Consider the following 72,089-nt stretch of genomic DNA (forward strand, 5'->3'; position numbering starts at 1 on the left):
GGCGCCTGAGGGGCAAAACTGTCCCCAGTTGAGAGCCACTGCCCTAAAGGCTAATATCTAGAGATCTTTATTTTAGGAAATACACCAGCATCTCTTATTTCCAGAAAACAGGCACATGTATGCAACAGTGCATATGTATACCCACAGACTCCAGCCTTAAAAGAAGAATTTATAAGCTTTTAAGAGGAAGTGTACTGGTGGTCATTTATTTTGAAATATTTTTTTAAAAATATGATGGAATGAGTGATAGATTGATAGATAAGTGATAAAACAAGTACAGTAAAATGTTAATTGTAGAATCTACGTGGTAGGTATATGAGTGGTCACTGTAACATTCTTTCAACTTTTCTGTATGTTTGAAAATTTTTCATCATAAAATGTTGGAGGAAAAGATTTTATGAATATTTGACTATCACAAGCTAGAAAATCAAGAGGTTCATTTTACTTAATTATCTTAGAGAAAAAAAGGAAAACATCTCACTGTCAGTGCTAACAGGGCTGTTCTTTTTCTTCCAAACCATGTTGTGAAATCTAAGTAATCTAATCACATAAAAGAACTACTTAATTGTCGTGAGGCAGATCAAAACAGTGAGCATTTATTATAGCTGAAAGAGGACTTAGATTCACTAACTGTCCCATTTTGCAAATGAAGATTTTGCAAATGAAGAAACTAAGTCCAGGAGAGAGCATGCCCTGTATCTTTAAGGAATTGCTTTAGGGACTTCCCTGGTGGCACAGTGGTTAAGAATCCGCCTGCCAATGCAGGGGACACAGGTTCGATCCCTGGTCCAGGAAGATCCCGCATGCAGTGAAGCAACTAAGCCTGCGAGCCACAGCTACTGCAGCCTGCACGCCTAGAGCCCATGCTCCGTAACAAGAGAAGCCACCACAATGAGAAGCCCATGCACCGCAACGAAGAGTAAAGAGTAGCCCCCGCTCTTCACAACTAGAGAAAGCCTGCACGCAGTAATGAACACCCAGAGCAGCCCAAAATAAAAATTAATTAATTAATTAATTTAAAAAAAAATAAAGAAATGCTTTACACAGGAGTCTTTTTCTAGTCTTCTAGTTTCAAGGATTCTGTCAGTGAACGTTTATTTTAAAATAATCTTAAACACTATTTCCCCCTGGGAGCCTCACGGCCCAATAAAATAAGATACTGAAATATTCAAGTTAAATCCGATACATCACCTTCTGAAAAACCCTTCCTACCCTTAGTTATAGTGACTGTTGCCTTTAAGCAGTTCATTAGACCATAATTCAGCCAATGTTTATTCAAAATATCATATGTCAGGAGCCGTGTGTACAGTACTGACCGTGAGAGCATTGTGAATTGTAGAGATTTATACCAATGTGAAATGGCTGTGCTGTTGTCCTGTTGTCCTAAGACTTTTGGAATCAGATGACTCCACAGGTACAGGCTAGATTCTTTGAGTTTAGTATTTTACAATTTTTTAAAAAGCAGGCACGGAATGAAAGATGCTCAAAAATCATCAGAAAATGCAAATTAAAACCATAGTAAGAGACTGCTATACATAACCTCCCCCCCAGAATGTCTAAAATTCTAACACCTGATACTTCAAGGTGTTGGGAAGGATGCAGTACAAACTGGAACACTCATACATAGCTGATAGGAGTGCACGATGGTACAGCCACTTTGGAAAACAGTGTGGCAGTCTGTTATAGAGTTAAACATAACCTACCATACAACCCAGAATTTCCACTCCTAGATATTTGCCCAAGATAAATGAAAATATGTCTAAACAAAGAACTGTACACAAATGTTCATAACAGCCTTAACATGGCAGCTAAAAGCCAGAAATATTCTGTATCTATCAACAGGCAAATAGATAAACTGTGGGTATATTCATACAATGGAACAGTAGGCAGCAACAACGAGGAACAAACTACTAACACAACATTGATTCATTTCAAAAACGTCACGCTGAGAAGAGGATTCTCACACTTTGAGAACCACTGCATTACTCCAATACTTACAAATTGTTCAATCTCATATAGCGACTTGTTTTCATGATATCTTTTCTCACTGATGCAACAGACGTGACACTCCATGTTACTATGAGAATATGGTCTAAGAAGTAACTTGTAAGCACTGCAACAGTAGAATCAGTTTTAGAACTATACAGGAATTGTGAGGTCAACCACCACAATTTCCCAACCCTTGTCAAAAATCTTAAAGTGCACCAGTTCTGCTTTGCCCCTTGTCAAACCCAGAATGCTGAAAAACAGAATTTTCATCAATTTAGGACCCTGCAGTTCTTCCAGTTCTTCATCTGAGATACCAATTTTTATTTTACAACATTGACCCATGTAGACAGCAGAAGATATGCAGGTTGATCTGGGTCTTTGTGGTTTCCTTTGATTTCTACTCCTGCAGCTTCCCATCTCTCGCAGTTCTTTCGGACTTGGTTTCCCCCTTCCCCTCTCTCGTCCTCCCCCATTGGGTCAGTTTATTCTCAAATTAAGGGCACTTCTTTCATTGATTTTTTTTTTTGCCATTTCTTCTCAGTCAATAAATGACCGATACTGACAGGGGTTTTGTTTGGTTGGTTGCTTTTATGTTGTTTTGTTCTGATATGTGTCTCTAGCTGTAAAAATTCTATCTCTACAGTTTTACATACCTTGATTCTTTCAAATCTTTTCAGACTCTCCAAAAAACTTGCTACACATGGGCCGTTTTCCTGACATTTTACTGAATATTTATATAACACTCTCACATAAAATATGTTCTCAAGCAACATTGACTCGGGGTGAGAGACTACAAATTAAGTTACTACCCCCAGGCACCTAAGCACTGACTTTACTAGCCAGCTGATCCCATTCATTCATATTCAGCCAGAGAATGTCTATCTCAGCTTCATCTACACTCCCAATCAACTCTTGCTTTATAGAAAACAAAATCACCTCTTGGGCTTCCCTGGTGGCGCAGTGGTTGAGAGTCCGCCTGCCGATGCAGGGGACACGGGTTTGTGCCCCGGTCTGGGAAGATCCCACATGCCGCGGAGCGGCTGGGCCCGTGAGCCATGGCCGCTGAGCCTGCGCGTCCGGAGCCTGTGCTCCGCAGTGGGAGAGGCCACAACAGTGAGAGGCCCGCATACTGCAAAAAAAAAAAAAAAAAAAAAAAAAAAAATCACCTCTACTCCTCTCAATTTAAAAATGAACAGGTGGGGACTGCCCTGGTGGCACAGTGGTTAAGAATCCGCCTGCCAATGCAGGGGACACAGTTTCGAGCCCTGGTCCAGGAAGATCCCACATGCCACGGAGAAACTAAGCCCGTGCACCACAACTACTGAGCCTGTGCGCCACAACTACTGAAGCCCACGTGCCTAGAGCCCGTGCTCCGCAACAAGAGAAGCCACAGCAATGAGAAGCCTGCGCACCACAATGAAGAGTAGCCCCCGCTCGCCGCAACTAGAGAAAGCCCACGCAGCAACAAAGACTCACCACAGCCAAAAAAAAAAAAATAAAGTAAAATAACAAAAATAAATAAATAAATTAAAATGAACGGGTAGAATTCCTGGCAGTCCAGTGTTTAGGCTCTGCGTTTTCACTGCCAAGGGTCCAGGTTTGATCCCCGGTTGGGGATCAAACAAGCCACGCAGTGCAGCCAAAAAAAAGCAAAAAAGAACAGGTAATCTGTTTCTCAGATTACCATAAAGCAGAAACCCTCCAGTGTAGTGGAGGAAAAAGCTCTCCTCAGCCCTTTTAGGGTCCCAGGCTGGGTCTGAAAAATTAAACTGACAAAGACAGATTAACAGGAGAAAAGCATATAAATTTATTTAATATAAGTTTTATATGACAAGGAGCCATCATAACGAAATGAAGACCCGAAGAAACAGGCCTGAGAATTTTTATGCTAGGTTTGATGAAGAGTGGACAGTTGTGGAGAAATAGGAGAGGCAAGGAGTACAAGATATATGTAGCAAACTGGGGGAAATTTAACGAGACCTCTTTGGACTCTTCTCAGGGTCCCTTTGTCTTTGGAGATAATGATGCTCCTTTCTTCCAGGTATAGGGAGGGTACCTATCACATGAGGGTTTTAGGATCTTCTCCAAAAGGGGTGTGGGGGAGGGGATCAGAGTGACCTTCCTGCTTCTGCTCTTTCTCAAACTCCCTCAGCTTAAAATATTCAATACACCAAGGTGTTATATTTGGGGGAAGCATGTTCTCAATCCCAACACCAGTCTTTGTTAAAAATAAAGGTATTCATTCAAAAAGATGAATTTTCTCCAGTGTTGGCTATAATAAATGATTGCACTTCCTCAATCTGAACAGCAAATGTAAGGCTCTGTTTCAGCTCTACAGCTTACACGAGTTTAACTTTTTAAAAAAGAGGTTGTACATTCAGATGATTAAAAGAGCAAAGTGAGGGCTTCCCTGGTGGCGTAGTGGTTAAGAATCCGTCTGCCAATGCAGGGGACGTGGGTTCGAACCCTGGTCCGGGAAGATCCCACGTGTTGCAGAGCAACTAAGCCTACGTGCCACAACTACTGAGCTTGCATTCTAGAGCACACGAGCCACAACTACTGAAGCCCATGTGCCACAACCACTGAAGCCCGTGCACCTAGAGCCCGTGCTCCACAACAAGAGAAGCCACCGCAGTGAGAAGCCCATGCACCGCAATGAAGAGTAGCCCCCGCTCGCCACAACTAGAGAAAGCCCACGCACAGCAATGAAGACCCAACACAGCCAAAAATAAATAAATAAAAAATAAAGTAAATAATTTTAAAACTAAAAAACTTGCAGAAGAAAAATAGGAAAAAAATTTTTTTAAATCAAAGTGTGGGTATTCTCACTCTCAATATGATTCCTTTAACCCTATTTCCTCCCCCACCCATATAGATAACCACTTCTATTTATTTCTTATCTATCTTTTCCTTTTCCTAATACATCCAAACCAACATGAATATATTTCATATATTCCTAACTCTTTCCGAAAAGGAAGTATCCACTACTCTTTACCTTGCTTTTCCCATTTAATAATAAACACTGTTGGTTTTTTATTTCAGTATATAAAGCATTTTTATAGCTAAATAGTATTCTACTGTGTGAATATATCATGATTTATTTAATCAGTCTCTGATTAATGGCCACTTGGGTTGTTTCTAAACCTCTGCAATTATAAACAATGCTGCAATAAATAACCTTATGCATATGCCAACAAAATATAATCATGATTATCTTATCTCCAGGAAATAATATCATGGGTTTGTTTTCATTGTACTTTTCTCCATTTCTAAACTTACAATTAACATGTATTACTTTTATAAGGAAAAATAACGTGTTATCATTTTTACAGGACTTTTTTTTAATAAATAAATTTATTTATTTATTTATTTTTGGCTGCATTGGGTCTTTGTTGCTGTGCACGGGCTTTCTCTAGTTGTGGCGAGCGGGGGTTACTCTTCGTTGTGGTGCACGGGCTTCTCACTGCAGTGGTTTCTCTTGTTGCAGAGCACGGGCTCTAGGCATGCAGACTTCAGTAGTTGTGGCACGTGGGCTCAGTAGTTGTGGCTCGTGGGCTCTAGAGCACAGGCTCAGTAGTTGTGGTACATGGGCTTAGTTGCTCCGCGGCATGTGGGATCTTCCTGGACCAGGGCTCGAACCCATGACCCTTGCATTGGCAGGCAGATTCTTAACCACTGTGCCACCAGGGAAGTCCCCAGCCCCTGTGTTCTTCAGGACCATTTCTTTTTTTTTGGATTCCATATATACGTGTTAGCATACGGTATTTGTTTTTCTCTTTCTCACTTACTTCATTCTGTATGACAGATTCTAGGTCCATCTACCTCAATACAAATGATGCAATCTGGTTTCTTTTTATGACCAAGTAATATTCCATTGTATATAGGAGCCACATGATCTTTATCCATGTATCTGTCGATGGACACTTAGGTTACTTCCATGTCCTGGCTACTGTACATAGAGCTGCAATGAACATTGTGGTACATGACTCTGTTTTTTTTCTTTTTCTTTTAACATCTTTAGTTTGTATCTTTTAAAATAATATTAACAGTTTGTATTTTTGAAGCTCACAAAGGAGATAGACTGAAAGCTCTTTATTTAAATTTTATTATTATTATTTTTTTTGTGGTACGCGGGCCTCTCACTGTTGTGGCCTCTCCCGTTGCGGAGCACAGGCTCCGGACGCGCAGGCTCAGCGGCCATGGCTCACGGGCCCAGCCGCTCCGCGGCATGTGGGATTTTCCCGGACCAGGGCTTGAACCCATGTCCCCTGCATTGGCAGACGGATTCTTAACCACTGCGCCACCAGGGAAGTCCCACAGGACATATTTTTGAAGTACCTTAACTCTTTTTGCAAACAATAGTTTTTAGTTAGAATACTTGGAGATGCTGAAAGCTGGCAGCCTGTTCCAGTCATCTAAAAGTAGCTCGACATACCTCTATCCCCATAACTTCTCCCCTCAAAAGAAACCAAAAATAAATGTCACCACTAAGAACAATGAGAGACCACCATCTACAGTGAAGGACAAAGGAAACTCCAAAATGGTTTGCGTCTTTCTCGTGCTACCTCATGACATGTTGTCGTACTTACCAATTCCCCTAACTCCAGTACACCTGCCGCTTGCCCATGATAAAAAACCATCCTTAAACTAGTTAACAACCTACTTCCCTGCCCCCCACAAAATACCTGTATATTTAGGAAGAGATAAATCATCTGTCTCTCTTTTTTAAAAAATTGTTTTTTAGATATTTACTAATCAAACCAAAAGCAATGCTGGGGATAAATCAAACCAAGGCACGCATGTCACTCCATAACAGGCCTTGACATTGCTAATCATTTCTTTTTGTTCTGCTTTTAACTATTACTTTATATTTATAACTATCCTTTGTTTTATAATGTTAAGAATTTTAAAGGATTGTGACCAGTAATAGACTTCATTTACCTACACTCAAGTTTCACTTAAAAGAAACATAGTAAGCTCCCTTGGGCTTAACAATCAAAGGAAACAGAGAGGACATTCTGTTTTCTTTTTGAATTATCTGATACATTATAAATATTTGAAAATTCCTAATTCAAGAAGGCTCTTTTTTTTTGGACGCTTCTTCATCCTTAATTTTTCACTTGTTTTATGTTGCAGTACTTCTTTAATTACACTGAAACACTGACCTGCTCAATATTTACTGAGAATCAATAATGTTAGATGGCATTCTTGAAAAAGAGAAAAGTTCAGGTAAGGATTGGAGTGAAACCAGAACTACTATTCACCAGGTAAAAGAATGATAAACATATTTTATGAAAAAAATGGATCAGAGAACATTATTCAGCCATAAAAAGGAACGAAATTTTGATATATGCTACAACATGGATGGATCTTGAAAACATTTTGCTTAATGAAATAAGCCAGAAACATAAGGACAAATAATGTATGATTCCACTTATATGAGGTACCTAGAATAAGCAAATTCATAGAGACAGAGAGCAGAATAGAAGTTACCAGGGGCTGGGGAAGGGGGAAAGGGGAAGTTATTATTCAGTTGGTACAGAGTTTATGTTGGGGATGATGAAAAGGTTTTGGGTATAGATAGTGGTGATGGGTATACAACATTGTGAATGTATTTAATGCCTCTGATTGTACACTTACAATTGGTTAAAATAATAAAAATATTTTGTTATGTTTATTTTACTGCAATAAAAAAATCAATTTAAAAAAGGTCAAGGGAAAAAATGTATCAGGACTTATGGGCCAATGGGAAAGATTGAACACACATGTAACACTCCAGCCCATAACACTCAAATTCCATTGATATGACAGAAATTATACTTTTTAAAAAGAATAAATTACAATGCTAGGCATAAACATAACAAGAAAGGTTCAAAACTTATATGAGGAAAATGACAAAACTCCTAAAAGACCAAATGTAGCCTTGAAACAATGGAAAAGACCATATTTGTAGATAGGCAGATCTAACATCATAAAGGATGTCAACTAATTCTAAGTACAGTTGACCCTTAAACAGCACAGGTTTGAATGTACAGGTCCACTTATAAGTGGATTTTTTTCAATAAATATACAAAAATACACGAGTAGAACATCATATGCAAAACTTGTATTGCAGTGGACAGCCTTACATAGCCATAAAGGTGAGTGATACTTAATGTAAAATTAATATGTTGGTTTTCTTACTGTTTTATAACTTCACTCCAAAAGAATTACATTATTGTACAGTATGCCTCTCCCTCTCATAATGGGAGAAGCTTCATATCAGCCTATCATCACAGGTAAGTGGTTTTTTAAAAAGTGTAACAATTTTCCCAATACTGTATTATGAATATGACTGTAATACTGTATGCCATAAAATTTTATAATGACTCATTCATTAGTGTATAGGCTAGGCTACCATGAAGCAATCATATCGATTACACTAGGCTACCTTAAAGCAATCATATTACTGCTTCTTCATTATCAATGCATGAATCGTTATACCTGTAAATAAATATGAATTTCTTTTTCATATTATCTTTTCATTTTTGATGTCTAGCATTAGTAACACATATAACACATATCTCAGTGTTCTGTATCAGATAGGACAATATTGATATAGGTACTGACAGGCAGATAATTCATCTTGTAAACAGATAATGTAAACTTACAGAAAATACAGTACAGTACTGCCAATGTATTTTCTCTTCCTTATGATTTCTTAATAACATTTTTCTTCTCTCTAGCTTACTTTATTATAAGAATACAGCATATAATACATATAATATACAAAGCATATATTGACTGTTTATGTTATTGGTAAGGCTCCCAGTCAACAGTAGGCTATTAGTAGTTAAGTTTGGGGGGGAGTCAAAAGTTGTACACAAAAATGTTGCAGGATACATACACAGAAATCTCTTGCATTCCTATATACTAACAATGAAAGGGCAGAAAGAGAAGTTAAGGAAACTACCCCATTTACCATTGCAACAAAAAGAATAAAATACCTAGGAATAAACCTACCTAAGGAGGCAAAAAACCTGTACTCAGAAAACTATAAAACACTGATGAAAGAAATCAGATGACATAAACAGATGAAGAGATATACCATGTCCTTAGATTGAAAGAATCAATATTGTGAAAATGACTATACTACCCAAAGCAGTCTACAGATTCAATGTAATCCCTATCAAATTACCAATGGCATTTTTCACAGAACTAGAACAAAAAATTTCACAATTTGTATGGAAACACAAAAGACCCCGAACAGCCAAAGCAATCTTGAGAAAGAAAAACAGAGCTGGAGGAATCAGGCTCCCTGACTCCAGACTATACTACAAAGCTACAGTAATCAACAGTATGGTACTGGCACAAAAACAGAAATCTGGATCAATGGAACAGGATAGAAAGCCCAGAGACAAACCCATGCACATATGGTCACCTTATCTTTGCTAAAGGAGGCAAGAATATATGATGCAGAAAAGACAGCCTCTTCAATAAGTGGTGCTTGGAAAACTGGACAGCTACATGTAAAAGAATGAAATTAGAACACTCCCTAACACCATACACAAAAATAAACTCCAAATGGATTAAAGACCTAAATGTAAGGCCAGACACTATAAAACTCTTAGAGGAAAACATAGGCAGAACACCCTTTGACATAAACCACAGCAACATCTTTTTTGACCCACCTCCTACAGTAATGAAAATTAAAACAAAAATAAACAAATGGGACCTAAATAAACTTAAAAGCTTTTGCACAGCAAAGGAGACCATAAAAAAGATGAAAAGACAGCCCTCAGATGGGAGAAAATATTTTCAAACGAAGCAACTGACAAAGGATTAATCTCCAAAATATACAAGCAGCTCATGCAGCTCAATATCAAAAAAATAAACAACCCAATCAATCAAAAAATGGGTGGAAGACCTAAATAGACAATTCTCCAAAGAAGACATACAGATGGCCAACAAACACATGAAAAGATGCTCAACATCACTAATTATTAGAGAAATGCAAATCAAAACTACAATGAAGTATCACCTCACACTGGTCAGAATGGCCATCATCAAAAAATCTACAAACGATAAATGCTGAAGAGGGTGTGGAGAAAAGGGAACCCTCATACACTGTTGGTGGGAATGTAAATTGATACAGCCACTATGGAAAACAGTATGGAGGTTCCTTAAAAAACTAAAAATAGAACTACCATACGACCCAGCAATCCCACTACAAGGCATATACCCAGAGAAAACCATAATTCAAAAAAGCACATGCACCCCAATGCTCATAGCAGCACTATTTACAATAGCCAGGACATGGAAGCCATCTAAATGTCCATCAACAGAGGAATGGATAAAGAAGATGTGGTACATATATACAATGGAATATTACTCAGCCATAAAAAGGAATGAGATTGGGTCATTTGTAGAGACATGGATGGACCTAAAGAGTGCCATACAGAGTAAAGTAAGTCAGAAAGAGAAAAGCAAATATCATATAATAACGCATATATGTGGAATCCAGAAAAATGGTATAGGTGATTTTAGTTGCAAAGCAGAAATAGAGACACAGACGTAGAGAACAAATGTATGGATACCAAGGGGGAAAGGGGTGGGGTGGGAGGAATTGGGAGACTGGGATTGACACATATACCTTATTGATACTATATGTAAAATGGACAACTGATGGGAACATGATGTATAGCACAGGGAACTCACCTAGTGTACTGTGGTAACCTAAATGGGAGGGAAGTCCAAAAGGGAGAGGATATCTGTACGTGTATGGCTGATACATTTTGTTGTGCAGTGAAGGCTAACACAACATTGTAAAGCAACCATACTCCAATAAAAATTAATTTAAGAAAATACTGTGGTCCTCCAAAGGGTCACAGTACATAAATAAAAAAAATTATACATAAATTTTCAACTGTGTACCTAACAAAAACAAGCTCATCAAAAACAACGAAAGTCTGAGAAACTGTCACACCAAGAGGAGCCTAAGGAGACATGAAAACTAAATCCAGTGTGACATCCTGGATGGGATCCTGGATAGGAAAAAGGACATTAGGTAAAAACTAAAGAGATCTGAATGAAGTACGCACTGTAGTTAACCCTAACCCTTGAATTATTCAAGGATCGACTGTATATATATTTAATACTATTGCAATAAAAAATATCATCAGAGGGAATTCCCTGGCAGTCCAGTGGTTAGGACTCTGCGATTCCACTGTGGGGGGCATGGGTTCCATCCCTGTTCGGAAAAATAAGATCCTGCATGCCGCAGGGCATGGCCAAAAAAAAAAAAAAAAAAAAAAAAATCAGATTTTTGTCTCCTGGACTTGATTATAAAGTACTTTAGGAAGGACAAGCTAGCAAGAATAGCCAAGAAACGCCTGAAAAAGATAGGCAGTGATGGGGGCTTGCCCTATCAGATACTGATAGGGCAATAATCCAAATAGGGCATAACCCAAAGTGAAAAATAAGTAACCAAGAGTTCACACTGATATAAATAAGTGATTGAATAAATAAATAAATAAATAAATGCAGATGAGACAAATCTCTCATGCATTATTCCATTTAATTTATGTAGATAATCTGACCTCAAGGAAATAGAGCCTAACTCCCCACTCCTTAAGTGTGGGCTGCACATAGTGACTTCCTTCCAAAGAGGACAAAATAGAAAACAAGGGGAAAAAGGAGTAACTTTACAGTGAAGAAATCTGACAAATACTACCTCAGCCAAGTGATCAAGGTCAACATCAACAGTGACAAATCGTGTTGATATGTGCCCTTGATATAATGTGATGAGAATGGCACTTTATCTCTGTGCTCTTCTGCCCCAAAGCTCATAACCTCAGTCTAATCATTAGAATAACATCAGACAAATACCCCAATAGAGGGGCATTCTACAATATACCTGACCAGTGCCCCTTGAAACTGTAGAGCTCATCAAAAACAAGGAAAGTCTGGGCTTCCCTGGTGGCGCAGTGGTTAAGAATCCACCTGCCAATGCAGGGCACAAGGGTTCGAGCCCTGGTCCGGGAAGATCCCACATGCCGCAGAGCAACTAAGCCCGTGTGCCACAACTACTGACCCTGCGCTCTGGAGCCCGCGAGCCACAACTGCTGAAGCCCGAGAGCCACAACTACTGAAGTCCGCGTGCCTAGAGCCCGTGCTCCACAACAGGAGAGGCCACAACAATGAGAAGCCCGTACACCGCAACGAAGAGTAGCCCCAGCTCGTCGCAACTACAGAAAGCCTGTGCACAGCCATGAAGACCGAACACAGCCAAAAACAAAGAAATAAAATAAAATAAAATAAATAAATTTAAAAAAAAAACAAGGAAATTCTGAGAAACTGTCACACCAAGAGGAGCCTAAGGAGACATGAAAACTAAATCCAGTGTGGTATCCTGGATGGGATCCTGGAATGGAAAAAGGACATTAGGTTAAAAACTAAAGAGATCTGAATGAAGTACGCACTGTAGTTAATAATAACATATCAGTAATGGTTGAGATTAATTGTAACAAAGGTACCATACTAACTTAAGATGTTAATAATAGGGGAAACTGGGTGTGGGGTATATGGGAGCTTTCTCTACAATCTTCTCAATTTTTTTGTAAATCTAATACTGTCCTAAAAAAGGTCTATTGAAAAAAATGCTGCACAAAACAGTTTTGTAGATGTCACCTTTTGGCCTTTGCCATAGGTTAACTGGAGAATACACCTAGAAGTGAAAATGCTGGGTCATATAATTCAGCTTTGCTAGATATTGTCAAATTGATCTTAAAATGCTTGTACCAATTTTCATCCACACCATCAGTGTATAAGAAATCTAATTCCACCCCCCTCCCCCATAACACTTGTGTACTCTTTGATTTTTGTATTTTCAGACTTAATTTTTTGAAAATTTACTGGGTGGAAACTTGACAGGGATAGTTGTATTAACTTGCATTTCTGCCGTTGCTGGTGAGGTTGATTATCTTTTCCTGTTTCTTGACCATTAGGCCTTTCTCTTCTGTGTATTCGTGCTTGTTAAGTTTGACCAAGTTCCTATTTAATGAGTTGCCTGTTGTCTTTAACATTGTGATTTCTGGCTCTTCATGTAGTTTAGAACATTTGTATATTTTGTAACTGTCCAATGTTTTTAAACCATTTTAATAGTGTCTTTTATGACAGAAAACTTTTAAATGTTGATGTAGTTAAATTTATCTTTTTTTTCTTTATGGCATATACATTCTGTTGTTCCTTTGAAATATCTATCCTATTAAGATAATAAAGCAATCTCCTATATTTCCACTTGAAAAAATAAATAAAGCATATAACAAAGCCTCAATAATTTAAAGTAGGGTATTGGCACATAAGCAGAGTATGGAAACTTGGCATATAAAGGTGACATCTCAATACAGTGGCAAAAAGATGGACCTTTAATAAATGGTAGTGGGGTAACTTGTTAGCGATACAGAAAAAGATAAAATAGGATCTGACAAATTCCAAATAGAACAGAGATTTAATAGTAAAAAAGTAAGCCACATGTCTAGGACAGATCATATGTGAATTCTTCTATAAATCAGGAATGTAAAAAACCTTCCTAACTAGGACGCATCCAGAAACAAGAAGAGAAAAATATTGCTAAATTTGACCACATAAAATTGAAAAAAGAAAACTGCATGCCAAAAAACATCACAAACCAAGGAAAAGGACAAATGGCAAATAAGGAATATTTGCAACTTTCATCACAGATAAAGGTTTAATTTCCTTTATGTAATTGTTTAAAAATAGATAACTAAAAGGCCATCTGCCCCATAAAAAAAAATGGGAAAGAGAAAAGAACACACATTTCAAGAAAAAGAAATGCAAATATAATAGTCTTTAAACATGAAAAGATGCTCAGCCTCGCTGGTAATAAAAGAGATGCAAATTAAGTTACACAAAGATACCATTTCTCACCTATCAGATTGGCAAAATCCAAAAGTTTGATGACAAACTGGCTGGAGCCGCAGTGCAAAGCTGAAAAAGAAGCAGTTAAAATTGACTTCCTGGTCCCATGATCTCAATATTTAACCATTAAATGTGATGTAGACTTTTTGTAGATACACTTTACCAAACTGAGGAAGTTCCCTTCTTAGTTTGTTGAGTCTATATTTTTTATAATTGTTTAATTTCATTAAATGATTTTTCTGGGGAATTCCCTGGCGGTTCAGTGGTTAGGGCTCCTGCACTTCCACTGCAGGGGGCACAGGTTCGATCCCTGGTCAGGGAATTAAGATCCTGCAAGCCACGCAGTGTGGCCAAGAAAAAAAAAAAAGACTTTCTGCATCTGATGAAGTGATAATGTGGTTTTTCCCCTTTATTCTGTTAATGAGATGAAATACATTGATTTTGAAATGTTAAACTGATCTTGAATTCCTGAAATGAATCCCACTTTGTCATGATATATTGTCCATTTTTACGTATTGCTGGATTTGATTTGTAATATTTTTTCTAGGATTTTGGAGTCTGTTCATGGGAGATATTACACTTTCATTTTCCTCTTGTAATTTCCTTGTTAGATTTTGGTCTTAAGGTTATGATGGCCTCATAAAATAAGTTTGAGTGTGTTTCTGCTGTTTCTATTCTTCGGAAAAATTTGAATAAGACTGCCGTTAGTTCTTCTTTAAATTTTGAAAGAATTCACCATTGAAGTGACCTGGGCCTGGAGTTTTCATTATGGGAGGCTTTAAATTGTGGATTTGATTTCTTTAAAAGATATAAGACTCTTCAGGTTTTATTCAGATTCTCTGTATCTTCTTGAGTAAATTTTGGTAAATTGTGTTTTTTGAAAACTTTATCCATTTCATGTAAATTTTCACATCCTGCCTTTCCTATAACTAAGTAAATCTAAAAAATATCCAAATAGTTGATGGGAAAATGTTATTTTTTCTAAAAGAATTCAAGCTTATAAATTATTTGTTCAAGAACAAATAATTAAGTTAGAACATCACTATTTTGTAATCCCAAATGAAATCATGGAAATAGGCAATCATTAAAAGCTGCTCAAACATTAAGTGATAAGCTGATGGGAAGTTTTATAATGGTTGATTTAGGCTGACACCACTTGAACCACTGATCAGTTTTAATGCTCCCCAAAGAGAAGTAATCAGACATTATGTGTTGCCTCTTGCAATACAACACGAAGTAAATACCACTACCTATGAAATAGTCTTGCAAAAAAAAAAAAATCAAATTCGAATCTAATTATGTCTGGTGATTTAAATATCAGTTGACAGGTAACATAGGGGTCAAAAGAACATGTTAAACAACACCACAAGGGGGTAATCAGCAACATTCAAAATATAGTAAGTTCAATAGGGAAATGACCTGGTTTCTTCAATGAATAAATTATAAGAAAAAAAAAAAGAGGAAGTGGTTTCGCTAAATTAAGAGAATTAACAAACTTAACAGCAACCATATACAATGTGTAGACCCTGTTTAGACACTGATTTGAAAAAAACAACTATAATAAAAAAAAAACTTGACATAATTGAGGAAATTTGAATACCGAGAGGATATTTCATACTATTAAGGGATTATTATTAATTTCTTTGGTGTGATAATAGTAATATAGCTTTCTTTAAAGAGTCCTTGTCTTTTAGAGATACATACAAAAGTATTTACTGGTGGGCTTCCCTGGTGGCACAGTGGTTGAGAGTCTGCCTGCTGATGCAGGGGACACAGGTTCGTGCCCCGGTCCGGGAAGATCCCACATGCCGTGGAGCGGCTGGGCCTGTGAGCCATGGCCTCTGAGCCTGCGCGTCCGGAGCCTGTGCTCCGCAACGGGAGAGGCCACAACAGTGAGAGGCCCGCGTACCGCAAAAAAAAAAAGAAAAAAAGTATTTACTGGTGAAATTATACGTTTGGGATATATTTCAAAATAATTGGGGGGGGGGCAGTGGTTAAAGATAGTGGGGGAGTGTAGCTGAAATAAGATTGGCCATGTGTTAATTGTGGAAGCTGAGGGATGGGTACATGGGGGGTTGTTATATTATTCCCTCTACTTTTATATATATTTAGAAATTTCCAGAATAAAAAGTTTTAAAAAACCATAATAGTGCCATTCAAAGACCAAAATTTTTGTGAAATTCGAGACATTTGACAGCAGAGGGGATCAGAAGAGAAGTCAGAGGACAGGAAACCACAGATCAAGTCATCACAAGGGCTCTTGCCAAAGCAGCCTTGAGAAAAGCAGGTGAGGAAGTATGCCTTCCCAGAGTTATGTATTTTCAAAATTTAGTGGCATGAATAGGGATAATTAGCCTCCTTTCTCTCCATCTGGCCCTTTTTTCCCCTCACCTGAACAGAACTGCTGGCAGGAAAAGTCCAAGATTGTTCTCTAACTGGCCCTAATGAGGGTGTAAAACCCTGAGAAAGTAGCAATGGCACTATCCCAGGGTCAGGGAAGAGAAAATAGAAAACAGGTTCCATCCCTCTAGCTTTCCGGTAAGTCCTCCATGGAACTGCACCTGCCTACTACTCCCTGCCCCTACCTATCTCTAAGGAAGGTCTCCTGCTGCTACAACCTGGCCTCACACTGAACCTGCACCCAGCCCTCCTCTTCAAAGGAGCCCCTGCCAGGAAAGCAGACCTACAGAGCTGCCAAGAAAACCCACTCCAGCTATCTATATTAACCAAAACAATCCTTTTATTCATAAAAATAAACTGAAAGCCAAGAGTTGTCAGATCTTGGAGAAAAACCAATCCCGCAACAGAAGAGTAAAATACAAAAAGTAAAACAGATTGCAATGAAAAAGAAACAACCGAAGACACAAAAAGGGTTCTTAGCGAATGAATGAATGAATATAATTACTGACCTAAGTCTTTTAATTAATAGGCTGAATGATAAAACCTGCCTAAAAGACCAAATTTGTGGGCTAGAAATAAAACTAAGGAACTAATCTAGAAAATAGAGGGGGAAAGAAAAAAACCAGATGAAAAATACTAATAAGGGGACTTCCCTGGCAGTCCAGTGGTTAAGACTCCACGGCTCCACTGCAGGGGGCATGGGTTTGATCCCTGGTTGGGGAACTAAGATTCCCACACGCCAGCACAGTGTGGCCAAATATATATATATATAAAAGTTATGAAGGAAAAATCTAGGAGCTCCAACATCTAACTGATCAATGTTCCAGAAGTAGAGGATAGACACCATGTCAGGGAAGAAACAATCAAAATTATTATTAGAATACAATTTGCTAAACATATTGACGGGGGTATCTCAAAGGGACACAGGAGCCAACAGAAAGAGCTTCCAATGAACAAAGCTGGAATAAGAGCAAGAAAATAAAGTCATATTGGGTTATAGCCCAAAATGCAAAATAAATCTCCATTAATCCAAACTGATATAAATGACTGAACAAATTAAGAAATGAAGGAGAAAATTCATACCTCCCGTGCAGAATTACAAATAATTTATATAGATATTTCACACATAGTGACTTCCTTCCAAAGAATGCAGTAATGGGAAGTGGAGAGAATAACTCTACAAAAAAGAGAAAGCTGACTAACACTAGCTCAGCCAGGTGATCAGGGTCAACATCAACAGTGAGAAGTCATGTTGATAGTAGGTACCCTGATGGGATATGATGAAAATGGCACTGTACCTCTGTGATATCCTTCCTCAAGGCCTGTAACTCCAGTCTAATCATGAAAATACATCAGAAAAGGTTCAACAGAGGGGCATTCTACAATATACCTGACCATTACTCCTCAAAACTGTCAAAATCATCAAAAACAAGGCAAGTCTGAAAAGCTGTCACACCAAGAGAAGCCTAAGGAGACATGACAACTGAATGTCACATGATATCCTGGATGGGATCCTGGATTAAAAAAAGTAATATTAGGTAAAAACTAAATCCAAATCAAGTATAAACTTTAGTTAATAATAATGTACCATGGGCTTTCCTGGTGGCGCAGTGGTTGAGAGTCCGCCTGCTGATGCAGGGGACATGGGTTCGTGCCCCGGTCCAGGAAGATCCCACATGCCGCAGAGTGGCTGGGCCCGTGAGCCATGGCTGCTGAGCCTGCGCGTCCGGAGCCTGTGCTCCACAACGGGAGAGGCCACAACAGTGAGAGGCCCGCATACCGCAAAAAAAAAAAAAAAAAAAAAAAAAAAAAAAAACATACCAAGACTGGTTCATTAATTGTAACAAACATACAACACTAATGTAAGATGTTAATTATAAGGGAAACTGTGTGTGGGTCTGAGGGAGATACATGGGAATTCTCTGTACTATCTGCTCAATTTTTCTGCAAACCTAAAGCTGTTCTAAAAAATAAAGTCTATTGAAAAAGCACAATTTGCTTGAGGCAAACTGAATCTTCAGAATGAAAGGATCTAAAGAATGCTGCGTATAATGAAAGAACACTGTATTTCATTTCCATGATTCTGAATCCCTCCCTCTCATATTTACTGAGCACTTATTTTGGGGCTCTCAATCTCACAATCTAGGGAGTGAGTTTAGACCCTCCCACTGGCTTTGGTTTTTAAATTTTAGCTAATATGTATCTTCTCTGTAATGACAAGAACACACAGCAAAAGGACACTAACATGCATTTTTAAAGTTCTCTAATTCAGTTTTTAAAAACTCACATTTTGAGACAAATTTATGAAATTTCAAAACTCCAAGATAAAAGAAGAAAATCTACAAGGCTTTCAAAGTAAAAAAAAAACAAAAAACAAAAACCAAAAGAAAATGTTACCCAGAAAGTTCAAAATCAGACTGACATCATGCAACATCAGACAGTAGAATACAATGGAGCAATGTCTTCGAAATTCTAAAGGAAAACTATTGTCAATCTTGAATTGTATGAGAACAAAAGATATTTTAAGCATACGAGAACTCGGAAAGTTTACCTCCCACACTTATAAGAGTTACTCAAGAAAATAGTTCAACCAAAAATATAAGTAATCCGAGAAAGAGCACATGATTTAAAAGAAACTGAGTTTGTTCCAGATTGGGGGTGAGGGTGAGAGGATTAGAAGGAAAGTTAAAAGAGGCTTTATACATCTTGAAGCTTGGAGAATTCTCCACTGAACGGTGATGTTTTATAAACATTTCCTTTCTGTGGCTCTAATCCCACTACTTAGGTCTACATAGGATGATGTTTATATAGAATTACATTGTGAATTCTGTTCATTTTTCCTTTTGAAGTGTGATTATTGATGTATTTGGTTTTATTTTTACCATCTTTTATGCTTCCTATTTACTCCTTCTCTATGCTTCTTTCTTCTTCCTTTCCTGGCTTCATTTAGATTGCTTATTTGTATGTTTGAAATATATTTGTCCTCAACTAACAGTAATTCATTTAGGGATTGCTCTTAAAATTTTAACATGCATGCATACTCAAAGTGTGAGGTTAATCAATATGTTTTGGAAGAATACAAGGACTTTACATTAAGAATCCAAATATTTCAGTTCTACATTTGTTTTATTGCCCTTCCAACACCCCCCTCCCCCCAGCTCCAGAAGACACTTAACTATTGTTTTACACAAGCAATGTTGGCTTAGATTTACCCACTGTAATGGAGACTGTTGGTGTCCCACCCAGAGCCCTTTTATTGGGCCAATATACCTGATACCCAGCTGTGTATTAACTGCTGACGGCTAACAATCACACCATTCTCTTGAGAGTTGCTCTCAGCAGGACAGTGTCTCCCTAGCCTGGAGGTTACCCACCCCAATCCCTAAGGGCAGACTGCAGCCAGTGCCTGATTGATATGGGAATACAAAAAGCTAGCTCTCTTGCCACAAGGGGACATAACTCAGTGGTGCCAGTATTAGATTTCTATTGCTGCTGTAACAAATGATCACAAACATAGTGGCTTAAAACAACACAAATTTATTATCTTCAGATGTGAAGGTAAGAAGTGCAACATGGGTCTCACTGAGCTAAAATCAAGGTGTCGCCAGGGCTGTGCTCCTTTCTGGAAGCAATAGGGTAGTCTGTTTTCTTGCCTTTTCCAGCTTTCAAGAGGCCACCAGCTTTCCTTGGCTCATGGCCCCCTTCCTCAGTCTTCAAAGCCACAACAGCATTGGCCTGATCATTCTTCTTCCATATTCACATCTTTGTCTCTCTTCTGCCTTCCTCCTCTTTTAAGGACTCTTGTGATCACATTGGGTCCACCAAGATACTCCAGAATAACCTCTTTGAGATCAGTTGATGAGCAACTTTAACTCCATCTGCAACCTTCATTCTCTTTTGCCATGTAACCTAAGGTATTCAATGGTTTGGGGGATTAGGACATGAATATCTTTGTGGCGGTGGGGGGGCAGGGGTGGGATTATTCTGCCAGCCCCAGTGCCCTTCATGCTCCAGAGCTACTTGCAGGATCAGGCTAAGGCTAGATTCCAGCTGAACCCACATAGATGGACCTACAGGAAGTTGTGTCCTTATTCAACAGTAAATGGTATTTGTCACAGGAACATATAAAACTTTATAGAATTTAATAAATTGTTACTACAAAGATATGAAAAGGAAGGCATTATAGAGCTAAATCCACATCTGTCATAAAAGGAAGTACAAGCCAAGTTATTTATCATAATAGGAAGTCTAAGAAATATGGTTGCAGTAAATACCAAGAGAAACAACCAATATAGTTGAAACTTCTGTGGGGAAAAAGCCACTAAATTGAGGAATGGTAGGACAGAGAAGTGCTCCTTTTCTTAGAAGCCTTATTTATAGTCAAATACCATTTGACTTCTTGGACTATATGTATTATTTTGACAAAAACCACTTAAAAAATAAATTCACTGAATAAAGCAGAAATAGCCCCCTAAAATAGCAATAACCTATTAATTTTAATTCCTATTCCTGGTTCTAAAAAAACAATGTTTGCTTCCTATAAAGTAACATGTACTTATTGTAAAGACTTCAGATGACACAAAAATGTTGAAAATACAACATGAAAATCCTATATACCAACCTCTCAGAGACAGCCTCTATGAGTATCTGTGTGCACTCATGCTCACCTGCATATTTTAAAAGTGGGGTCATACTTTTTGTAACCTGATTTTATCACTAATATGTGGATATTTCTAGATCAATTTATATAGCTCTACATTCCTCTTAATAATTGTATAGAATTCTATCATTTGAATATACCATAAAAAGTAATAATAACTTAACAAAAATCAGGAGGCCAGAGGGTAACAGGGAAGAAGTACACTTATTTTCCTCATCTTTAATAACAGGGAGTTAGCAGATATTATCTAAAGCTGGTAACTAAGGACAGAAAAAGCATATTTAAAGTAATAAAGGTATCTACTATAAATATATTAGCAATCAAAAAAAAAAGGGGGGAAACAGTGAATGTGCACAAAATTCCTTACCTTTCAGAGTGAACATTCAGTGTATATCAATACTATCCAAACTTGGACAATAAAAATAATATAAGTATAAATATATTAAAATATATGTATAAAGAACTTTTCATAATGGTTGTCTCATAAAAGGGGATGAGGGTGGGCACTTGTATCTTTCTGTCACCATAAATGTACCTATTATAAAAAGATATTTATAAGTGAATATAGCTATTTATAAAATAGTACATAAACTATGACAATTTTTATACAAAATACACATAATATGTATTCATATATATGCAGAAAAAATTCCAAAGGCTATGTATCAAAATACGGACAGTCATTATCTCTAGGTACATCACATTATCGACATTCTATATATTCTTTATGCTGATGTATTTTCTATAATAAACATATTTCATTCATATTACATTTGAAATAAGAAAATGCTAAAAATCATCCTTTTTTGTGAGGGAGATTGGGGAGGGCTCTAAGAATAAAAAATAAAAATCAGTCAAAATGTCCTTACAAATCTTCTAAGCCACAAAATATCTATATTCCACATACTCAAGTTTTAATAAATCTTGCAAACAAACTTTATGCCCTCAAACATAAAAATCCCCATTTTAGACAAAGGCAGGCTATAGGCTTTTCATTCAGGCCGAGCCCCACCAAGTCATTTCTGATGGAGCTTCTGATTCACGGGGCTGCCATACTGAGAAGATTTCCTATAGGTTGACACCAACTCTAGCACGGTAAAATATGCTTTTCACATACTCATTCACAACATCAGCTGGATACCTATGGTGAGCAAAGCATTACACAGGGTGTGTCACAAGTTATAGATTAATTAACACCGCACACGACTGCCTCAAGTAGCGTACAGCCTCGTGGGGAAACGGCACGGACACGAGGCAGAACAAGGGGCACTAACAGAGAGGAGAGCGTATGGAGAGAGCTGATAATATTTTACACTGGTATACAAATATTTTCAAACAAATCCAAAAATACTTGGAAATGTATAGGTAAAAAATGAAGTGCTCTTTTTCACTTTTCATTCATGTTTGGACTCTGAAAGTAGTTACCTCTACAACTCATTTGCCACTAAATCATACACCAAGTTCTCCTATAGTAGTATGTAACTTTTCATATAGGAATATTTAGTCTTTATTTGAGGGCAGACATTTTTGTGCCCCCCACTTTCCCAAAGTATCACACACAGAACAGACACTATAAATATTTCTAAAATGAACAAACTGAGCCAGCTCCTAGAGCTTCCCACAGTAGCCTGCCACACTGCATCAGATGAAAGGTATCACGCAGATATGGCACATAGAAGTGCGGCCCAGGTTCTACCTAATGTAGAATATTTTTCCCTTTTAATTACACAGTCATGAAAAGCTAGGCAAGGCAGAAAGAGAGAAAAGCTCAAAGAAGAAAAATTAAGTATTTATAAGCAAAACCACTTCATATTAAGAAAGTCTGAGTTTTATTTAGCATTTTATCTGAGGCGCTGAGAGTAAAGGAAGAAAATGAACATCAATCCCACATTCAATTTTAAGGAGTCTTGCAAAAATGAAAGCACACAGACTGTAACAATCTTGAAAGTATGAAATGCCTTATGTTTACAATACACAAAAAATACTACAGAGACTTCCTATCAAAAGGAGATAGTCTGAGTATCCACAAAGTCTTTCCAATCTGAAGATTCCAACACATGTTGTTCTGCTGTTTTTCCCAATTCCAACGTAGAACTCTGGACAAAACAAACAATACAAAAAGCTTTTCTAGGCCAAGGACCCTCTGAGGGAGTGTGATATCGGCCCTGAGAAACAAGTCAACTGGCCTAGTGTTGGGACCAACATAAAATGCTACCTAAAAAGCTGAAAGCCTCAGCATTTACATCTCAAGACTAGATCAAAGAGATGATTCTCTTTAAACTACAATTTCATGATTATATAGAAAATCACTGTTCTTCAGACAATAAATTCATACTATACTACTAAGTATTTTAAGGTGATTTTTACCTCTTTGTAAAGAAAGGGTCTAAATAATAATTAGGATTTTTTAAAATGAAAAACATGGTTCACTCAAAGTTAATAAAACGAATCAGTGACCCAACTATATGTACCCTCAAAATAATTAATTCTACCCAGGCTGCCAAGATAAACAAATGAATAAAAAAATTACAAGCTTATATACAAGAAGACATTTTTACAACTACAGACATCAAAAAAAAGAAAAATAGCTTTAGACATGTAGTATTTCCCTAGAAGAGCATTTACTACAGTTATTACATAGTAAGCAAAGTAAGAATTGCAGGAAAAAACAACCTAAAAATTGGTATTAAATTTGTTTAATAACTTTAATAATTCTATTATTTGTAAATCCTTCCATAAAAGGGCATTATAGTTCTTCAGTTTATTGCAAACATATCCTTAAAAAAGAGTCAGGGGCTTCCCTGGTGGCGCAGCAGTTGAGAGTCTGCTTGCCGATCCAGGGGACATGGGTTTGTGCCCCGGTCCGGGAAAATCCCACATGCCGCAGAGCGGCTGGGCCTGTGAGCCATGGCCGCTGAGCCTGCACGTTCGGAGCCTGTGCTCCGCAATGGGAGAGGCCACAACAGTGAGAGGCCTGCGCACCGCAAAAAAAAAAAAAGAAAAAGAAAAAAGTCAGCCCTACTGTTGAAGCTATAATACAAATTTTTAAATTATTGGCACTACACTAAAAAGCACAGTGGAGAACATCTTATTTAAGTAAAATAAGGATGATACTTCACTGGAGAATATAGCCAACAGATTTTTTTCTCTCTCCATATCTACGTCCAACAGTGGTGTTTTATAGGCAAATTTTAAACAAATGCAAGTTTTTAAAAAATAATGAAAGCCATGATTTGCTCAGGAATATCATTATACACAGACCATATAGATTGTTTTATAGCAGATACCTGTCTGCCAAATTTCAGATGGCAAAATGCTAAGCAGTGAGTTTGGTATTGTCCAGCTAGTTGTTTCTTGTCATCCTGGAGAATCTGTCAATGGGTAATGCTGAGACCATCTTGTCACCACCATTTCTCTTCTCAGAGGTGACTCCACTGTGATAGAACATTCATATCCTTAAGATGCAAGGCCTAGCAAAAAGCCTCCCACAAATCCACTGGATATCACAATGTTCTGTTTGACAAATTCTGTTGCCTGAAACAAAGTTTAAAGAAAAATACTCTGAATTGTGCTACAACATGGATGAATCTTGAAAACATTACACTAAGTGAAATAAGACAGACAAAAAAAGGACAATGTTGTTATAATTTCCACTTATATGAATAGTCAAATTCATCAAGACAGAAAGTAGAACAGAGGTTACCAACGGCTGGGGAGAGGGGTTGATTGTGGGAGTTACTGTTTAATGGTTAGAGTTTCTATTTGGGATGATGAAAAAGTTCTGGAAATGGATAGTGGTAATGGTTACACGAAAGGGTGAATGTACTTAATGCCAGTGAATTGTGCATTTAAAAATACTTAAAATGGTAAATTTTATGTTATGTATATTTTACCACAATAAGAAAAATAAAAGATATAAATTCTTAAAAATACTCTTAATTATTAAATCCAGAGCTAAGTATCGTTTCAGATGTTTTCCTCAATTCAGTAAATATTCAGCAAAAATTCTTGAGTACCTACTATTGCAGGTGCCAACAACCAGGCAAGATGCCAGGGCTGTCTGTTACAAACTGAAGGAGCCTAGAGCCCCCAGCCAGGCCCAGTAAACTTCCTGCTTCTGAGATAACAGGCATATGGACAGCAAAATTCTCACAGGTAAAAAGAAATCTCCCTATAGGGCTGGCATAAATGGTCCATTCAGCAAGTTATTAACGTAGATGATTTAATAAATTCCCACAGCATGCACAGTGATGTATATTAACAGTCAGTTCACTTAGCCAGTAGGAAAAAATGCACAGGATCAAAAAAATAACACCTTGATAAAATGTTTAACCCAAATAAAATCATGAAGAAGCAATCAGACAAAGCCAGACTGTACGATACTCTGCCTAGATGTTTCAAAAATGTGTCATGAAAGACAGAAAAACAAAAACAAAAAAACAGATGAGGGGACCATCTAAGATTAAAGCAGACTTCAGAAACATGACAACCAAATGCAATATGTAATTCTTAATCGGGGGGAAAAGATGTAAAAGATATTTTGTGGAAAAATTGTAATATGAACTCTATATTAGGAAATATTATCGTATCATGTTAAGTTTGGGGGGATTAATAAGGGTAATGGTAATAGTATAGGAGAATATCCATACTCTTGGGATATATGTGCTGAAGTATTTAAGAATAAAAAGACCTGATGTCCTAAACAGTTTGGGAAAAAAACAAAAAAAAGGGTAAATTTCTCACTCACACACACACACACACACACACACCAGCAAATGTGGTGAAACGTGAACAATTTGATGAATAGGTGAAGGGTATTTGGGTATTCACTGTTTTTGTCTTTCAACCTTTCAACCGATCTGAAATTTTTCAAGATAAAAGTTGGGGGAAGTAAAAGGACAATTAAAATAAAGGCAAAGGAGCATTCAATTCAATTCTAAATAGAATATAAGAAGAAAATAGGCAAAATTCACATAAAAACATGAATAAAACTAATAACATATATTAATAAAATAAATATATACATTTTCAAACTATTCCACTTCAAAAAAAAAAAGGTAGTTTTAGTTAACAAGTAAAAAAAATAATGAGTGATTTAAATGGTGGCTTTATCCCAAATTTTACTTAACACTCTAGATATGACCAGAAACACCAATTTTTTTTTAAAAGACAATCCCTAGTCACATTTTCTACTGAGATTCATTTAAAAAAAAAAAAAAAGGAGCCAAAAATGTACTTTGTCTTACTTCTTCTATTATATTGTTGATTTCAGGTGCTGCCTTATTTGCTCGTTTCTTAATCTGTCTTTTTGCTTTGTTTACATCTTTTTCAACTCTCTTCCAGTCGATCTGCACATAGCCACTGTGACTGGCAATCTGCAAAAATGTGATAAAAATGGTTAATTCTAAACCAACTAGGTTGCTAATACGATATATGAACATTTAGATTTCAAGAAATGTATGAAGCTTATGGGTAAGAAATCACAATTTATCCACTAATTTATTCATTAACAGACAGTGAGTGCCTATTCTGTGCCAAGCACTGTTCTAGGTCTCCAAGCTGTGGCCAAGAACAAGGGAGACATAGGTCCCCACCCTCATAGAGCTTATGGTCCATTAGGGAAAACAGACTTAAGCATAAATAATTACTTAGATGTGATAAACACTATGTTAAGAGAAGTATAGTACTTAATGGGAAAAGATTCCAAAAACTGTATTATAACTATTCTATAATTCTATCATAATTTTTGGAATTTGAGAATTAGCTAAAAAGGCACAGAGACTATTGAAATTATATAGCTAATAAAAAAGTACCTTTAATTAAAGAGATGTTTAATTATAAGAGATCAGTAGCCAATCAGTTACTAGGTCACTAAAGTAGCTTGATAAAGGCTCTTCACTAACTCTGACTCTTTAGTCAAATTAACAATACTTTCTGGTAATTGCTTTTTTTTTTTTTTTTTTTTGCAGTACGTGGGCCTCTCACTGTTGTGGCCTCTCCCGTTGCGGAGCACAGGCTCTGGACGCACAGGCTCAGCGGCCATGGCTCACGGGCCAAGCCACTCCGCGGCATGTGGGATCTTCCCGGACCGGGGCACGAACCCGCGTCCCCTGCATCGGCAGGCAGACTCTCAACCACTGTGCCACCAGGGAAGCCCTGGTAATTGCTTTTGAAAGTGAAATATAAAAGAAAATATGCTCTAAACAACCTTCATGCCATAAATCCTTTTAATAAAACTCCAGCTAAATGCCTACTAACTCTAAGAAAAACTCTCATATGGTGCTACTGAGACACTGCAAAATCTGAGCAGGAACAACAGTGTGTGTGTTAAGTCAGTAAAGGTAGTCCCTCCGAATAATACAACCAACATATAAAGAATCACATGAGTAGTAAACAACTGAGACTTGTATACCATTATAAATCACTTCTACCAAGCTTATGCTTTCTTTGTAATCTTTTACTACATCACTTTAAGTATGAACCACACATAAAATACTTCAAAAAATAAAAATATCTGATTTTATATAAATAGGCTGGGAATCTTAGGTTCCATTTTCACTGTGAATGACTCCATAGAAGAATCTATTTATCTGCATTTATCCCTATATTTATTCACCTTCTATCACTTCTAACTCTAGCCTCAGCAAAACAGAGTGGTAATGAAACCAAATGGCAAGTGAAAGCTTTTCCTGGCAATACCTGACATGGCAATTTGGGTCACAGACATGGAGGGGATGATGAACCTTAAGGTCCCTCCCATAGACAGCGACTATAAACCCTGGTTAAAACACAAGCGCTCCAGAATTTAACAAAAGGAAGCAGATTTTGAAGAGGAGTTGAAACTTGTAGGAAGGGACCAATGTAGGGTAAGTTGCCCATTTTTTTGGCTTTATCCTGAGGATAAGATGCAGTTGCAGGGTGGCTAAAAGTTCAATAGAAAACATGCCACCTTTCTGGCCTGAAGAACCAGAGGGCAGAGCCCAGGACAATAACAGCTGCCAGAAAGGACACAGCTAGAGAAGGGGAGCCCCAAATTCTATGTGTAAACTCTACCCAAGTTCTGAACCACACATTCATGGGGCATAATGAAGCACTCTGGCTAAGGCTTAAAAAAAAAATAAACTGAGGGCTTCCCTGGTGGCACAGTGGTTGAGAGTCTGCCTGCCGATGCAGGGGACACGGGTTCATGCCCCGGTCCAGGAAGATCCCATATGCCGCGGAGCGGCTGGGCCTGTGAGCCATGGCTGCTGAGCCTGTGCATCCAGAGCCTGTGCTCCGCAACGGGAGAGGCCACAACAGTTAGAGGCCCACATACTGCAAAAAAATAAAAAATAAAAATAAATAAACTGAGATTTGAGCCACTATCCACCACAGGTGAAATGGAGTTTGCAATTTGAGTCTAACCAAGTTAACTGCCTACTAAAATCAAAACATTAACAAACTTCGGAGGAATAAAACAGAATCCAGATTCTCCACGATGTAACGTTCCTAATGCCCAGGGATAAAATACAAAGTTATTTGATATGATAAAGCAAGAAAATGTGGCCTAGTTGTAAAAGAAAATCAACAGATGCCAACTCTGAGATGACCCAGATATTGAAATTTACAGGACTTTAAAGCAGTACTGTAACTATGCTCAATGAGGTAAAGGAAACTACAGTTGTAATCAATGAAAAGATAAGGAATCTCATCAGAGATATAGAAAATATAAAAAGAACCAAATGAAAATTCTAGAATTGGAAAATACAGTATCTGAAATAAGTTCACTGGATAGCCTTAACGGCAGAAGGTAGATGACAGAGAGTCAGTGAACCCGAAGCTAGATCACTAGAAATTACACAATCTGAAAAAAAAGACTGAAAAACTAGATGAACAAAACTTCAGAACATTATCAAAGAGCCCAACATGCATCAATCAGAGTCATGTTCAGAAGGAGAAGAAAGAATAGGAGAAAATATTTAAAGAAATAATGGCCAAAGCCTTCCTGAACATGGTTAAAGACATTACTTTACAGATTCCAGAGCTCAGTGAACTCCAGGTAATGATCTAACACAATTATGAAATAACAATACTCAGATGATGTGGGGGTTGTGGGGGTGGGGCACACAGAAGTTCAATACGTCATAGCTAAATTCCCAAATTCCATAACGGGAAGCCAACAGTTAATACCTCAAACTGAAAGATAAAGAAATGTCCAATTCACTTGCTTAGGAAAAAGGAAATAAATACCTTAAGAATCAGCTAATAGTTCAAACTGGTTACCTCAAGGGAGGGAAAAATGGGGAGGTAGCGAGGGAGGCAAAGAACTACCCTAATCTGTAATAAGCATTATACATGTACATGACCCTCTGAATTATGGGCATGTACAACTCAAAAAAAATAAAAAATAAATTTAAAAGATTTATATACCACTGTCTGTTTTAAGATGGCAGTGTGGTAAATATCTACTGGAAAACACCTGAGTTACTAGAAAAGCTTTAAGTTGTCAGAAAACTAATATTTATCTTTAATAAAAATATGGAAGCGAGACTAAATAATAGGTAATTAGCCTAAAAGCCATTTGTTTCTTTTTTCTTCTTTGTTTCCTTCTACAGAGTTTTCAAGGTAAGTCATATTTGTGGGAAAAATTGGTTTGATGCTGACAGGTCTCATGCTCTTCTAATCAGTGACTTCAAACAATATGTGGACTAGACACAAAGTAGAAGGTGGCAACAGCAAAACGTGGGCTTGAAGGGTACATATCAAGTGGACTGAAACGGACTTCTGAAAAACTGACATGCAGAGTACACTGAAATGTATAATTCTCTCTATCTGTGAACATTTTAGGGAACTCTGCTTTGGTCCAGTACCCTTTACATTGAAATGTATAATTCTATCTGTGAACATTTTAGGGAACTCTGCTTTGGTCCAGTACCCTTTTCCACTAAACAGAAATGACAACTGAGTTTTCAAAATAGCTATAGAATTCAATATCTTGATTCTTGATAACTATATAAATATCTTAATTCTTGGTTCTATATAAACCCAAGTCAAAAATCAGCTTAAATAAAATTCTCCTTTGTACAAATACTGGCATATTCATCCAAAGGACTAAATTTAGATATGAACCATATTCCTTTTTACCTCTTACCACAAGTCATAAGCAATTACCCCTAATAATACCACCAACAGAAAAAAAAAAAAAAAAAATATATATATATATATATTTAAACTGCTTAGTAAACAACTTAAAATCTGTGCTTAACACATATGAATCCAGCCCCTTTGTACTTCAGGCAATGACACTGGTTATTACATGATCAATGGCTTAGGTGCCGAACTCAGATTTTGGTTGCTATGACCATCAATCATTTTTAAAATCTGACAGATTTCTGTACCTTTAAAATTGTTGCTAACATTCATTCCCAGAAATTTTGAATTTTAGGATTTGCTATATTTGATCTTCAGGGAATGATATTTTGGGGAAAATATATGCCAAACAGACATTAATGCCAGATAATATCCTGAAAACATCCTGTAACAGCAAAGCATTTTTGAACCTTATACTTAGAGGACATGAACAAGACTAAAATTTCAAATCTAATTGCCTCAGAAATAGGATTATGAATGATTTTTTTAAACCCAATTTTCCACTTTCTATATTACTATGGTTCCCTAGTTTTAAAAAACATGTTAGAAATTGCTAACAGCATTTTCCCCTGGGAAGGAAAACTGGCTAGGAAACAGGAAGGAGACTTCTTGAATTTTATATATTGTGTATGAGAGTGTGTGTGAATTTTTTTTTGAATTATATTTTATTTATTTTTTTATACAGCAGGTTCTTGAGAGTGTGTGTGAATTTTAAATATATGTTTTAAATGGTCAGCATGAACAGGTTATGCTATTGATGAAATGTTTATTTTTCTAGGGAGATGCTTCAAGGAAAATCTAGGTAAATAATAACAAAAAATGAGATACCTCAAATTTTAACAGTTGTGTTTTTAATAGCTGGGATCAAACTATGCTTAAAAACCCTCAGAAGTATTTAAATTGATGCTTTTCATGACAGATGCCAGCTTTCAAAACTCATTTTAGTTTTTCCATAAACTGATGCCTAAAAGAGAAACTCCATCTTCTATTAAAATGGACAGGAATGAAATGGCTAAACCTGACTTTCTCAGTTCCTAAGGGCTACGTATGTAAGCAGAGGCAAGGACCAAAAGCTCTGACATACCTGAAGGAGAAGAAAGCCACCACCTACTGCAGTTGCTGCAAGTTTTCCAACTTTCTGGAACAAAAATCCCACACACCTTTAATGGAAGAAATGACAAAGGATGAGAACAATCAATGATGTACTAAACTCTCTCCCTTCTACTTTTCACTGCTTTCCTAATAAAATCTTAATGTCTTCCCCGTTCCTTTGATCATGTCCCTTACCCGCTCAGAAACCCACAATGTTTCCCGTCAGTTATATGGACTAGACAAAAGTGCATAATCTAAATTGTCTGAGATGTGCTTCAAAATAAGGGATGGAGAGAAGAAGAGGGGAATTTACAGGAAAAAGACTGGCTACTGAAACTGAATGTTGAGTACTCAGGGGTTCATTACACTCTTCCTTCTACAGTTGTATTCAGTTGAAATTCCTCATAATAAAAGTACTTAGTTTAGTTTTGTTTTAATACACTCAAGATGTTCCACACACCTGGCCGTCTCTCACGCTACCCAAACCTTCTGCTCCAACCCAATCAGTTTCCAAATATGTCACCACTGTTGCTCAAGCTATTAACCTCCCTGTTTCTAGGGGTTCCTACCTAGCTCTACCTATCTAAAACTTTCCTACCCTTTAAGGTCCAGCTGGAGTTCCACCTTCACGACTATACTTCAGCCCACATTTCTCATGGCTTCCTTATCTATTTCTATCTCTATATTAAACCTGTTTTGTCTCATCTATCCTGTAAGGATGTCAACCCATACTTCTTTTTTGATTCTCTCCTTCAGTGAGCTCATTATTCCCTTAAGTATTCCAGACCCAGTATGCAAAAGAATCTCAGATTTCCAACTCCAGCCTTCTGTACTGGGTTGAAGAGTGTCACCCCCGAAATCCATGTCTTTCCTAGAACCTCAGAATGTGACCTTATTTGAAATAAGGTCATCGTAGATGTAGTTAGTTCAGATGAGGCTATACTGGAGTCGGGTGGGCCCCAAATCCAATGTGTCATAGAGACACACAGAGGGAAGACAGCCATGTGATGACAGAGGCAGAATTGGAGTGATATGTCTACAAGTCAAGGAATGCCAGGGATTGCTGGCAACCACCAGGATATAGGAGAGAAGCATGGAACAAATTCTCCCTGAGCCTCCAGGAAGGAACCAACCCTGTTGACATCTTTCAAATTTTTAGCCTCCAGACCTGTGAGAGAATAAGTTTCTCTCATTTTAAGCTACCTAGTTGTGGTACTTTGTTACAACAGCCTTAGGAAACTAATACACCTTCATAAATGGAAAATTTAATTTCCAATTAAATGATGAGCTTCTTTTGCCACATATTCAAAATGTCCCAAAGCAAACATCATCTTTCCAACCAAACCAGCTGTTGCTAAGGTCCCAATTTGTAAGTGACTGCACCATTCTCTAGGCTTGTTACCTCATGCTCATCTCAGGCTGCCTTCTTCATTGCCTTTGGGGTCCAACTGACAGCCAATTCTATATACTCGAGTACCGCCAAAACATCATTTGATTGTCTTCTTTCCATCCTCAAGGGCATCACTACCTTGCTTCCAGACCACACTAAGGACACTCTAGCTAATCTTCACACCTCCCATCTCCCCTAGCAGCCACCCATCCTGCTATCAGTTTTAATTTCTTATTATGATCAAGAACCTATAGCTACCTACAGCTAAACGTAATCTCCTCAGTTTCCCATTCATGTCCTGAATTGGTCTGAATTATTAACTGGTTAAGTTAACATCTATTAACCATTCCTCCTTAATGTATGCCACAACAGTACATCAGTTTCATACCCTAAGAAAATTGCAAAAATTTATTACACTGAATCTAAAGTCATTGCAACAAATCACCTGTATAATATGAGTCCTATTACACAGCTCCTGGACTGACATCTGGCTACAGTTCAAACATATGTGTCCCTCAGTAGGGGAGACAGCAACAAAGACTCAGAAAAGGGAACAGAGGAGGCAAGCAGCAGCCAGGTCTTAACAATATCGTGGGGAATGTGCTCCACAAGCATGTCTATCCTTTGCTTGCTGGCATGAGCCACTAAAATGAGTCTACTAACTTCCTCTCTTCTGTCTCTAGGCTTTCCAAGCAAACTTCTGCCAATCACTGGGCTTCTCACCAAGCTTAGCCTACAAGGAGAAAACACACAACAATTTAATTCTATTGCTCAATTATTATTATTATTATTATTATTATTATTTTTGCGGTACGTGGGCCTCTCACTGTTGTGGCCTCTCCCGTTGTGCAGCACAGGCTCCGGACGTGCAGGCTCAGTGGCCATGGCTCACAGGCCTAGCCGCTCCGCGGCATGTGGGATCTTCCCGGACCGGGGCACGAACCCGCGTCCCCTGCATCGGCAGGCGGACTCTCAACCACTGCGCCACCAGGGAAGCCCTCAATTATTTTTTAGTCTATTTTAAGGCGGGGCTTTAGGCCTTGACTCACATTAGCCCATCATCCATGGCATCAAATTGTGAGCTTATTTAGGCAAAAGGCCAGGCCCTGAATTGTGGGCATCAAGGTACCACCGGCCTGTGAAAAATCATCTGAATTAACCAGGGCTCTGACCAGGCATCTCTCTAACTGCAGGCTTTTTTCATAAGCAGCACTAATAAGTATACATCATGAATAAATACTGCACCTCTTTGTCACAGAATCTTCACAGTGAGTGTTTCTACCATAAAATGATATTTATTTTAAAAAAGGCATGAAAGAGTGCACCATTGTTCCAAGGTGCAAGTAAAACACAAATCAAAAAAATCATTTTATACTCACTGAGTTTAAATATGTAAATATTTAAATTAATGTAAGATGACTTTAACTTGGAATCTAAGAAATAAGTGATTACTCACAAGTTAAGCACGTACCCTAACTTCAGAAATTCTCTAGGGTCATGAACATTTTCAAAATAAAGAGTCAAACTTGTTTCTGACCCTTGTTATTTGGCTAATCTTTTAGTCTAAGAATAACAGAATTATATCTACAGTAGCAATTATATAATCATGTGATCTGAAATGTTAATTGGTTAGGTTAATGCTTATCAACCTCTCCCCCTTAATGTACTCCACAGTATTATTACTGAGTAAGCAATCAGTCCTTTAATTCCAACCAAGACCCAATCTACAACTCTTCTTCAAAGTATTATCATAATCCAAATTAGAATCATCTGTATCATAATCAGTACTTTTTACTGAGAATTTTACACTGCTCTCCACAGGGCTGATAATCCTGGAGACCAGTTTTACTGCGGGAATTCTCACAGGGTTTTCCGGTTGTTAGCACTGAACAAGTAAAAATTATTTACATATCATTAACTCTTCTATATTTTTCCCTCCTTACCCACTGTCACTGAATCAGATTCACTATATCTGCGAAATTTGAGATGGGCGAAAATATACAAAGAATCAAAGGAAGGGTGAAGAAGGAACAGTGGAGGGTGTTGGAGGATGATCACCAAAACCCAACAGTCTCTGAGTGTTGATTACACTAATCATACCACAGAGAAAAGCCTCAAGGTACAGCTCTTCTGGGATTAACAGTGTAAAGCCACTGACTGAGCACGTAATTGGCCCAGATACAAAAGGGCAGCAGTCAGGCTCCCAATGAAATTTAACAAAAAAAGATGTTTTTCTCACCAGCCACTCACTCCACCCATTACAATCTGGGTGGCTACTGAGTATTTTTCTACCATAGGTCCGGAACTGTGGCCAAACACTCGATTCCACCAGTGGTGTCTTCTTGCATACTCAGTTAAATCCAGCACTTCGTAAGAGTCATCATCACTTTCATATTCTTCAAAACAAAAAATGAAAGCAACAAATTTACAGTCAACCGAAAGTTAAAAGTGCCCTGTACATTTTCATCTGTTACAACTCATTGTTACATTTGGCATACAGCTAAAAACGCCCAGATGGAAACAAAGTTTCTTAAACCCAATCCCCGAGACTAGGGCCTTGAGAGTAAAGGGCCATGCATCTCCTTTCCAAAGGCCCAGAGACCGGCCTGGGTGCCGGGGCAACGTCATTTACGCAGCAGAGGGGTCACCCCCGCACCCCAAATCTCAGTAGGGACAGGTCAGAGTTTCACAGCAGGGTCTCCCCCCAATCTCAGCGGGTCAGTTCAAAGTTTCACAGCATGAAAGGTCACCCCCAAATCTCAGGTTCAGGGTCAGTGCACGGTCCGTTTTCATCAGTGGGAGAAAGAAGGGGGGGGGTCCTCCACTGACGGAACCGGTTAGAGGCCCGACAAGAAGAAATGATTTCAAAACCAAGACTTAAAAAAAACAACAACCAAAAAACGTTAGAAGACGGACAGGAACGGCCAGAGGTGAAGGTAAAGCAGGAGGTGGGGGCGAGGGTCCGAGAGGGGAGGGCGAGTCTAGTCCGAAGTGGGTGATCAAAGGGTTGCCTCAAGCAAACAGAGCCCCCAGGAACCCTGGGACAGGGGAAGGAAGACGCACCCCCGAGTCAAGGTCGAGAGATGTGAGCCGTCTATAAGATACTACTTCGGGCCGCTCACCTTGGGGAGGGGCGTTCCGGGTCGCCATGATACCGCCGGCGGCCTGTATTGAAGGTGGTCCCAACCCGCCCGCCTCTCCCCGCTACTTTAAGAACCGCTCTAGGCCCAGGTGGAAGTCTATGGTCTCTTTTTTTCCTCCTCCTCCTCCTTTTCCTCCAGGCGCGTAGTCCTGTCCCCGCCCCCTCCTCTAAGCAGAGGGCCTTCCGCGCAAGCGCAGGGCACAGGGGCGTGGGGAGGGGGAGAGGGGAGAGACAGGCTGGATACCAGCCCGCGAGGGTTTGTGGGAATTGTAGTCCGTTGCCCTCCGCAAGCCTGGTTTCCCACCCCTCCCCCTCTAGAATTTACAGAACCTGAATTTTGGTTCTTTTTTTTCAAAGAGCCTCACGGCTGGAGGGGAGGGTGCGTCACTTGGTGGTTAAATCGAAAACCCGCTTGCTATTTGTAACACTATACCAGAAAGAGGCTTTTAAAAAGAGATAAGAGAAACCCTGTTTCAAACCACACTTTTCAAGCAGTCAAGGGCTCAACCAACGGATGGAAAATTTTTCTAACGCGCTGCAGCTGGGAACTGGAACGTTTTCATCCTCTCCTTCTCCACGCGTTTCCTGCCAGGAAACCGAGGAGGAAGAGGGAGGCCTAAGAACTGACCTGACACGAGTTATTCAAGAGGACATAATTTTTAAGCATCATTTTTATTATTTAAATCTGACAGGAACAAGGGCAAGTTCTTCACCCAGAAGCCCCACGAGATTCTGTTGAATGAAAAACCGTGTTGATTGCCAAGCAGCTAACTCTGGTTCACGTAAACCAGCCCCCAAACTTGTTTTGAACTTGCATTGCACCCGCATTCGCTGTACAATTAAAACAGCCCTATCAGTATTCCTATTCCGAGAATATGGAGATGAAGAAAAAACAAGAAATTCTGGTAGAGGTTGTATTATATAAAATACTGACTTACATAATTGCACTTGGCTTTTCAAGTCCTGGTGCTCTAAATGCAAGGGTTGATTCAAGTTCCTCACCCTGTGTCCCCCCAAAATACAATTCTAAGACTGGTTGGAGATGTTAGTCTTCAATTTGAGGAAGATTACACGTTTTGGAAACAAAATAACTTTAAGGGACATAACTTCAGAGATCTTCACTGCAATATTTTTTCCAAGAGTTAACAGGTTTGAGTTCATACACTCCTTCCTCCCCATTGCCTACCCACTCCTAATGAGGTGCTAAAGAATAAGAGAAACAGCAAATGATGGACCACTGAAACGGAAAAAAGAGAAATGAAAAATACAAACTGAAAGAGCAAAATTACAAATTGGAAGAGGGTTGACTGGGCCAATGACATCCAAATGACACTTTCACATACTTATAGCAATATCTGCCAACTACAAAAAGAAGCCACTTTCCTGTCATGGAAATGGTATTCAGAATCAAACGATTATGGAGAAATGGGGAGAAAATGGAAACAAAACAGTGCTCTTAAGATGCCAAAGGATAGACCTTTGTATCCAAAATGCATCCAAAACATGTCCAAAAATGAATTAAAAGGCAATCATTTCTCTAAAGGACTTAAGGGCTGAGAAGGAACTTTTTAATGTCCTTCCCTTTTTTCTTGCGGTGATATGCCCTTGCCATTACCTCAAGGAAGTTGGTTGTATAATATACTTTTCTAGTGTTTTTTTCTTTCCCAGTATCGAAAAAGCTGTCATTTTGTTGGCTCAATGACGAGTGGTTTAATGTGTAAATTGTGTACACAGGCTTTAAAAGGTGCTTTGATCTTCCTGATGGGTTCAAGGCGGGTGATTTTTTTTTTTTAATTCCCACTTTGAATAATGGGCTTTTTTTTTTGTTTTCTGTTTTTTTCAGTCAGCAGTAATAAACATTTTCATTGTGAACACTGATATCTTAACACTGGTACCAACTGTACCAAAACATAATTCATGTAGCCTCCAGCTTTTCAATGGGTAGTGTTCCAAAAGTTTATGAGTAACTTATTTGAAATAGAAAACATTTTCTATTTACTCCATAATGAAACTATAATGAAACTATTCCTTCCTGATCTCCACTTTTCCTCATTGTCTTTGGAAACCTCATTTGTTAAGAACAATTTAGTCAGAATTGAGAAAACAAAAAGCAGACCAAAAAACAAACAGAAGAACAATTCAGTCCCTGGGCAATCTAACCTCCCCCATTGGCTACAAACTAATCCCAACACAATGGAGCCCACTCACCCCACGTTTGCACACTTAAAATGCTGTAAGTGACCTTTCAAAGTACTGAGGTAATCAATTGCTGATGAGAAAAGTGTGGCAAATTTGATGCTGCATGAACTAGCTTGTTAGAGTGTAAACAGGTAGAAGGTTTAGTAATGTGTATCCACAATTTTAAAGATGCCACTTCAATAATCCCACTAAAGATCAGTGCCGAAAACTATTTAAAGTGTTCTTATGCATAAAGATACTCATTGCAGGGTTGTTGTTTTGTTTTGTTTTTCATAATGAAAAGGAATAGAAACAATAGGGAAAATGGAAAGTATCCAACATAGATGAATAGTTATGGAAATTATGGAATGTTATGTTTAAAAAGACTGTAATAACAGGAAAGTGCTTAAATGAAAAATTGTTTACCAAATTGTATTTACAGTTTTATTGCAAGTGATTTATTCAATTTCTGCTTGCATTAAGACTTGATAAACTGGAATGGATTATGTTGCAGAACTGGAATGGATTATGTTGCAGACTTGATTCTAGCCTGCTGGCTGTTACTGAACACAAGTTTGTGCGCCCAACGCACAGTGAGGCCAAACAAACCAAAACATCAGAGTCTGGAGCAGAGAAAGGTTTATTACAGGGCCAAGCAAGGAGAACAGGTGGCTTGTGCTCAAAAACCCCAAACTCCCTTAGGGGAGTCTTAGGGGAGAAGTTTTTATAGGCAAAAGTTACCTGAAGGTACCATCCTCCACCTGGGTGGGGGCATTAGTTCCTGCAGAACTCAAAGGTATTGTTATGTATATTCCTTGAGGAGGAGCCAGGACCCTGCCCCAAGTCTGCACTATTGTTTCTTTCTTTTTTTTTTTTTTGCTGTACGCAGGGCTCTGACTGCTGTGGCCTCTCCCATTGTGGAGTACAGGCTCCAGACGTGCAGGCCCAGCGGCCATGGCTCACGGGCCCAGCCGCCCTGCGGCCTGTGGGATCCTCCCAGACCGGGGCACGAACCCGTGTTCCCTGCATTGGCAGGCGGACTCCCAACCATTGTGCCACCAGGGAAGCCCCTGCACTATTATTTCTTGACTGCTCCTCCCTTGTTTCTACATCCCCTTCCTTTGCTAATTAGCCAACTCTTTGAATCTGCCCTTTGGAACTCAGGGAAGGTCAAGGAGGCTGAATGAAGCCTATTTCCTACAAACAAGAAATGGGGGACATGGAAAGGATTTGTATCAGGGAGGGCCCCACAGGGTCCTGCTTGGTTTCAGAACTAAATGGTTTATAAGGTATCGTTACTGACCAAACTTGGGTCTGCTCACCTGCACGCAGTAAAGCCAATCGACTGACACCAGGTAGTGGTTGTAACAGGGAAGAACAAAATCTGACTCCATGTTGGATCTGTTTCTTTTATTTGACCTTTGCTTTCCATTGCTTTTGTTCTATCTATAGCTATTGGCATACATAATGGCCTGCCTTGGGAAACCCTGCCCCTCTGCCTGAATGTTAAACTAAAGTGCCTTTGTTCAGCTCACAGGGAAGCACCCTGACCCTGCCCACCTGTGAATGGCTGCAGAAAAGAAGAAATTAACATATCCCCTCCCCGAGGCTGGCCAAAACCAGGAGATATTTTGCAAGACTTACGGCCTTTTTACTTTACTTCCTCATCCCCTCCCCTCTCTGTTCTATAAAAGAAACTAGCATCCAGACACTGATAAGACACTCTAGGACACTAGTCTGCCATCTTGGTCAGCCGGCTTTTGGAATAAAGTCTCTACTCTTTGCCTCAACACCTTGTCTCCCGATTTATTGGCCTGTCATGCGGTGAGCAGAGTGAGCTTGGACTTGGTAACATGGTGAAGGAAAGTGCAGCATTTATTGTAAGGTGCCATACAAGTAGTCCAAGACAGCTAATGCTCAAAAAGCCCAAACTCCCCAATGGGTCTCAGCAAAACATTTTAAAAGGCAAGGTGAGGGAGGAGGAGTCCCAGGGTAAGTGATCAGCTCGTGCACAGTTCTCTGATTGGTTGATGGTGAGGTAACAGGGGTTAACATTATCAATCCTTAGGCACCAGTAGGTCTGGGGACTACATGTTCATGGTCATCAAGTAGTTAATTCCTTCCATTTTGTGGGGGGTTTTGCATCTGTAAAACAACTCCAGAAATGTGCAGCAGATACTATTATTTAGGTACTTCAGACAGGAGCTAAAGCAGAGGATATGGGGGAGGGGGTCTGTCCTGGGAAGACACCATAGGGGCCTGCTTGGTCACAGTAGTGATAAAAGAGTACTGGTTAGAAAAATAAGCAAAGATAGCCAGGAAAACGCTAAAGGGAAGAGCAATGAGAGAGGACTAGTCTGACCACACATGAAAATGTAATTTCTTTAAAGTTACGAATTAAAACAGTGTGATACTGGTATATGAGCAGACAGACACACTAAGAGACTGAAATAGAAAGTCCAGAAATAAATACAATATATACCAGGGAATTCCCTGGCAGTCCAGTGGTTAGGACTTGGCACTTTCACTTCCAGGGCCCGGGTGCAATCCCTGGTCAGGGAACTAAGATCCTGCAAGCTGTGTGGCATGGCCAAAAAAAAAAACCCAAAACAAAAACAATATATACCAGAATTGAGTATACAATAAAGGTGGAATCTCAGGTAGTCAGGTAAATATGAACTTTATTTTAAAACTGCTGTTGGAACAACTAAGGCTGATATCTGACATCTGGAGAAACATACAGCTAAATCCATACCTTACAACATGTACCTGGATGAACTCCAAATGGCTCAAATACCTAGATGTAGAAATTAAAATAATAAAACTAATTGAAGAAAACTGGGAAAATTCCTTTATAACTTTGCAGCAGGGATGACCTTTTATAAATGACTCAAAAATTGATAAATTTGGGCTTCCCTGGTGGCGCAGTGGTTGAGAGTCTGCCTGCTGATGCAGGGGACACGGGTTCGTGCCCTGGTCCTGGAAGGTCCCACATGCCGCGTAGCAGCTGGGCCCATGAACCATGGCCACTGAGCCTGCACGTCTGGAGCCTGTGCTCCACAACGGGAGAGGCCACAACAGTAAGAGGCCCACGTACCGCAAAAAAAAAAAAAAAAAAAAAAAAAAAAATTGATAAATTTGACTATATAAAAATTAAAACTTAAGCGTAAAAAAATAAGCAAAATCAAAAGACAAATTGCAAACAGAATAATGTTTGCAATTCTTATCGAAGGCAAAGGACTAACTTCCCTAATATATAAAAGCTCCTTTAAAAGGGAATTTATAAAAGAACAACCACACCAATAGAACAGCAACAGACACATACACAATTCACAGAAAAAAGAAATACAAATGGCCCTAAAACACACAAAATACTCTCAACAACAATTATAATAATTGGACAGTATAATTCTCACTTAACAGATTAATTAAAATTCATAAGTATTACAACAGACTTGATATGTTCATGTGATGCATTCACTTGTGTGTATAAACTTATTCACTGTAGCACTGTCTGAAATAGCAAAAGACTTAAAACAACCCACGTGTCCAGCCTTATTGGACTGCATAATAAACCATAGTGTATCTGCACAACCACAGCTGTAGTAAATAAGTAAATAAAAAAATAAGAACAAAGAATTTATCTATGTCCTGACTTGGAAAGTTCCCTAGGATATATTACTAAAAGTAAAACAGCAAGATGCAGAAAAATGTGCTACCTTTTTTTAAAAAAAACAGCTTTATTGAGATATAATTCATATATCATATAATTTACCCATTTAAAGTATACAATTCAGTGTCTTTTAGTATATTACATTATTAATTTTTTTAATTGTAGTAAATATATACATATATAATTAAAATTTCCATTTAGCCATCTTAAGAATATAATTCAATGGCATTAATTACATTCACAAGGTTGTACAACCATCACCACTATGTATTTTTTTTAACATCTTTATTGGAATATATATAATTGCTTTACAATGTTCTGTTAGTTTCTGCTGTATAACAAAGTGAATCAGCTATACGTATACATATATCCCCATATCCCCTACCTCTTGTGCCTCCCTCCCACCCTCCCTATCCCACCCCTCTAGGTGGTCACAAAGCACTGAGCTGATCTCCTTGTGCTATGTGCCTGCTTCCCACTAGCTATCTATTTTACATTTGGTAGTGTATATATGTCAATGCTACTCTCTCACTTCGTCCCAGCTTACCATTCCCCCTCCCTGTGTCCTCAAGTCCATTGTCTACTTCTGCATCTTTATGCCTGCCCTGCCCCTAGGTTCATCAGAACCACTTTATTTTTAGATTCCATATATATGTGTTAGCATATGGTATTTGTTTTTCTCTTTCTGACTTACTTCACTCTGTATGACAGACTCTAGGTCCATCCACCTCACTACAAATAACTCAATTTCATTTCTTTCCATGGCTGAGTAATATTCCATTGTATACATGTACCACTTCTTTATCCATTCATCTGTCCATGGACATTTATGCTGCTTCCATGTCCTGGCTATTGTAAATCACCACTATGTATTTCCAAAACTTTTTCATCACCCCAAACAGAAACTCTGTAATTATCAAACAATAATTTCTCATTCCTTCTCCCCCCAGTCCCTGGTTACCTCTATTCTCTTTTCTGTCTCTATGAATTTGCCTATTCTAGGTACCTCATAAGTGGAGTCATATAATATTTGACCTTTTGTATCTGGTTTATTTCACTTAGCAAAGTGTTTTCTATGTTTATCCATCTTGTAGCATATATCAGAACTTCATTTCTTTGCGTAGCTGAATAATATTCCATTGTATGGATATACTTGACTTCTCCTCTCAAGCTATAAAGGTCCTAGATGTCACCTTCTTCCAAGATAAGGCTGTTTCTTATACATAGAAAATCTGTTGTTTAGTGTAGCCACCTTGATTTTTTTTAATTTTTAAAAAATTTATTTTATTATATTTTTTATTTTTGGCTGCATTGGGTCTTCATTGCTGTGCACAGGCTTTCTCTAGTTGTGGTGAGCAGGGGCTACTCTGTGTCGTGGTGCACAGACTTCTCATTGCGCTGGCTTCTCTTGTTGCAGAGCAAGGCTCCAGGCATGCGGGCTTCAGTAGTTGTGACACATGGGCTCAGTAGTTGTGGCCCATGGGCTCTAGAGCACAGGCTCTGTAGTTGTGGTGCACGGACTTAGTTGCTCCATGGCATGTGGGATCTTACCAGACCAGTGATGGAACCTGTGTCCCCTGCATTGACAGGTGGATTCTTAACCACTGTGCCACCAGGGAAGTCCCTGTAGCCACCTTTATTAATTGATTATTTTGGCTAGATTTTCTGGATAACTTGCTGCAGCTTCTATATCAGCAGTTGGTTTTTCACCTTGCACTTTTATGTAGTGGAGATGGTTTCATTCCTTAAACTTCATGAACCAACCTCTGTTAGCGTCAAACTTTTCTTCTGCAGCTTCTTCACCCCCTGTCAGCTTTGTAGAATTGAAGAGAGTTAGGGCCTTGCTCTGGTTTAGACTTTAGCTTGAGGGAATGTTGTGGCTGGTTTTATCTTCTATCCAGACCACTGAAGTTTTCTCCATATCAGCAATAAGGCTGTTTAGCTTTCTTATCATTTGTATATTCACTGGAGTAGCACTTTTAATTTCCTTCAAGAACTTTTCATTTGTATTCACAACTTTGCTAACTATTTGGTGCAAGAGGCCTACCTTTTGGCATATCTCATGCCTTCCTCACTAAGCTTAATCATTTCTAGCTTTTGATTTAAAGTGAGAGTCGTGGGACTCTTCATTTCACTTAAACACTTAGAGGCCATTGTAGGGTTATTAATTGTCCCTATTTCAATATTGTTGTATCTCAGTTAATAGGGAGGCTCAATATGAGGGAGAGAGATGGGGGAATGGCTGGTTGATGGAACAGTCAGAACACACACAACAATTATAGATTAAGTTCATCATTGATTTGTGGCTCCCCAAAGCAGTTGCAATACTAACATCAAAGATCACTGTTCAGGGCTTCCCTGGTGGCGCAGTGGTTGAGAGTCCGCCTGCCGACGCAGGGGACACGGGTTCGTGACCCAGTCCGGGAAGATCCACGTGCCGCGGAGCGGCTGGGCCCGTGAGCCATGGCCACTGGGTCTGCGCGTCCGGAGCCTGTGCTCCACAGTGGGAGAGGCCACAACAGTGAGAGGCCCACATACCGCAAAAAAAAAGATCACTGTTCACAGATCACCATAACAAGCATAATAATAATGAAAAAGTTTGAAATACTGTGAGAATTATCAAAATGTGACATGGAGACATGAAGTGAGCAAATGCTGTTAGAAAAATGACACCAATAGACTTGCTCGAGGCAGGGTTGCCACAAATTTTCAATTTGTAAAAAAAAAAACGCAACAACTGAGAAGCACAATTAAGCAAAGCACAATAAAACAAGCTATGCCTGTATTTCTAGTAGTTTTAATTACATATACTAATTAGAATTCTTAACCCTTAGAAACCTTAATTGATAGTGAAAACTAAGTAAGCACTTGTGAACTATCTGTTACACCAGCATTCTCTATATTGGCAAATTTACAGATACATTTCATAATTTCTAGAAGCATGTTCTTCCTCATAGTAAATTTTTCAATGAGTTACAAAACATGTTTATTGAAAAACCCAAATATCTTTCATTCCTTTGTAAAAAGCAAAAGTAGATAAACCTTTGTTCAGTGATTAATATTTCAATATTTAATCTTATTTGGAAATAATCTGTATACTCAATGAACATCCATCATTTAACTTAACTTAGTCTCGCTCTAAGGTTTCAAGTTACCAAAAAGATTTTAGAAACTATTTTTAAGTAGACATACCATAAAACATAATTGTTGTAGAAAAGTTAATTTATAAACTTTTATCTTAATTACATTCATTTAATTCACTTGTTCTTAACAATTATGTTTAGATTACTCATAAAAATTTCATGAGACATTGAACAGATAACCATCATCTTAAGTTTTTTTGTTTCTTGCTAATGAATTCTCTAACAAGGATAACAAGAACTTATTTTACTAGTGAACTTGGGTAGAATAAAAGTTCTGTGTCTGCATTATATTAAATGCTGATAACTCTGAAGACATGCCTATTTTAATCAAATCAACAAACTTAAACCAGCTTTTATTTACTTAAGATTGTCCCAGATCACATGAACTTGAAAAACATTTGGGTTAGTTTCTATATTTTTGGGAGTTTTAGGCATACTTAATTTATATAAGTATTCTTTTTCTTTAAGCCAATTAAATAAAGTTCACAAATTAATTTTGGCAATACCATCCAGAGGTGGAAAAATCACACATCTATAACATATCTGTCCATCTATCTATCTATCTGTCTATGTATCTATCTATCTGACATACAGAAACAAAAAGACAGATGCAAACAGAGATGTTATAGCTTTTGCTGTAAAATTTTAGCCATTAGACACGTACAACAATGCAAAACTCACTTTTAGTTTATAAAAGAACAGTTGGGTCCGAATTGTGTTTTTGGCAGATGGCATAAGTTAAAGTTACCTGCTCAGATGGCTAAAGTTTTTTACTAATATTAATGGAGAAGACATTTAAGATTTTCATTCTCTGGTATCCAAAAAGCCCCTCTTTTTTTCTTTTCTTTTCTTTTCTTTCTTTTCTTTTTTCTTTCCCCTTCTTATTACCTCCATGTAGTTGGCATTTCCAAGAGATGGCTCTGGGTTCCTAGAGAAGACAAGGTAGAATATTTACATCTCAAAGGCACAGAAGAAGGATGTAACTTTCTCCAAGAAGGATTTTGTTTCCCAAGTCCAGATCTTTTATAATATCTACAAGCCTTTTGAGATGAATAGGGGAGGTTTGGGGGTTGGTAAAAAGGGTAGATGGGCTTTAAATTGCTTTTAGGGCTGCATTTCTGTTCTTATACTCAATTAATAAGACAAGAAGAGTTGTTTTTAATTCCTCAAAGAATTGGGTTGCAATCTGAGTGATATAAGGGGCTGATCCAACTACATTCTCTTCAATTTGCTTCTTTACATCAGGGAGATTTCCAACTAAGATGGAAATCAAAAGTTTCCTATCAGGGACTTCCCTGGTGGTGCAGTGGTTAAGTATCCTCCTGCCAATGCAGGGGACATGGGTTTGATCCCTGGTCCAGGAAGTTCCCACATGCTGCAGAGCAACTAAGCCTGTGTGCCACAACTACTGAGCTTGTGCTCTAGAGCTCATGAGCCACAACTACTGAGCCCACGCGCTGCAACTACTGAAGCCTGCACACCCTAGGGCCCACGTGCCGTAACTACTGAGCTCACATGCTGTACCTACTGAAGCCCACATGCCTAGAGCTCATGGCTAGAGAAGCCACCACAATAAGAAGCCCGCACACCACAACGAAGAGTAGCCCCTGCTTGCCGCAACTAGAGAAAGCCTGCATGCAGCAACAAAGACAAAAAAAAAAGATTCTTGTCTTAATCAACCAGTATGTAATTTTCTGGTCTACCTATCTTAGGGTAGAAGGTCTAAAAAAACAGTTCCTATCAAACTCTGAATATCAGCTTCCAATATGGCCAACTTCTGACCATAGAGCTACTTAAAAAAAATTCTATCAAACATCTTATCACTTTCAGTCAGGACAAACAGTAAATATCCCTGGAAGTGTTGAACAACATTTTTTTTTTCCTTTTTCTTTTAAACCAAAGGCATATATATCAAATAACTCAAAACCAAAACCAATTAGCCCTTTATGACTTACCCATGGATGCAAGAGGTGTCCCCACCCCATATAGAGTGCAAAAGATACTATCACCCCAAGATCTAGGGCCATGCCCAAAGACAACCAAAAGAAAGATACAGACAATTCCCCTGAGAGCTGGCAAGTCAGTAACATGCTAGCTGCAAATGGGGTGCAACCCACATTCTGTCTGGCCATACTTTCATTGCCCCCAACCTGACAGTTGAGCCACCTGCATATGCAGAACCAAAACTCTCCATGCCCTGGGCAGGCAGAAAGCCAAGCCAAGTTCTCAGAACATACAATGAGAAAAACAGGAGAACAGTGGCTGTCCCTGGGAGGGAAAAGCTCAATAACTAATAGGTTTCCCAAAACCAAATTTTAACCAGCATCACAATCCAAAGAACTAAGTCTTACAAATGCTTTTCTCCTGCTAATCTGAATTTGGAGAGGAAGGGACAACATGAAATTTTTACCTTTCTCTCTTGACTGGGAACTTCAGACAGACAGCTGACTTTGGTAAGAATTCTTACCCTTCACTGGCTTCTTCCAGTTTTCCAGGATTCCATCTGCAGGCTCTGAAGCAAGTAGTGTATCTCAGTGGGTCCCATCTGGGTTGCCAAAACTGTGGGGGGAGGGGTGGGATAATTTTTCTCTAGCACTCTAGGTTCTTGTGTGAGACCCCCTGTAATAAAAAGATTAACAGGAGAAAAAGAGAAGTTTAATAAGGTGTATATACCTCATGTACACATGAGAGATACCCAGGAAAACTGAGTAAAATCCTCCAAAATGGCCTAAGCCATCACCTCAAATACCATCTCCGGCTAAAGACAAAGGAAAGATGTTGTGGACTGGGGAGGTCAATTATAGGAAGTTATCAGGAAAAGCACAGTAAACAAGGGGAAGTTTGTTATGCAGATTCAAGTCAGGTGCCTCCTCCACTGAGTTTCTTGTGATTTAGAGTCATCCTTCTCTTTTAGGTACAGAGAGGAAGATACCCCTACAAATGGAGATTTCCCTTATAAATGTAAATTTTCCTTAAAAAAGGGTAAATTCTACTCTGCTTTCAGAGTTTCTCCTGTGTCTGCAGCCTCTCAAAAATAATCAGATGAAAATAATCTTTAGGCCAAAGAGGCATATTTTGAAGGGGCATATTCTGCTATTCTTCAATAAATAAAAGCTGTTGAGGATAAGGAACAGGGTAGGTAGATATGGGAAGTAAGACTTCTCATTAGGTATAACTTTTTATATTGTTTTTAATGTTTGACCATTTTAAATTTATTGCCAAAGCAAAAAATTCAAGTCTTATGATGTTCTAAATTTACTTACAGCAAGAGGCTCATTAATAAGGTAGAAACCTACATATGTGGAAGGGTGAAGGGGCAAAGTAGACATGACTCATAAGTTATCCACTCTGCAGTTAGTGAACTATTTCTATAAGTCCAAATTGAGTAAAGAATAATTTAGTTACTTAATTCATTCTTTCAAACCATGTTTATTAAGTTTTTCCTTTATGCAAAGGACAGGAATGTCAAATTATGTTGATTATTTTTTACCTTTAATGTTTATATTAAAATAAGGATAGTTGTAAATAGCACACAGCATTACTAATAATATTGTTAGAAAAAAATTCAACCAAGTAAATCTGAAGATCTAATTGGTCTTATTTAATGATTCATCCCACTTAGCAACTAGAAGTACACTCAGAGGTGTTGTACAAAATGGGAGGTTTTTATAGGAAGAAAGGTGGGGCAAGGGAGCTATTAGCAAAAGAAAAGAAAGGATTATTTTTAGGGCAAGACCTCTCCTTTTGGGGAAAAGGGAATTGCAAGGGTTTTATCATGCAGATTGCCTCTTCTTCCTCTGGGGGATGGAGAGGGCCCAGCTGGCAGATTACCTCATTGGTGCTGACCAGAAAATTACATGCTGGTTGATTAAGATTACATTTGTGGTGAAGGTGGGAATGGCAATTAGTTTAGGTATTAAATCTAGGTTTGGTTTCATGGGCTTTAGTACAAGTGATGCCATTTTGGACCTATGGTTTTTCTCTTTAACAATGCTATCTCTCTCTTTTTCAAATTACAGTATCCCGGGATGTAAAATAAAATAATCTCCATAGGAGAACAGTGGTTGAAGAAAGTCAATTGCACGAGGAAATAAATGAAATAAAAAATAAAGCCAAATTTCCCTGGTTCTGTCTGGAGTAGATAGCCTTGCTGGAGAAATTAAACTCACACTGTCTCATACCTCCTTCCAAAAATGTCGGGTTTTAATGGCCCAGGAGCAGGAAAAGGAGACTGGGAAGCCATCTTCTTTTATTGTAACCAGAAAGGCTGAGAGCAAGAGAGAAATCATTCATTTTTCAAAGAAAAACACAGAAGAAGACAAGGTTCATGATAATGTCACCCAATCATTTAACAAAAGGAAAATGAAAGCAGCACTCTTCTCAGATCAGTAAACATGCTATTGTTAAAAAGTATAAAGAAGAGAACATTTTTCACATGAGTCAGAGATGGTGGAGTAAGGAAATAACTCTCAATCAGATATGAATCCTTAAAGTCATAGACAAAATTTGCTGCAGCACCTGGCTAATCAGAGGCTATACAAAGCTTGTTTGTGGGTCCCGGGAAAACTCTGTCTGTGGCTTATCTTTTCTGGCTAGTTTCTCTATAACTCAACACACTTCCTCAGGGAACTAAAAGCAAGCATGTGACCAGCACAGTCAGCCCTGAGTATATCAGGAGACAGGAAAGCTGCCAACAGCCCCATTCTCTGATGTCAGTCTTCCTGCCCCTAAGCAGATTTCAAAATAACATTTCTCACTCCAGAATATCTAGTGCATTCTGACAGTTCATGGAGCGGTGGAAGTGGGTCTGTTCTTTGAGGGTGTTTTGAGAGTACATCTCTTGCACTGAATTTTGAGACCCTACATTCAATGGAGAAACACCCAGAACATCAGACCATTAAAAACAAACATAAGAGACAAAACAAAAAAAGACCAGCCTTTTCAGCAATCTGCTATGCCATAATCACCTGGCTGTGTCTCCAGGGCTAGGAGCTAAATGGGATCATACCCCACCTGTGGCAGGCAGCCAATTCATTTCCTCTGGATTTGAACCCTTCCCCAAATTAGAGTGCGCGCATGCATGCGTGTGTGCGTGCGTGCGTGTGTGTGTGTTTTTAAGCCATTGTCATCTGCACTGGGAAAACTAAGTATTAAGAAGGAAGTTTGTCTAAAGACCGATATAAACCCAGAGTCTTTGTTTCACCTATAGTTGGATCCAGATAGTCCACAAATGGAGGTGGGAGAAGGTGGGAGGGTGGGAGGGAGGGAGGAGGAAGTTGAGGTGTGCAGGTTTAGTCTCTCAGTTGAAAAGTTATATTGGAGGAAATGCAGATCCCTCAATTTTATAAGGTGCAGTTAGTAGAGTTCATTTCTATCTTCTCATACTCATAATTATTCTAGCATTAGATGAATTTTGAAAATCATTTCAAGCATTAAAAAAATATCTAACTTAGTGCCATTATGCTTTACTTTCTTATAACAAGGTAGTTAGCAGCTTGTTTTTTAACAGATACTCTACTTTCGTGGCGGGGGAACTTTGTTTCTTTTTGCATAAAAAAGATTTCAAATGTTGACATGCAAGATATCATTCTTGTTATCATTGAAAAATATAAACATACCAATCTTCTGATTTTAAAAAGCTATTTTAAAGCAATTTTAGAGTTGTTTTAAAACCATTTTGAAGCTATTGTATAGGATTTAAATGACTGGGTGAAATGGGATTTTTATCTTATTTATGATTTTCTCTATTTTCCAAATTTTCTATGACATTTTAAAAAAAATTTAAAGCAAAGTTCATGTTCCTATAATTTAACAGTTATACAAGGATTGTTGCAAAGAACAGCAATTCCCCAGTCCCACAAGCCCGTATCTCCAGAGGCAACAATTTTCAACTCTTTTAACTGACTGTATTTACCCCGATATTTCCAAATATTCTTGATTTTGTAGTTTCAGGCCCTACCTATTGACTTCCCTCTTTCATACAGGCATGACTCCCATTCCACTTATGGCCATTCTGTCAATATAGTCACATTGTCATTTTGGCTAGATCAATTAGGTATTTACATCCCTATGACTATATAAGTCCTGCTGACCACTGAACATGTTGTTTTGTATACAGAAGATTATATTTTTTGCTTTACAATTTGAAGGAAAAAAAATAATTTACACTGGTCACTTTGGAAATGTAGGTATTTCATCTGTATACTGTGTTACTCAAAGACTGGGAATTTGAGAGAGCTTTTTGTCTGACCATCCATCCGGCACATTGCTGGCACTCAGTATATAGCTGTAGAATGAATGATTAAACACAGGCCTTCAAGTGACAAGTTCAGTCTGTTCAAGACACTGATTATTTGACAAAGGTACACTATGTGAACAAGCCATTTGAAATCATCGAAATGGTCTTTACTGACATTATAGCTGTGTCAAAGACTTTTTTTTGTTGTAATCACATTCCTCGTTTCCCAAACTCATGTGGGCAACTTTCCCCTCACCAGAGAGCATATTTCAGTATGGAAAAGCAGGCTTCTAGTTTTTTACATACTGCTCATTTCTTCCCACATGGTGCCAAAAAACCACGTGATTTAATCACACACAGAGCTTTTGATTTTCTTGCAACACAGCCGAACTCTGGTGGTTTGGTTGTTTCCCACGGATTATTTTCTATAAATACAGGAGGGTGTGGTTTGGCATCAGGTTGAACCTGCTCCAGGTACACCCCTCCCACTTTGCTAGGCTACATCGTGGCTCATCAAATAACCACTAGTGAGCAAAACCTCTCTGCTCCTATAGTATGACTTATCAGTTAGAACCCGAGCAAGCTGTCATGCAGCCCTTCCTCTTCCTATATGTGCTGCATATTTGCTAAGCACTGAGTCATACTTGACACTTCAGTGGTTTCCCCTCACTGTAAAACAAAATACCAACCTAGTACGTGATATTATTTTTACCAGTAGCGAATCTGCTTTTTCTTCGAGCATCATATGTATCATCAATTTTGAACTGGCTTTTATAAGCTTCCAGAAGTAATGTGATTTATGTGTGTGTTGGCCACAAGACAGGCAACTTTGAATTGTGCCTCTTTAGGTTGGTCTTTTCTCTATCTTGAGGTATAAAATTCATAATTTATGTAATGGGAAGCATTATTTTATGCTTGCCTTGAAGAAACACAATAAATTTACCAGGGAGGTCACTCTGATTTGAAAAATGACAAGAGTTTCAATGTCTTCATCCCACTATTTAACAAAGTTACATAATAGACTGTGTCCTGGGGAGGTTTAAACAGATCACAGGTCCAATAAAATCCAATTTTCAGATATTGCTCATTATAGTTCCAAATCAAACTTTTCTTTTTCACCTACTTGTCAGAAATCATCAGTAACAGATTCACTTGTACTGGCATTTGCAGACTCACAGTAAAAATTAAATTGGAGCTTGTTGATTATATTTATGACATTATTTTAAGTTGGAGCATTTATATCACTATTTTCATCGAACCACTTGTGAGTCATTGACCCATTTATATGAATTGTGGATCGATATAATAGTAACTATGAAAAAATGCAAAATTTAAAAATGTACTCAATAGCTTGGAAACAATGCGAGATAATATTAGCCAAGCCCCAAAATGCTGTTAACTTAATGTCAGCAGTGATGAACCAGCTAAAATGGTACTTGCAGAATATGTTTATCCAAAGATATACAACTTCAGAAACTGAAAGGAAGCATGCCTGAAGCCAGATTTAGGGACTGGGTCCTCACCACTGGTTAGTGGGAGAATGAGCACACTATGAGCACAGTAAAAGGACCTAGACCCTTCGGCTACCCGCTCCTTGTGTTAAGGTCTAGCTTTTCCCCACTACTTCGTCTAACAGCCTTTCATCACAATGTTAACAACTGTCAAGCCAACAGGGTACCTTAAACATTGCTGAAAAGTTAACCTTTTGGAAGGATCTGCTCAGACATCTTCCCTACTCACCACTCTTCCATCTCCCACCTATACTAAAAAGGCAATGCTCATTAAGAAAATGCAGTTGACTGGAGATTATCATACTAAGTGAAGTAAGTCAAAGACAAATATCATGATATCACTTATTTGTGAAATCTAAAAAAAATGATACAAATGAACTTATTTACAAAACAGACTCACAGACATAGAAAACAAACTTATGGTTACCAAAGGGGAAAGGTGGGAGGGAGGGACAAATTAGGAATTTGGGAGTAACATATACACACTACTATATATAAAATAAACAACAGGGACCTACTGTATAGCACAGGGAACTATACTCAATATTTTGCAATAAACTATAATGGAAAAGAATCTGAAAAAGAATGGATATATGTATGTATCACTGAATCACTTTGCTGTACACCTGAAACTAACACAACATTGTAAATCAACTATACTTCAATAAAAAATAAATTTAAAAAAAAGAGAAAGAAAATGCAGTTGACCCTTGAACAATACCGGTTGGAACTGCATGGATCCACTTATAGGGTGACATTTTTCAATGGTAAACACTACAGTACTACACTGTCTGTGGTTGGTTGAATCCCTAGATGTGGAGGAACCTTGGATATGGAGGGCCAACTATAAATTGTATGAGGGTTAACCCCTGCTGTTGTTCAAGGGTCACCTGTGATAGGATCACTGTGAAAATAACAATTAACCTTACATTTCAAGTTTGATGAAAGTGGATGAACAAAATTGTTTCAGGACTTTTTCCTCTGAAGCCCACCTCCCCATCCACAGACCCACTCCCCACTCCCTCCTCACCCCTCCCTCCTCACCCCGTTGTTCCACAGGGATCTTTAGTGGCCTACAATGCACAGCTTTAGAAGCATCGCACTATAGTGTTTTAGTTTTTACTTTTCTCATTTTCCTTTTCTTCTTTCTTTTCCCTAAGTTAAAGTAGACAATATAGACCATAATGAGATATGTGAAGAGACTGTTAGAAGATTTAGGAAGGTTCTCTTTGAGGGAAAAGAGGAAGTTAGTGAGCAGCATGTCAAGGGATTATGGAGCTGACAGGAAGGATGCTTATAGAGGATGCCCTCTATCTATTTCCCAATCACAAGTGATAGAAGAACCTCAGAGGTAACTCAGTTCCATCTCATTTTACAGATGAAGAACCCAGTTTCTGAGGATTTTTTAAAGTCATGTGATAAATGTCGTAGATTGTTACATTAATGGCCCCCAATGAATCACATCTCCTGATATCCAGGTTCTAGTATAGTCTCCTCCCGCACTTACTCTGGGTTTGATCAGGTGACTTGCTTCAATCAATTGGACATTAGCAAATGTGACACAAGCAGAGGCTTGATCAGCCTTCATGGACTGGGGCGTGCTTTCTTGGAACCCTGATATCCCTGTGCTGAATTATCATGCTGTGAAGAAGCTGGGATGAAAGGCCACAGGGAGATGAGTCCAGGGGCTCTCGTCCACAGCCCACAGCAAGGACCTGACATGTAAATGAGGCCATCTTGGACACGGCAGCCCCAGTTGAGCCTTTAGTTGACAGCAATAGCATGAGTGACTGAGGACATATCAACGGAAGAACTGACCGGCTAACCCACTGAATCAGGAGCAATAATACATCATTATTGTCTTAATCCTGTAAATTTTGGGCACTTTGCTTCCCAGCGATAGATAGCTGACACAGTGAGTTACTGGCATAGTGAAGACAAGACCCAAAGCCACTTCAGAGAACATAAACTCAGAATTCAGACAAACTTGGGATCAACCCTAGTTCATTCACTTACTAGCGATATGACCTTGGGTAAGTTTTGGAAATTTTCTGAAGCCTCAGTTGTTTCTTCCATAAAATGGGAATAATTATAACTACCTGATGGCATTTTCATGAGGATTAAAAGCATTTACCAGATTATATGAGTAGGGGAGGGGAAAAACATTTAGTGATTAGTAACTCAAAGGGATAGCTATAGCATCTTAACAAAGAACAATTAAATTTGTAGAGAAGGGACAAGACAAAGGAAAAGAGTTTTAAGCTTCCAAGGGCAGCAGACTGTGGGAAGGTAAATATATGGAGGAAATTAATGGAAGATAAGGGTTGTTTCCATCAGGTTTGTTGTATAGATTCCTCTCAGTGTAATCTCTGGGCTGATAAGTGGTTTCACTGAAGGTGATTGAGAGACAGAGTCTGCTTTTAGGCAAATGAAGGGGAGGGCAGAGAGCTTTTCTCCCAGGCATCTGATGTTTCTCAATTGCCTTCAGCTCAAAATTATCCCTATGCCAAAATGGCATATTTTGGGGCAGTATACTGTGATCCCCTACATGTGTATTATGGTTAGAAAAGTGCCTGGCACATAGTAAGTATCCAATTCACATCTGTGAGCATTAGTATTGGAGTATTAGTATTAGTAATCACCCTTGTAAGGTACGTGGCACATAAGTAATAATAAATACATGGTGGCTATCATTACTTCTCTTCTGAACTTTTTCAGTACTCTTCTTGTTTCTATCTCTTGTGCAACTGTTATCATTATGTTGCCATTTGTTATGTACATCCTCTCCTTGCTAGCTTATAAATTTCTTTAGGGCAGGCTGTGTCTCACTCACGTTTGTGTAGACCCTCCATATTGATGTGTTAAATGACTACGTGCTTGTAAAATAGGCCATTGATCATAACGTTACAGTTTCTGTGGCCAAACACTATTATACTGTGAGCAAATATGTTTTAACAGCAGCCTTCCCTACAAGAGAATACAATAGGATTTGGCCTTCTTCTAACGCAATACAAAATACGCACTTAATTAAGTAGATGTTTACTGATATCACTAGCTGATCCAACCAACAGTTGTCTTCCTTCATCAGAGAAGTATAAATTTATTAATTTTCCCTTTTTGTGGCAGTGGAGCTATATTCTAACTATAATGTGGTTTGATGCTTTCTATATTTCTGTCTAATCCAATTTCTATAACAAATACTTCAAATATGGATAGGTAAAAATGTATTTCTCTTTCCTCTAAAAAAAAAAAAAAGATTATACTAGCATACTAATGAAGATAAGTTGAAAAACAGTAGAATTTTAAATCAGAACCGACATTGTATGTCATGTTGTTTTGCTTCTAATGTAACAAGATGTTTTGTGTTTTCAATAAATGCAGACTGCATAGTGACAACAGATGTAGTAAACATAGAAAATACAAAGATACATTTTGTCATCGTGAGTTTCAGACTGTAAACAAATTAAAAGACTCCTATATTTGGCTCCTGAGACGGCAATAGTAATACTTTGCTTATTAGGTTAAAGAATTTTATTCCTATCCAAAGGAAAAATGAATTTAAAACTCAAATACAATGACAAAACTCATATAAACTTGATTCTACACTCTATGCGAGTACATGTAGAAATGTACACATAGCTATAACTACAACCCCAGCAGCAGCTGCAAGATCTTGGAGTCAAGAGACTGGAAAGAATTATAGAAACCCATCCAAAATAAAGGTTGCTTTACAGGGTAACCCACTGAAAGATGGTTTATTTAACTCTACAGCAATTAAAACAAAAACAAAAACAGAGATGGCCCCTGTCCTGAGGAGATTAGAGTCTGAAAAAATGTAAGCATAGATGTCTCAGGTATTATTAATAAGCTATGTCAAAAATTAAACTAAGGTGCTCGCTTTGGCAGCACATATACTAAAATTGGAATGATACAGAGAAGATTAGCATGGCCCCTGCACAAGGATGACACACAAATTCGTGAAGTGTTCCATATTTTTGCACATATATACAATGGAATATTACTCAGCCATAAAAAGGAATGAAACTGAGTTATTTGTAGTGAGGTGGATGGACCTAGAGACTGTCATACAGAGTGAAGTAAGTCAGAGTGAAGTAAGTGTGCTAACACATATATATGGAATCTAAAAAAGAAAGAAAGAAAGAAAGAAAGAAAATGGTCAGAAGAATCTAGGGGCAAGACAGGAATAAAGATGCAGACCTACTAGAGAATGGACTTGAGGATACGGGGAGGGGAAAGGGTAAGCTGGGACAAAGTGGGAGAGTGACATGGACATATATACACTACCAAACATAAAATAGATAGCTAGTGGGAAGCAGCCACATAGCACAGAGAGATCAGCTCGGTGCTTTGTGACCACCTAGAGGGGTGGGATAGAGAGGGTGGGAGGGAGGGAGATGCAAGAGGGAAAAGATATGGGGACATATGTATATGTATAACTGATTCACTTTGTTATAAAGCAGAAACTGACATACCATTGTAAAGCAATTATACTCTAATAAAGATGTTAAAAAAATTAAACTAAGAACCTTCTATCATTTTAGAATTACATAAATTGTATCACACTGTACATATTGTGCAACTCGCATTTTTCTCTCAATGTTATATGTTTGAGATACAACTATATGTTCCATTGTACAAGTACACTACATTTGTTTATCCATTCCATTATTGATGGACATTTAATTGGTTTATGTGTCCCTTCTTAACTCTGCAATCACTAATGTCAGGAGCTAGAAATCAACCACAGTGTATGCACACCTGAGAAATCTGCAATGTTAGAAAACAGAGCTTTTTATTCCCCCAGAGAGCCACTGGTCACATACTGCCCAGCAAGCTATTGCATATCCTGGTGTTTTTGTGAAGAGTTTCTCTAGATTATAGCACTAGAAGTCAAATTTTTGAATCTTAAAATACTAACATTTTAAATTTTATTATATGTTGTCAAATTGTCCTGGAAAGTGTTTGTACCATTTTGTCTTCCCACCACCAGTGTAAAAGTTTATTTTTTCCAAATTCTCACCAACATTTGGTATTTATTTTTGTCAAACTAACGGGTCTGAAATGGTATCATTGTTTGGCTTTTGTTTGTTATTAACTGCCTTATTGAGATATAAGTGACATAATAGATTGCATTATGTAAAGTGTATAAATTGATGTTTTCATTGATAAGTGATGGCACTCATAAAACCATTGCTGTATCATGACAAGCAATAATGAACATATCTATCATCACTGAACATTTCCTTGTGCTTCTTTGTTTTCCTCCCATTTTTCTTTCCCTGCCCCAAGCCTCAGTCAATCACTGATCTACTTGATATCACTGTTGATTAGTTTGCATTTTCTAGAATTTATGAATAGAATTATACAGTATGTACTCTTTTTTTATCTAGCTTCTTTCACTCAGCATAGTTATTTTGAGATTCATTCATGTTGCTTGTAATTCATTTCTTTTTATTACTAACTAGTGTTTCATTTTATGGTTATACTAATTTGTTTATCCATTCACATGTTCACTGATAATTGGGTTGTTTCTAGCTTTTGGCTTTTACAAATAAAGCATTTATGCACAAGTCCTTGTGTGGACATAAGCTCTCATTTCTCTTGGGTAAATACCTAAGAATGGTGTTACTGGGTCATATGGTAGACATAGTTTTAATTTTATAAAAAATTGCCAAACTGTTTTCCAAGCAGTTGTACAATTCAACATTCCCATCAGCAGTGTATATGGGAGTTTCAATTGCTCCGCATCCTTATCAACACTTGATATGGACAGACTTTTTTGCATTTTAGACCATCTAATATGTAATAGTAACATCTCTTTGTGATTTTTGCATTTCTCTAATGATTAATGATTTTGAACATCTCTTCATGTGCTTATTTGTCAGCTTATTTGTCTTTTTAGGTGACATGTTTGTTCAAAACTTTTGCCTATTCTTTTGTTGGGTTGCTTGTCTGCTTATTATTGGGTTTGAGAGTTCTTTACGTATTCAGAATACAAATTGTTATCAGATATGTGATTTCTAAATATTTTCTCCCAGCCTATGTCTTATATTTTCATCTTCTTAACCATGTCTTTCGAAGAACAGAAGTTCTTAATTTTGATGAAGTACAATATATCTTTTTTTTTTCTTTTTTGGATTGTGCTTTTGTACTGTATCTATGAAAGCTTTCCTTCATCCAAGATCACAAATATTTTCTCCTATTTATCTGCCAGAGGGGGGAAAAAGATATATTAGGCGGAAGACAGCGGAAGAACATCTTTAAAGTACTGGAATATTATATCAATTGAGAATATCTGTCAAAAGCTAAGGCAAATAAAGACTTTTTTGAACATAAAGACCTGAAAGAATTCATTACCAGCAGATCTGCACTACGAGAAATGTTAAAGTCCTTCAGGCAAAAGGGAAATAATACTAGTTGGAAAGTTGGATCTACATAAAGGAATGAAGAACACAAAAATCATATATATATATGTATATGTGTATATATATATATATATATATATATATATATATATATATATATATATATATATATATAAATGAGGGCATACTGGTTTTCCATTGTTGCTGTAACAAATTACCACAAACTTGGTGACTTAAAACAACAGAAATGTATTCTTTTACAGTTCTGTATATCAGAAGTCTGACACGTGTCTCACTGAGCTAAAATCAAGGCACTGGCAAATCTGTGTTCCTTTTGAAACCAAGCAGGGCCCTGTGGGGCTCCTGGGCACAAAAGCCTTTCTGTGTCCCCCATTTCTTGATTACAGGAAATAGGCTTCATTCAGCCTCCATGACCTTCCTGAGTTCCAAAGGGCAGGTTCAAACAGTTGCTAATCAGGGAAGGGACGGGATGCAGAGACAAGGGAGACAAGGGAGGAACAGTCAAGAAACAATAGTACAGCCTTGGGGCAGGTTCCTGATTCTCCCTCAAGGGATACACAGAACAATATCTTTGAGCTGTTTTGCAGACACTGAAGCCCCCACCAGGTGGGAGAAGTTAACTGTCTGCTGCCCACAATCAGTAAACCCCAGACTGGTTGGAACCAGAAGGTTGATGATGCTGACTGCCACCTACCTCACCACCAACCAATCAGAAGAATGTCTATGAGCTGACCATGCCCTCCTCTTTGAACCATTACTATAAAACTTCTCACTACCTCCTCCAAGTTGGGACACACAGTTTTGAGGGCATTAGCCCTCTGTGGCCCCCTCTGCCTGGCAAAGCAATAAAGTTATTCTTTTCTACTTCACCCAAAGCTCTGTCTCTGAGATTTAATTCGGTGTTGGGCTACAGAGGCTGGATTCAACTTCACTGTTGGGGGGGCTCTAGGGAAGAATCCATTTCTTCTAAGAGCTAAGGACTACTCTTAGCTCTTAGAGTTTTCAGTCCTGGCATATAACCCCCTACATCTCAGAATCTTCTCACACTGCCATTTTTCTGATTCACTCTTTTGTTTCCCTCTTGCACTTCTAAGACTCATGTTAATAGATTGAGCCCACCTAATAATCAGGATAATTTCTCCATCTCAAGGTCCTTATCCTTAATCTCATCTACAAAGTCTCTTTTGCGATGTAAGGTAACATATTCACAGGTTCTAGAAATTAGGACATGGACATTTTGGGGGGGCCAATATTCTGCCAATCACAGTGGTAAACATGAAAGACTCCTTTCTTATTTAAATAACTTTAAAAGATATTTGGCTGTTTAAAGCAAAGATAAAAACAATATGTTATGGGGTTTATAACATGTAAAACTCAGATATATGTCACCAATAGCGCACAACCCTGTAGGGGAGAAAAAGGAATGTAATGTAAGGTTCTAATACTGTATATGAAGTCATATACTGAAAGTATTGAAGGGAGACTGTGACAAATTAAACGAGGTTTCTAATTTTACCTAATATGAGAAATGCACATTGTTGTGCATTTTTCCTTGTATCGTGAATGAGGACTTCTTTAGGTTTCTATCAATGAAAGGAATCTGTAAGGTCAGAGAGCATGTGCATATTCAACTTTACTAGAAATTGCCAAAGTGATTGTATTCATTTATAGATTTGTTAGCAATACATGAGAATTCCTGTTTCATCATGACCTTACTTGGTGTTGCCAGATTGTTTAACTTTCGTCAACTTCATAGGTTAGAGTATGATATCTCATTTCATTTATTAAGCATCTTTTCATACCCTTCTACATGTTTACTTATCATTCAGGTTTCCTCATCTATGAAAGGCCTATTGCTGTGTTTTATTTTTTGTTGGATTTATAGGAATTCTTTATATATCTGTATACTGACCCTCAGTCAGTTATATAGATTGTAAAAACCTTTACTTAGTCTCTGACTTGTATTTTCATTTTGTTTATGGGCACTTTTTTGATAGATTTTTATTTTAATGAAGTCAAATTTATTGATATTTTCTTTGAAGGTTTGTATTTATTTTTATGTGTTGCTGAAGAAAACTTACATTTTCTTTTGAAAGTTTCAAAAGTCTTCTTCTCACATTTAAGCTTTTAATTCACCTGGAATTCATTTTTGTTTAAGGATCAAATTGTTTTTTTATTTCCATTTGTCCCAGTTGCCCCAGTATCGGGCCAGTCTTTTGCTTTTGACTTATAATGTTACTTCTGCTATATATCAAATTTCCATAATTGTTTGGGCCTGTTTCTAAATGTTTACTATGTTCAATCAATCTATTTATCTATCTCTGACTATTAGCACACTGGTTTATTTTACTATAGCTTTGTAATAAGTCTTAATATTTGGTAGGGCAAATCTTACCTCCCTGTTCTTCAAGAGATTTGGGAGTATTCTATAAAATTCATTCATTGCAGACAGGAGAATTTATTCTCTTTATTGTAATGTTCTTTGATTGTAAATGAGCACTTACTTGCTTAAAAAGCATCTGTCAGTTTTCACCACACCTAGAAAAACGTCTAAATCCCTTACCCTGACCCACAAAGCCCTCTGTGATCTTTCCGCAAAACATTCCACCCTTTAGCTCTAGGAGTTTTAGAATTGGGTTGTCAAGTTACAAGTAAATTCATGTTTAGTTTTGTTTAAAATTGTATTTGCATTTGTAGATTTCATCTATTCTGCAATGCCATAGATTGTAAGACACATCATTATTTTATGTGCCACTAAGAAAGAAAAATCACTTCCCATTAAACTATGACATGATGATTTCTTATCATATTACTTTTTATTTTATACTTATTGAAAAATCTCCCTTAGACTTATTTAGATACATACTTTTATTGTATATTTTTTCTTGTCGGTCCATAAAAATGAAAATATAAGTGAAATAAATTGGTTAAGATCTCCTTAAAACTTCTTGGCATTCAGAGTTTGACTTTTCTGAATCACTATAAAACTTCAATATCTGTGTTTTTTCCACACAATAATAGCTTCTGTGCCATCAAGGACATTGGTAACGCAGCATTTATTATAAGAATAGTCCACCCGCTGCTGTTTCTGAAATGTTCTTCCCAGCCACAGTACCAAAACATAATTCAGCTTCACCTACTTTTGAAGTATCTTGCCTTTCTTGGGTCCTTGACTGTTCTTGGCAAGAAATTATGCAGTTTCAGTCTTTTTTCTAATAAAAGAGATTTGTTTCCTTGATATCAAGTTTATGCCTCCTGCTCTGTTTCTGTATCTTTCTGCATGCACAATAAATTTTCATTTTAATGCTGAATAATAATATTACCATTTTAGGACATTTTAAACAGCCATTAAACTCAACACATGTAGTCCAAAAATGCACATAACTCAACTGAAGTGACAAGAATATTAACAGCTATGATGAAAAGTTTATTCATGCTCAGACAATGAGAGCTACTTCACAGTCTATCCTGGGGAACAAGATGTAAGAAACCATTGGTTGTAAGATACATCCCAATCTTAGAGATGCTTTAAAAAGTATGTTTATAATTGATGAACTATGGTCTTTGTAGTAGAATTGTTACCTTAAAAAATAGAGTTATAGAATTCTTAAATATCATAAATGGAGATTTAATATGGGTCTTCTTTTGGTCTTTTAATAATGTTTAGTATTTTTTCTTATAATTTTTTGCTGTTATAAATGCTATATTTTATACAATTGCATTTTATAATTGATTATTGGGTTTAGGAACATTACTTTTGTTTTATATATTGATTTTCTATTCAGTAATCCTGCTAAACCCTCTTACTAACGCTATAGATTTCCTTAGATTTTCTATCCAGATAAATAATGTTGTCTACAAATAACAGCACCATTTCTCTCCCTTGGCAGTCTATGCTTCCTAATTACCTTCCCTTTCTTGTTTCATTGGTTAGGACACTAATACAATTTGGAATAGATGTGGTTATAATGAACACATTTGTCTTGTTTAAAAGTTAATGCTTCTTAAATTTCACCATTAAACAAGAAGTTTCCTCTGGGTTTTTCAAGTTAAGGCCATTCCCTTATATTCCTTGTTTGCTGTAAATTTTAATCCCGAATCAGTGTTAAATTTCGTCATACACCTTTTCTACTAACATGACCATATGGTCCTTCCAATTCACTCTGTTAATGTGAATCCCATTGATAAAATTTTCTGATTTTGAACAATCCTTGCAATCCTGGAATAAAGCCTAGATAGTTGTAATACTTTTTTATGCGGGGTGTCATTTAAGTTGCTATTATTTTATTTAGAATCTTTGAATCCACAATTAGATGTAACATTAGTCTATAATTTTTCTTATACCCCATAAAGTAAATTAGGTAGCTCTCTCTTTTTCTATTTTCTGGTACAGCCTGCATAAAGTGAGTTTTGGGGATTTCATAAAACTTACCTGTAAAACTGTCTTAACCTGGGACTTTGGTGGAGGCATATATATATATATATATATATATATATATTTTTTTTTTTTTTTTTTTTTTTTTTTTTTTTTTTTTTTTGCGGTACACGGGCCTCTCACTGTTGGGGCCTCTCCCATTGCGAAGCACAGGCTCCGGACGTGCAGGCTCAGTGGCCATGGCTCATGGGCCCAGCCGCTCCGCGACATGTGGGATCTTCCCGGACCGGGGCACGAACCTGTGTCCCCTGCATCGGCAGGCGGACTCTCAACCACTGCGCCACTAGGGAAGCCCCAGAGGCAGATATATTTTATTACCAATTAAATTGGTTAGTAGTCTGCTCAAATTTTCTATTTCTTCTTAAATCAACTTTGTGTGTGTGTGTATATATATATTTATTTATTTAAATTACCCACCCCCTTTTTTTTCTTTTTTGTGCCACACCGTGTGGCATGCGGGATCTTATTTCCCCAACCAGGGATCGAACCTGTGTCCCCTGCATTGGTAGCACGGAGTCTTAACCACTGGACTGCCAAGGAAGTTCCTTTAGTTACCCATTTTATATGTTCTTTAATTTATTGGCACAAATTTGCTAACAGTATTACCTTACTATTTTTAAATTTCTACAGTAACTTAATGATAGTTACCTTTTTTTTTTTGCGGTACGCTGGCCTCTCACTGTTGTGGCCTCTCCTGTTGCGGAGCACAGGCTCCGGACGCGCAGGCCCAGCAGCCACGGCTCACGGGCCCAGCCGCTCCACGGCATGTGGGATCTTCCCGGACCGGGGCACGAACCCATGTCCCCTGCATCGGCAGGCGGACTCTCAACCACTGCACCACCAGGGAAGCCCAATGATAGTTATTTTTTAATTCTTAATTTTATTTCACTCATTTTTTCTTGATCCGTATTGCTAGAGATTTGTCTTTATTTTGTAAAAAAATTTTTTCGTAAGTGTTTTGCATAAAAATATGTCTGTTTTCTTCCCCTGGGAATTAATTTTGTAATTTTTCAGTATGTTTATTGTTGTTTACTAATTTAAAAAGTAATGCCTGGTCAATATTTTAAAATTTCAAAAGTAGCTGATGTGTTGAAGGTAGCAAATGACCTACTTGCTTATTTATTATTAGCTTGAAAAGTATGATCTTACAGCACATAATATTTTAACACTTGCTATTATCAGGTATGATATATGTATTTTTTCCAAATAAAGATATCTTACTTAGGGCCAGGAAAGTATTAACCTTAATGATATCAGTTTAAACCTAAACAAAATTAATGAATTTGCTAAGTGTTATTTTGGCTCTAGACATCAACCTCCAATTTGCCACATACATTATATTCAGGATGAATCTTGCACATGCACTGCATATAAAAATTTAACTCTGCTGTTTTAACTTTAGTATACAGGTATGTATATTAAAAGTCTTCCTTTTTCTTGGCTTGGCTTAATAACAGCTCACATTTCACCCTTAAATATATTGGTTTTGATTTTAATCAATTTTGTCTTTATGCCACTACATTTCTTTCATCTTCAGAATATTTAGATTTCTCTGTTTTGGGTTTTGGAGCCCCAGTATACTCTCCATGTACACTGTCCTAGGTTCTTTAGAGCAATGGCCTCAGGTCTTCCTGTTTATGAATCTCAAGCCTCCAGCACAATGCCTGGACCATGACAGAAGATGACATTATCGATAACCACCACTCACTGAGCAAGTGCTATATTCCAGGCATTGTGCCAAACATTTTGTGTGCATTATCAAAATTTGTTGAGATAATAATTACTTTTAAAAAATCAGGCCCTCTTAAATCAAAACCACAATGAGATATCACCTCACACCCATTAGGATGGCCACTGTCAAAAAACCAGAAAATAACAAGTGTTGGTGAACATGTAGAGAAATTGAAACCCTTGTGCACTGTTGATAGGAATGCAAAATGGTGAAGCTACCAAGGAAAACAGTATGGCGGTTCCACAAAAAAATTAAAAATAAAACTACCACATGATCCAGCAATCCCACTTTTGCGTATATGTGCGACATAAGCAGAGTCTTGAAAAGATCTTTGCACACTTGTGTTCATTGCAGTGTTCTTCATAATAACCAAGAGGTGGGAGCAACCCAAGTGTCCACTGACAGATGAATGGATACACCAAATGTGGTATATACATACAATGGAATATTATTCAGCCATTTAAAAAATCCTGTCACATGCTACAACATGGATAAACCTGGAAGACATTATACTAAGGGTAAAAAAACAGTCACAAAAGGACAAATACTGTATGATTCCACTAATTAAGATATCTAAAGTAGTCAAATTCTTAAAAACAGGAAGTAGAATGGTGGTTGCCGGGGACTGAGGGGAGGGGTAAAAGGAGTGTTATTGTTCAAGGGATACAGAATTTCAGATTTGCAAGATGAACAAGATCTGGAGACCTATTGCGTTAAAATGTGAATATAGCTTACGTGAGAAAAATGTTTTTAAAAATGGTTAAGATGGTCAATTTTATGTTATGTGCTTTTTTATACCACAATTAAAAATTAAATCAGGCTTTCTGACTTTAAGGATGAAGAAACAGATTCAGAAGCTTTTATGGTTCATCCAGGGTCAAAGAACCAACTTCAAAGCACAGATGAAGGCTTGAGAGTGCTAGAGCCACAGAATGCTTTCGCTTACTTTAAATTTTGATTTTATTTTCCTTAGAAACTAACAGAATTCGGTACGTGCTAAAAATATCCTCTTTTAGACCTTTTAAAGGGGAAAGTAAACCTTTTCATGCTTATTTTTAGTCAACATGACATAATGATTTGTCTTCTGAAAAGGTTCACTTCTGGACAAAGGCAAAAAATGAATATTTTCAAAGCCAACATTCACTTTCAAATAAGGTGATAAGATAAAAATGAGTGGGTGAGATCATTTAAAATCTTCAGGTATCTTGTATGGTGATTTTTTTTCAAATTGAGGTGTACTTGACATATAACATTATATTATTTTCAAGTGTACAACATAATGATTCGATATTTGTATATATTGCCAAATGACCACCACAATTAGTCTAATTAACATCCAGGGTAATATTTTAAAAAAGAAAATCTAATAAACTGTCTGACATAGAATGTGTGACCTGTGCTGAGGAAATCAAAACATGTTCCTCCACCAGGACTTCAATCTCATTGGGTTTATATTAACCTCTCCCCACTGACTGCAAAGAATTGCTGCTTTATTCTTCCCTCAATGAACTTTTCTAAATCATTTTCCTCCTTCTACCCTAAGGGTCTCTGTAGCTGGACTTTTCTGAACAGTTTTAACTCTTCTGTGAGAGAGAAAGGGAGTAACTCATTCAGTGTTGGAGTAGGTTGACTAATGTTCTCCCAAAGATACCTAGACCTCATCCCTGGAATTTGTAAATATCACCTAATTTGGAAAAAGCAACTTTGCAGATGTGATTAAATCAAGGATTTTGAGATGAAGCAACAACCCTGGATTATCAGGGTGAGACCTAAACGCGATCGCATGTTTCCTTATATGTGAGAGCCAATGAGAGATAACGCAGATACAGCAGAGAAGGTGATGTGAAGATGAAGGCAGAGATTGGGTTGATGTGGCCACAAGCACAGGAATGCCGGCAGCCACCAGCAGCTGGAAGAGGCAAAGAATGGATTCTCCCCTGGAGTTCCCCAAGGGAGCACAGCCTTGCCACATTTCAGATTTTGGTCTCCAAACTGTGAGAGAATAGATTTCAGTTGTTTAATGCCACCAAATTTGTGTTAATCTGTTACAACAGCCTCAGAAAACAAATAAAGGTATATTCATGTGTGTCTGATCACTCTCAGTGTTTACTGAAATTGACTAGTACACATAAGCAGTCCATGTGGAAAAATCATCTATAAAATAAATTATAAAACATCTGCCTGGCTAGAGGAGGGAAAGTCTAGTGGGAATTCATCATCAGAACATCAAAAATCAATGCATGAGGTATTCAGTGCATTTCCCCTGGTCTCACAGAAGTTCCTCTAGCAATGTCTGAAACCACAGGAGCTGTGCTCAGAAGGATACTCAAGAAAACAAAGAAAACGCAGTATGTCTTTCAATCCATTAGGATCTATCAACAAAGGACATGGATGAGTAGCCAGGACGTTATGACAGGCTCCAGAGTTACTGTTATCCATAGAATTTCTGATGCCAAGTACCAGCCTTGGCCGTGTCCTCAGATTTTGAGCTGCATACTTGTCTTCAGTGCCTCTGGAGCTAGCCTTCAGTCTAAGCATTGAGCCCATTAAAGCTGGCCCACGCGGTCTCTGGCTTCACATTATTGTTCTGGAATAGGGTTCTCAGCCTTTCCTGAGTTAGGCAAAAACCATACCCCCTTTGCAAATAATGACCCTGGGAGGTCAGGGACAAATAAGACCTAGAGCTGCCAGATTTAGCAAATAAACATAGAGGACACCCAGGTAATTTGAACTTCAGATAAGCAAGAATAATTTTTTACTATAAGTATATCCAATGCAAGATTTGGGACATATTTATGTTAAAAAATATTTGTTATTTATCTGAAACTCAAATTGAACAGGATATTCTAATATGGAACCCTAATCAGGAACAATCTCAGCCCTCACAGACTTTACACTGTGTTCAGGGGATGAAATAAATGCACAGACTGTGGCGCAGGCCACAGGCTGAGTCTTGAGAGGGGTACCATCCAAATACTAAAGGCCCACTGAGGCAAGAGGTCGGTTCTGCCTGGTGAAAGTAATGAGGCTTGGGGAGGCTGCAGCCATGGAAGGATGAGGAGAATCTGGGCTGCCAGACATGGGTTGAGGTGGTATGGAGGACCTTCAGGCAGCAAGCCCCCGAGTTAGGCTTGGGGGGGCTGGGATGGGGAGATTAGCAGATGACCTAAAAGATGGCAGATGGGGAGAGGGTGGAGAAGGACAAGAGTGACAAGGGTGTTGACCGTGGCCTTGGAGAGGTAAATAGGCTGAGATGAGTAGATGCGGGTTCATCAGTGCTCCCACCCCCCGCCCCTTTTGACTCACTAAGTTACCACAAGACCAAAGGCTTCTGATGTTGTAAAAGAGGCAAACCATCCAGAAACCAATGGAGTCTGAATCTCTCAATAGAGGTGTTAAATTTATGGTATGAGCAAGGCATTAAGGTGGTTCTCCAACTCAAGGTTAGAAGTGAAAGAAGGAGCCACTGTGGAATCTACTCAGGATAGTGGAGTGATTAAGGAGGTGCCATAATCTTTTTTGTTACAGAAGGGATCTCTGAATTGAGAGTCCCTCTCCACAGGAGCTGCAAGAGGAAAATGGGCAAGGAGTGAACTGAAGCAACAAATCTTTTTCCAGCAGTGGCGAGAATCCTTGAAGAGAAAAAGTTCAGGAAGGGGAGGCTGGTACTCCTTGGTGTGGAGAAGGGGAAGTAATTGGAGGGTTATTGCTGACTCATGGACTCTCAGCAAAGGACTTCCTGGGAGATCATCACTTCTCCCCAGTAGTGATGGGGGTGGAGAAACAGGAATCAGGAATCTTGCACCTAAGTCCCCACCTCAGACAGAAATTTTGGCTTGGAGAGAAAGAACTGTGATATGTATCTGGGTTCGGAGGTGGGCAGAGCTGGGAGAGGGAGCTGCCTAGACACTAGCATCTTTAAATAGGGAACATGGAAGCCCTCATCTGAGTCCCTGAACTTTTGAAATAACACTAAGGGTGAGCTAGCACAAGACTTAAAGTCCACAGTTCAAGTGTGCACAGGAACAAGTGCTCCTGATCCGGTGAGATCAGAAAACTATTCATTGCTACCTAAATTCCTTAGATCACAAAAACTATATTTAACTGAAGATGATTTAGTGAACTATAACTATTTACTGAGAGTGGAGAATTGTGTAATGGGGCTTTCTTCAACAAGAAAGCAGAGTATTTTAGAAGGGAGGCTAACAATTTTTCAGTGCTAAACTAAGTGTGGTTATATTCATTCTCCTTTTTAAAAAAAGTACTGAATCTCTGAATATCAGCCCCAATTTCCTTGTTTATAATATATGGTAACATTTAGTCAACTCCTGAATAGCATACATCATTGTCAGATTATATTTTCTCACTTCAGCTCCTACATTTTCTGGGTGTCCATCCAGCCTGATATATGTAAGTCTTTATTTCCCACTGAGGTATACCCAGGAACATTCAGCACTATTGTATCATTTGTTCATGCCTTATACTTAAATTTGTTTGAGATGAGTAGGTGTCTTGTTTGTGCTTTCATTAGGAAGGCCATATGTTAACATAGCCATATGTAGGAGTGTTTCTATTCTTTTAAGAGTTCGAAAAAGGGCATCTCCCAAGAAGCCTTAATTGCATGTCCAAGTACAATAAAAAAGCAAAACAATAACTGAAGTCCTAGACATGCCAAATATCTATTTTATTCCATTTACTTCCAATGTTAAATTTAGGGTCTCAATGCAAAGCAAAACAAAACAAATCAGAAACTAATTTTATTATACAGCTAGACACTCTATATAACCTTGTGCCTGAGAAGACTATAACTGCATATTCTGAACATAATAGCCACTCTGTAAGTCTAATCAAACTATAGATCTTCCTTGACTTACAAAGGACTTATGTCCCAGTAAACTCACTGTAAGCTGAAAATATCCCAAGTCAGAAATTCATTTAATACACCTAATCTACTAAACATCATAGTTTAGCCTAGCCTACCTTCAATGTGCTCAGAACAGTTACATTAGCCTACAATAGGGCAAAATCATCTCACACAAAGCCTATTTTATATTCAAGTGCTGAATATCTCATGTAATTTATTGAATACTGTACTGAAAGTGAAAAATAGAACGGTTGTATGGGTGCAGAATGGTTGTAAGTGTACTGGTTCTTTACGCTCATGATTGTGTGTAATTGACGAGGAGCTATGGCTTGCTGCCGCTGCCCAGCATCATGGGAGTATCACATCACATAACACTAGCCTGGGAAAAGATCAAAATTCAAAGTAACAGTTTCTACTGAATGCGTATTGCTTTCACACCATCATAAAGTTGAAAAATTGTAAGTCGAACCATTGTAAGTTGGGGACCATCTTTATACTCTATGCTGATATAGCAGTCAGACCCCAAAATAAAATTATCAATATTTCCCTTCCATGCAATCAAGAAAAAGAGAACTAAGTGTTAATGTTGAGAAGTGTTTACTGTTTAATTTAATAACTGATTTTATCTTTGGTGCTACTTATAAACATATATAATTTTCCCAAAGTAAGGTTCCATTTAAATACAAAATAATAAAAAGTATTTTTCTTATAACACACATGAAGTTGTTTTTTAAAAACTAGAGGCCCATCCCTTTGAGGATTCTTCAAACTAGATTTTTCTTATTCTTTTTGTAGTTCTTCCCTTTCAAAACATTTATTCCTTACCCTTTAAAAAGAATTTATGCATCTGCTGTTTTGAAAATATTTCAAGGTCTTCTTGGGAATACACATATTATGCTCTCAAATCTTGAAATAGCTAGATTTCTGGAATATATACCAGAATTACCTACTTCTGAAGATCATAAAGTTTTTAATTTCCTCAATTTTTGCATGTTTTCAGTTCTTATGCTCCTGGGTTTCTGAGCATTATAGTCTTAAACTATCACGTTCCTTGCTCAGTATATTGAATTGTGATGTCACCAAGTTAGAGTCATGGCTGAGAAATATCTTCCATATTAAGTCCTTGACTTAAGCCTTTGATATGCTGAGGCTAAGGTTCCTCTGGTCTCATTAAAAGCCCAGAAGGCTGTGGGGTGGAGGCCAAGATTGGTATAAGAGGTGTCTTCCATTAGTGCAATTTTACTGTCATTCAAGTCCTGAAAAAGTTTAAAACTTCTAAAGCTCCAAACATGATGCTTGCTTGTTGATCTAATTTAGAGGGATTAAATGTTTCCAAAGGAGTTTTCTCAAGAATATGCAGATCTATGTCTACGGGATATCTGCTATTGATTAGTATCCCTTGTGTGGCTGCACAATGGTTTATTCAATCAATTTCCTATTGACAGACATGTGGGTTGCTCCCAAACTTTTGTCTGTTCAAATAAACTCAATAAACAACCTTGTGCATACGATTTTCCAAATCTGTTCAGATGTGATTCACATTTGATTCTTAGAAGTGGGGTTGCTGGTCAATATATAAATGAATTGGCATTTTTGCTAGATATTGCCCACTCCCCCGCCCCAACACATATACATTTTTTTAATACCTTAAGCCTCACATACAACTCTTGAGTATGATTTCTATGTAGTGTTCTTCCCCACTCCATAGTGATACTAGAGCACCGTGGCCACTCAGGGGTATAACGTTAGAGTACTCTGGGAAGGACAGGCAGGCATGACTCCCAGTGTGACATAGACAAAACTTGTCTTCACTTCTTTTCTGTTGCTTTCTTCCTCTGTCAGCATCTGTTATGGACTGAATCCTTGTGTCCCCCTAAAATTCATATGTTGAAACCTAACCCCCTATGTGGTGGTGTTAGGAGGTGGGACCTTTGAGAGGTGATTAGGTCCTAAGGTTGGGGTCTTCATGAATGAGATCAGTGCTCTTATAAGAGATACACCAGAGAGCTCCCTGCCATGTGAAGATAAAATAAGAAAACGGCCACCTGCAACCTGGCGGAGGGCCCTTAACAGAACCTGACCCTGATCTTGGATTCACAGCCTCCAGAACTGTGATGAATAAGTTTCTGTTGTTTATAAGCCACTCAATCTATGATACTTTGTTATAGCAGCCCCAGCAGACTAAGA

At 38.0% G+C, this 72,089-nt stretch overlaps 1 protein-coding gene across 2 annotated transcripts; it reads right to left on the bottom strand.

Annotated features, from left to right (window-relative positions):
• Positions 1 to 24,424: 24,424 nt before the first annotated feature.
• On the bottom strand, positions 24,425 to 35,729 carry FUNDC1 (FUN14 domain containing 1; the record flags this gene model as incomplete). Of its 2 annotated transcripts, XM_079727088.1 has the most annotated exons (5): positions 24,425 to 24,502; positions 26,215 to 26,343; positions 31,182 to 31,257; positions 34,819 to 34,975; positions 35,702 to 35,729. In XM_079727088.1, 5 exons carry the CDS (start codon positions 35,727 to 35,729, stop codon positions 24,425 to 24,427), a joined length of 468 nt encoding a protein of 155 aa, XP_079583214.1. The 2 variants fall into 2 exon arrangements, with proteins under 2 accessions (XP_079583214.1, XP_079583215.1); XM_079727089.1 differs by lacking the exon at positions 26,215 to 26,343.
• Positions 35,730 to 72,089: the final 36,360 nt, after the last annotated feature.

Source organism: Hyperoodon ampullatus (genome assembly GCF_949752795.1).
Source record: "Hyperoodon ampullatus genome assembly, chromosome: X".
Classification (NCBI taxonomy): domain Eukaryota; kingdom Metazoa; phylum Chordata; class Mammalia; order Artiodactyla; family Ziphiidae; genus Hyperoodon; species Hyperoodon ampullatus.